Source organism: Coregonus clupeaformis, unplaced genomic scaffold (assembly GCF_020615455.1).
Source record: "Coregonus clupeaformis isolate EN_2021a unplaced genomic scaffold, ASM2061545v1 scaf1151, whole genome shotgun sequence".
Classification (NCBI taxonomy): domain Eukaryota; kingdom Metazoa; phylum Chordata; class Actinopteri; order Salmoniformes; family Salmonidae; genus Coregonus; species Coregonus clupeaformis.
In genome coordinates this window covers 795-72,883 of record NW_025534605.1, presented here as the reverse complement: position 1 = coordinate 72,883, position 72,089 = coordinate 795, and positions in this window count along the sequence as shown.

Genomic DNA, 72,089 nt, shown 5'->3' with positions numbered 1-72,089 from the left:
ACCATTTTGTCTAGTCAATCATAAGACATGAACAAATGCATCACCAGTGATTCTATTTCCTTACGAACCCTTTTCTAATGCACAGGGAATGCCCTGTCTGTGTGCATGTAAAGGTGGTACATGCAGATGTTCACAATTTGTGTAGTCACATAATAAAGATGCTACCCATTAATCTTCTTCTGTGAAAGGATTGGCTTTCCTGCCAAACCTTCTAAGTAATTGTTTAATCACAAAGTGGTGGCTATGTCTGCCCGGCAGAATTATACCTATGGGATCATTTGTATCACCCAGGCCATTTGTTCCCACAGCAACACCATTAACCAAAACAAAGGTCTCTTCCTGGTGCACGCTTGTACTTATGGTAATCAAGCACCTAAAATCTAAATGTCTTACATTTTCCCAGATCTGCAAATGTCACCCGGATAGGTTTAAACATTGTTGTAGGGACAAGAATATCCAATTGTGCTGGGTTTCAAGGCTAAAGGTGTACTTTTGAGAGGCTGAAAACTCCTGCCAAACAGGGACGTAAAACCCGGTCAATTTTGGAAATCGCTTAAACGGAGAAAGTGGAACTTGGGAATTAACGGAATCAGGCGCACATTGAAGTGACTTTTATAGCCCCAATGACTACAGACATTGATCGTTCTCAGACTAAAACAAAGGCTTGTGGCCAGCTTCTGCCTATATTTCCTGAGGGTGCACTCACTGTCCATTACGTTTGATTTGACTAGGAAGTAGGCAGCACACACAAAACCGCATTTAGTCCAATATCAACCACATATTATTAAAAAAGTAAATGTAGGCAGTTGCTCCGCACACAAGGAAGCACGCCTACTGGGACAAAGCTACAGCACTCCTGGTGGCTCCCAGGCGGTCTCCCATCCAGGCACGAATCCAGGCCCTATCGCCATAGCTTTCCTGATTTCCGATTTGGGATCAGCAGATCTAGGATGGTATGGCCGTAAGTTGGTGGAACAACTTGGTGCACACTAGAGAAAGTCAATGCAAGCCACCACTTGAAAGGAGCTGAAACGATTCACTTTTGTATTACACAAACTGAAGAAGCTCAACTTGCTTACATCAATATATAGATATATTTTGAGTCTTGTTGGGGGGGGCATATCTCCTATGTTGATTTATGACAAGTTCATTGTGGACTAGGCCCTATAAAATAGAAAAGCAGGACCTAATCACTGAATCCAGAGGACAGAAACCTGGTAAATTCAACAATATTCAAACATTTATTGAACTTTAGTAAGTGAAATCAACTAAATCTATTCAACTTGTTAGAAACGTATCCATTTTCTTTTGCCTAAGTCAATCAATAGGTAAGACATGAACAAAATTACCTGTGGATTCAGATTATAACCTCTTGGCAATGCGTTGGGAATGCCTCTGTCTGTGTGTATGTGTGTGTGTATGCGCTGTGATATATATACACTTTGTGTAGCCATAGCCGATGATGCTAATGATAACCTTCTTCTGTAGGAAGGAATGGCTTTCCCAAATCCCTTCTGCAAGTAAATGTTAACTAGTTGGGGTTAGCCTATGCCTGCCTGGCAGTAATTAGAGCACCGTGATCATTTCAGATCACTCCAGTGGCCATTTAATCTGCAGCAACACCGCTTTATCCAAACAAAGGTCTCTTCCGGTGCACGCTTGCATTTCTTCTATGCAACTACACCCCAAAATTCAAATGTCTTTACATTTTTCCCAGACCTCACAAATGGTCACCTGATATGGTTTAAACATTGTTGCTAGATGATAGAACATCCAATTGTGCTGTTTTGTTATTAAAAAGGTACTTTTTGAGAGCGAATCTACAAACAGGGACAAATCTGGTCAACGGGAACGTTCGAACGGAGAGTGGGAATCCGGGAATTAACTAAATCAGGCAAAAACATTATGTGGTTTTCAGTGCCCTACTTGACTACAGACAGGGCTTGACTGTCTCTCAGACTAAAACAGAGGCTGCATGTATTGCCTATATTTTGAGGGAAACGACTGTCCATTATTTGATTTGATCAGGCAGGGCAGCACAAGCCACAAAAACTGCATTTAGTCCATTTTCAGTCAACTTCATGATATTATTAGGTGTGATAAATAAAAGGCAGTTGCTCCATGACACAAGAGCAATGCCTACTGGGACAAAAGCTACAGCACTTTGTACTCCCAGGCGGTCTCCCATCCATACTAATTCAGGTCTTACTTTTGCTTTAGCTTCAAGATCGATTTGTGATCAGGCTGGACCTAGGATGGTATGGCCAAGAAGCGGGAACAACTCTGGTACACTATGGCAAAGCTTCTCTACTGGGCTACTCACTCTGAAAGGGGACACAGAAACGCATCCACTTTTCAGGACAAAACTGAAGAAGCTCAACCTTTTGTTTTACATTTAATATATATAGTATATATATAGAGAGAGGCAGAGATATATAGGTGTAGATATATTTGAGTCTTGTTGTGGGAAGAGGGCAGCTGTATCCTATGTGTTGATTTATGACAAGTTCAGGCTGACTAGGGCCCCATAAAAATAGGGGCGTTGCGGACCTAATCAGCTGAATCCAGACATTAAACCGTAAATTCAATAAATATTCAAAACATTTATTGAACTTAGTAAGAAATCAACTAAATCTATTCAACTTGTTAGGAAAACGATTCATTTGCCCAAGTCAATCATAAGACATGAACAAATGCATCAGTATCTGTATTTGCTGAACTTTCTGGCATCGGTACAGGAAATGTCTCCTGTCTGTGTGTACATGTGGCGTGGGCACATGATGTTCACACTTTGTGTAGCCGTTAGCCATGATGGTTAATGTGATAACCTTCTTCTGGTAGGAAGGGGATTGGCTCTAAAAACCCGCAAGTAAATGTTAACCATAAAGTAGCTATGCCTGCCTGGTGTAATTATACCGTGATCATTTCCTGCATCACTCCAGTGGCCATTTGTTCTACAGCAACACCGCTAACCAACAAAGTATTCCTTTCCTGGTGCACGCTTGGGCATTTAAGGGTAACTACACCCCAAATTCAATGTTCTTACATTTTTCCCCAGACCTCACAAATGGTCACCTGATAGTTTGAAACATTGTTGTGGATATAGAACATCCAATTGTGCTGTTTTGCTATTAAAAGGTGTACTTTGAGAGCTTAAACCTGCTGCAAACAGGGATAAACGGCCAACGGGGAAATCTAAACTAGAGAAAAGGGAACTTGGGAATTAATGTAGAATCAGGCAAACATTGAAGTGGATTTATATGACTCACTGACTACAGATATTGACTGTCTCCTCAGACTAAAAACAAAGGCTGCATGTACTGCCTATATTTTGAGGGAAAACGACTGTCATTATTTGATTTGATCAGGCAGGGCAGCACACACAAACTGCATTTAGTCCAATAACATCCATGATATTAGGGTGATATGTGCATAAAAAGGCAGTTGCTCCATGACACAAGAGCACGCTCATTGGGGACAGCTGTGAGTTACAGCACTCCTGGTAGCCCAGGGCGGCTCACCATCCAAGTACTAACCAGGCTCCCGGCCCTGCTTCAGCTTCCGAGATCAGACGAGATCGGGCGTATTCAGGCTGGCATGGCCGTGGCTTAGGAACAACTCTTGGTACACTATATAAAGTCAATGTGTCACTCACTGAAAGGGACACAGAAATGCAGATTCACTTTGTAGACACAAAACTGAAGAAGCTCAACCCTTGCTTACATTTCCAATAGACATATAGATATATAGTTTGAGGTTGTTGGGGGAGGGCATATCCTACGGCGTTATTTATGACAAGTTCATTGATCAGGGCCTGGAGAAAATAGCGCGTATGACCGACCACGGAATCTAAGATGATGAACCGAAATTCAACAATATTCAAAACATTATTGAATTTAGTAAGAAATCAATTCAAATTTATTCAACTTATTAGTAATCGATTCATTTGCCCAAGTCAATCATGTGGTAAGACATGAACAAAAATGCAACAGTGATTCGTATTTCCATGAACTTTCTGGGCACGCACAGGAAAACGCTCTCTGTCTGTGTGCATGTGCGGTGGGCACATGTATGTTCACATCTTAGGGAAGGTCATAGTGATGATGCTAATGATAACCTTCTTCTGGTAGGAAGGAATGGCTTCCCAAAACCTTCGCAAGTAAATGTTAACTGCTAAGAGTTTATGCCTGCCTGCAGAATTATACCGTGATCATTTTTTTGTAACATTTTCCAGAATTTGTGGCCATTTGTTCTACAGCAACACCGCTAGTCCAAACAAAGGTCTCTTCCTGGTGGACGCTTGTACTTCTAAGGCACCATACCTCTCAAAATTCAAAATGTTCTACATTTCCTAGACCTCACAAATGGTCACCTGATATGGTTAACATTGTTGTGACATGGAACATCCAATTGTGCTGTTTTGCTATTAAAAAAGGTGTACTTTGAGAGCTTCGAAACTCAAAGAAACAGGGACAAACGGTCAACGGAAATCTAAACTGAGAAAAGGGAATTGGGAACGCCAGAATTCAAAAATAGATTGAAGGGATTTTTTAGTGGTAAGACTGGCATTGGGACTGCATAGTAGATATTGACTGTCTCCTAGACTAAACAAAGGCTGCATGTACTGCCTTTATATTTTTTGAGGTGAAACGACTGTCCATTTGATTTGATCAAACAGGCAGGGCAGTACACAGAAATGGCATTTAGTCCAATAATAATCATGATATTAGGGTGATAAATAAAAGGCAGTTGCTCCATGACACAAGGTTATACGCCTACTGGGATAGTGCTTATAGCACTGGTATTCTAGGCGGTCTACCATCCAAGTACTAACCAGGCCCCACCCTGTTTAGCTTCCAGATCAGACGAGATCGGGCGTATTCAGACTACAGTATGGCTTCAAGCTTAGAATAAACTTGCACACTATATAAAGTCAATGTGTCACTCACTCTGAAAGGACATGAAACGTAGATCTCACTTGTGACACAAACTTGAAGAAGCTCAAATCCCTTACATTTCAATATAGAGTATATATTTGAGTCTTGTTGGGGTGGGGAGGGCATATCCTGTTGGATGCTCTTATGACAAGTTCAACACTTCAGGGCCCTGAAGTAAACAGGCGTTGCGGACCGTGAATCACGGAATCCAAGATATTAAACCGAAATTCAACAATATTCAAAATACTTATTGAACTTAAAGAAACGTAAATTTCTCAAATCTATTCTAACTTGTTGAAACGCATCTATTTGCCTGTCAATCATAAGACATGAATTGAAATGCATCGTGATTCGTATTACATGAACTTTCTTGGCACGACAGGAATGCTCTGTCTGTGTGCATGTGTGCGGTGGCGCTACGCAGAGTAAGTTCACTTGTAGCCGTTAGCTATGATGCTAATGATAACCTTCTTCAGAGAAGATTGGCTTCCAAAACCTCGCAAGTGAATGTTAAGAATTGCAAAGCTCATGCCTGCCTGGCAGAATTATACTGATCATTTGCATCAATCTAGTGGCCATTTGTCTTCTGTTGTTAAAAATAATCGCAAAGCTTTAACCAACAAAGGTCTCTTCCTTGGCACTTGCATTTAAGGGTAATCACAATCTAAAAATCCAAATGTTCATATTTTTCCCAGACTTCACAAATGTCACCTGATAGGTTTACTGAGATTATAGGGACATAGAACATCCAATCTGTGCTGTTTTGCTATTAAAAAGGTAAAATTTTTAGAGCAAACTCATAAACAGGGACAAACGTCAACGTGGGGAAATTAAACGAGAAAAAGGAACTGGGAATTAACTTAACTAGCAAAACATTGAAGGGATTTATAGTGACCGATTGACTACAGACATTGACTGTCTCTAGACTAAAAACAAAAAGGAAGGTCGCCTATATTTTGAGGGAAACGCACTTGTCCATTATTTGGGATTTGATCAGGGCAGGGCAAAGTACACACAAACTGCATTTTAGTCCAATAACAATCCATGAGATATTAGTTAGGGTGATGTAACAAAAAGGCAGTTGCTCCATGATACAAGAGCACGCCTACTGGGACAAAAGCACAGCACCTGGTGTTCCTAGGCGGTCTACTTCATCCGGGGTGACGCCAACCAGTCTCACCCTGCTTACTTCCGAGATCAGACGACCGGCTGTGATCTTCAGGCTGTATAATGTAAGCTGGAATGCACCTTGGTACACTATATAAAGTCAATGTCACCACTTGAAAGGGACATGAAACGATCCACTTTGTGACAATAAACTGAAGAAGCTCAACTCTTTTTTGCTTACATTTCCAATATATAGATATATATGTTTGAGGTTTGGGAGGGCATATCCTGTGTTGATTTATGACAAGTTCATTGACTAGGGCCCTATAAAAATAGAGAAGTGCTATGGACCGAATCAATGAATCAGACATTAAACCTCCAGTTCAACAATATTCAAACATTTATTGAACTTAGTAAGAAAATCAACTAAATCTATTCAACTTGTTAGAAAACGCATTCATTTGCCCAAGTCAATCATGTGTAAGACATGAATAAAATGCATCAGTGATTCGGGGATTTCCATGAACTTTCTTGCACGGCACAGGAATGCCCTGTTCAGTGCATGTAAAAGGGTAAGGCCACAGTGATGTCTCACTTTTGTGTGTAGCCGTTAGTGATGATGCCAAGTAATGATAACCTTCTGGTAGGGGAAGGAATGGCTTCTCTCCTTAAACCTTCGCAAGCAAATGTTAACCTCATAAAGTAGCCTATGCCTGCCTGGCAGAATTATACCGTGATCAGGCTCGTACCGCTCCAGTGGCCATTTGTTCTACAGCAACACCCGCTAACTAAACAGCGGTTTCTCTTCTGGTATCGCTTTTACTTTAGCAATCATGACTCTGTAAAATCTAAATGTCTTATATTCCTCAGACCTCAATGGTCACCTGATATGGGTTTAAATATTGTTGTGGATATAGAATATCCAATTGTGCTGTTTTGCTATTAAAAAGGTGTGCCTTTTTTGATATTTAAAACCTGCCAAAAACAGGGACAAAATCTTGGCCTAACGGGAAATCTTAAACGAGTAAAAAGGAACTTGAATTAGCAGACCTCAGTAAAACATTGAAGGGATTTTAGTGACCTATCGGACCTACAGACATTGATTGCCTCTAGACTAAACAGGGCAAGGCCGCATGTACTGCCTCCAGATTTTCGGAGGGAAACGTACTGTCCATTATTTGATTTGATCAGGGTGTGGGCAGCACACACAAACTGCATTTAGTCCAACAATCCATGATATTATTAGGGTGATAAATAAAAGGCAGTTGCTCCATGACACTGTGGCAGCACGCTCTACTGGGACAAAAGCTATAGCACCTGGTATTCCCAGGCGGTCTACCATCCAGTACTAACCAGGCCCTACCCCTGCTTAGCTCGGGATCGCACTTGAGATCGGGCGTATTCAGACTGGTGCTGGCTGTGCGAGGAACAAACCTTGGTACACTATATAAAGTCAATGTCACCACTCTAGCGACATGGAAACGTATCCACTTTGTGACACAAACTGAAGAAGCTCAACCTTGTTTATATCATATAGATATATTTGAGCCCTATAGGGAGGGCATATCCTATGTTGATTTAGTGACAAGTTCATTGACTAGGGCCCTATAAAAGAAAAGGCGGACCGTAATCAATGGGAATCCAGACATTAAACCAATCAACAATATTCAAACATTTATTGAACTTAGTAAGAAATCAATTCAAATCTATTCTAACTGAGTTAGAAAACGCATTCATTTTTTTGCCTAAGCCAATCATAAGTGACATGAACAAATGCACTTCAGTGATTCGTATTTATTAATCCTCTAGAAATGCATAGGAATGCCCTGTTCAGGTGTGTAGCTGTAAAAGGGCACAGAGTGTCTTACACTTTGTGTAGCCATATGATGATAATGCATAACCTTCTTCAGGAAGGAAATGGTTTCTCTCCCAAAATCCTCTGCAAGTAAATGTTAACTAAAGTAGCCTATGCCTGCCTTGTGAATTATACCAGATCATTTGTATATCACTCCAGTGGCCATTTGTTCTACAGCAACACCCCTAACCAAATGAAGGTCTCCTTCCTGGTGCACGCTTGCATTTAAGGGTAACTATAATTTCAAAATCTAAAATGTCTTATATTTTTTTCATAGACCTTCACAAAATGGTCACCTGATAGGTTTCTAGCTTCAGATTGTTGTGATATAGAACATCCATCGTGCTGTTTTGCTAGTTTTAAAAGGTGTACTTTTGAGAGCGAAAACCTTGCCAAACAGGGACAAACGGTCAACGGGGAAATCTTTAAATGTTCGTGAGGAAAAAGGGAACTTGGGAATTAACGAATCAGGCAAACATTGAAGGGATTTTTAGTGCCCTAATGGACTACAGACATTGACTGTCTCTAGATCAAAAACAAAGCCGCATGGGTCTGCCTATATTTTGCGGAAACGACTGTCCATTATTTGATTTGATCAGGTAAAGCAGCACACACACAAACTGCATTTAGTCCAACAACAACCATGATATTATTAGGGTGATAAATAAAGGCAGCAGTCGTTCATAATGTTATGTTAATAAATTTTTACTGGGACAAAAAAAGATGCCACAGCACTCACGGCAGGCCCTGAGGCAGAGCCCCTATCCAAGTACTAACCAGGCTCCGACGCGCTGCTTAGCTTCTGAGACTGGACGAGATCAGAAGCGAGTTCTTCCTCAGGATGGTATGGCCGTAAGCGAGGGAACAAATTTTGGTACACTGAGTATAAAGTCACTGTGCCACCACTCTGAAAGGGACACAGAAACGCGATCCACTCCTCAGACACAAACTGAAGGAAGCCCAACCCTTTGCTTACATTTCCAACAGAGGAAGCATAAGTGCACAGTTATGTATATATACATTTGGAGTCCTAGGGTTGGGGAAGAGGGCACATCCCATGTTGATTACGACAAGTTCAGGGTATTGGATTAGGGCCCTATAAATAGGCGTTGTGACCGCACCACGAATCCAGACATTAAACCGAAATTCAACAATATTCAAACATTTATTGAACTTAGTAAGAAAAATCAATCAATTCATTCAACTTTGTTGGAAAACCATTCTATTTGCTCTAAGTCAATCAAGTGTAAGACATGAACATAAATGCACAGAAAGATGCCTCGTATTACAAACTTTCTGGCACGGTACAGGAAAAATGCCCCTTTTCGTCTGTGCATGTGTGCGGTGCAGTAGATGTTCACACTTGTGAAACATGAATATGATGCTAATTATAACCTTCTTCAGAAGGAATGGCTTTCCCCAAAACCTTCGTAAGTAAATGTTAACTACAAAGTAGCCTATGCCTGCCTGGTGAATTATACCGTGATCATTTGCAATTACTCCAGTGGCTATTTGTTCTGTGGCAAAATAAACACTTGCTTAAATCACTTCCTTACTTTCTTCTTCTCTTCATGCATTTAAGGGTAACTACACCTCAAAATCTAAATGTTCATTTTCCCCAGACCTCACAAATGGTCACCTGACATGGTTTAAACATTGTTGTAAGATATAGAACATCCAATTGTGCTTGCTTTGCTATTAAAAAGGTGTACTTTTTGAGGAGCTTGAAAACCTACAAAACAGGGATGTAAACGGTCAATGGGAAATCTAAACTAGAGAAAAGGGAACTTGGAATTAAATAGAAATCAGGCAAAACATTAAGGGGATTTTATAGTGCCCTACTAGACTACAGAGTTACTGACTGCTCCCTTGTGACTAAAAACAAAGGCTGCATGTGCACGCCCATATCGAGGAAACGCACTGTCCATTATTTGACGACTAGCAGGGCAGAAAACACACAAACTGCATTTAGTCCAATAACAATCCATGATATTATTAGGGTGATAAATAAAAGGCAAGTTGCTCCATGACACAAAGAGCACGCTCTACTGGGACAAAAGCTGCAGCACCTGGTATTCCCAGGCGGTCTCATCCAAGTACGAACTGTGCCCGACGCTGTTTAGCTTCCGTGATCGGACGAGATCAGGCTTATTCAGGATGGTATGGTCGTAATAGGAACAAATTCCTTGGTACACTATAGCAAGGAAAAGTCAATGTGTCACTTCCTACCTGAAAGGGATTAGCACAGAAAAACGCATCTCACTTTGTGACACAAACTGAAGAAGCTCAACCCTTGCTTTACATTTCCAATATGGATATATATTTGAGTCTTGCTGTATAGATCTCTCATGTTGATTTACATAAGTTCATTGACTAGGCCCTATAAAATAGGCGTTATGACCGAATCACGGAATCCAGACATTAAACTGAAATTCAACAATATTCAAACATTTATTGAACTTAGTAAGAAATCAACTAAATCTATTCAACTTTGTTGAAAACGACTATTTGCCTCCAATAACCTGGCATGATATGCGGAATAAAAATGCATCAGTGGATTCGTATTTCCATGTGAACTTGGCACGGCACAGGAATGCCCCTGTTCAGGTGTATGTGTGGCGGCAGGCTGGTGGGTAACACATAAGTCTTACACTTTCGTAGTCACATAGTGATGATGCTACCGATAACCTTCTTCTGTGGGTAGGAAGGAATGCTTCCCCAAAACCTCTTGCAGGAGTAAATGTTGGGTGAATCACAAAGTAGCCTATGCCTGCCTGGCAGCGAATTATACCTTGGTGGATCATTTGCATCACTCCAGGGCTAGCTTTGTCTACAGCAGTTCTGGGGCTAACCAACAAAGGTCTCTTTCCTTAATGCTTGCATTTAAGGTAACTACAATTCCCAAAATTCAAATATCTTTTACATTTTTCCCAGACCTCACAAATGGTCACCTGATATGATGAAACATTGTTGTGGACAGTGGAACATCCAGAATTGTGCTGTTTGCTGGTTAAAAAGGTGTACTTTTGAGAGCGAAACTCCAAAGCAAACAGGGATAAAGGTCAACGGGGAAATCTAAACGAGAAAGGGAACTTGGGAATTAACGAATCATAAAAGTAAACATTGAAGGGATTTTTAGTGCCCTAATGGACTACAGACATTGGGATCATTCTTAGGACTAAAACAAAAGGCTGTGGCACAAAATGCCTATATTTTGAGGGAAAACGCAGACTGTCCAATATTTGATTTTGGATCAGGCAGGGCAGCACACAAACTGCATTTAGTCCAATAACAATCCATGATATTATTAGGTGATAAATAAAGGCAGTTGCTCCATGACACAAAGAGCATTGCTCTACTGGGACAAAAGTCACAGCACTTGGTACTGTTTATATGTCTCCTATCCAAGTACTAACCAGGCCCGACGCTGCTTAGCTTCTGAGACTGACGAGATCAGGCGTATTCAGGATGGCAGGCGGCCGCAAGCCAGGAACAACTCTGGTACACTATATAAAGTCAATGTGGGTTACCACTGGAAAGGGACACAGAAACGTATCCACTATGACACAAACTGAAGAAGCTCAACCTCTCATATTATATTTCCAATATATAGATATATATTTGAGTCTTGTTGGGGGCATATCCTGGGTGTTGATTTATGAGGTAAGTTCACGACTAGGCCCTATAAACAGGTTGGGTGACTCTAATCACTGAATCCAGACAAACCAAATTAAATATTATTCAAACATTTATTGAACTTTAGTAAGAAATCAACTAAATCTGTTCATTCAACTTGTTAGAAAAACGATTCATTTGCCTGTCAATCATAAGACATGAACAAAAAATGCATCAGTGATTCGTATTTCCATGAACTTTCTAAGTACTCTACAGAATGCCCTGTTCAGTGTGCATGTGTGCGTAGGCAAGGTATGTCTACACTTTGTAGCCGTTAGTGATGATGCTAATGATAACCTTCTTCTGGTAGAAGGAATGGCTTCCCAAAACCTTCGTAAGTAAATGTTAACTACAAAAGTAGCCTATGCCTGCCTGGCACTATACTCGTGATCATTTGCATCAATACCCAGTGGCCATTTTTGTTCCCCCTTACAGCAAAATACCCGCTAACCAAACAAAGTGTCTCTTCCCAAAAGCACGCTTGCATTTAAGTGGTAACTATACCTAAAATCTAAATGTCTTACATTTTTCCCAGACCTCACAAATGGTCACCTGATATGTGTTTAAACATTGTTGTGGACATAGAAACATCCAATTGTGCTGTTTTACATACAAAGGTACTTTTTTGAGAGTTGAAAACTCCTGCCAAAGCCGTAATGAAAAAGGTCAACGGGGAACGGAATGGAGAAAGGAACTTGGGTGGAATTAACGAATCAGCAAAACATTAGCGATTTTTTTGAAGTTCTATCGACTACAGACATTGATCATGCCCTAGACTAAACAAAGGCTGCAGTGTACTGCCTATATTTTGAGGGAACGCACTGTCCATTATTTGATTTGATCAGGCAGCAGCAATGTCAATAAACTGCATTAGTCCAATAACAAATCTGATATTATTAGGTGATAAAATAAAAGCGGCAGTTGCTTCCTTACATAAGAGCACGCTCTACTGGGACAAAGCTATGGTGCAAATTCTGGCACTCCCAGGTGGCCTCCCATCCAAGTATCAACTAGGCCCGACGCTGCTTAGCTTCTGAGATCGGCGATCAGCTTTGATGCCCAGGATGGTATGGCCTAAGTGGAACAACTCTTGGTACACTATATAAAGTCACTGTGTGTCACCACCTGAAAGGGCATTACAGAAATTTATCCACTTTGTGGACATAAACTGAAGAAGCTTTCTCTCAACTCTTGCTTACATTTCCAATATATAAGATATATATTTGAGTCTTGCTGGGGGCACATCTCATGTTGATTATGATGCTCATTGACTAGGGTCTTATAAATAGGCTATGGACCTAATTCACGGAACTAGATATTAAACCGAAATTCAAATAATATTCATTTATTGAACTTAGTGTTGGAAATCAATCAATTTGGCTCCAACTGTTATAACCATTCATTTGCCCAAGTCAATCATAAGTGATATGAACAACAAAATGCATCGTGATCTGATGATGCTTAGAACTTTCTGCACTCCCACAGAAACCCCCTGTCTCAGTGCAGCAAAAAAAAGTGGGCAAGTGCGTATGTCATACTTGTGGCAGCCTAGCTGCATGATGCCGATATGATAACCTTCTTCTGGTAGGAATAGCGCGCACGGTTTCCCCCAAACCTTCGCGAAGTAAATGTTAACTGCTTACAAAAAAAGCAGCTATGCCCATGCCTGGCAGAATTATACCGTGATCATTTGTATCACTCCAAAGTGGCCATTTGAAAACTTACAGCAACACCGCTTAACCAAACAAAGGTCTCTTCCCAGCATAATGCGCTTGCATTTGGGCAAATTACACCTAAAATCTAAATGTCTTTACATTTTCCCCAGACCTCAAATGGTCACCTGATAAGGCTTCAAACATTGTTGGGTGGGAATATGAATATCCAATCGTGCGTTTTGCACAAAAGGTGTACTTTTTGAGGAGCGAAACCCGCCAAAAATATCAGGGACAAACGGTCAACGGGAACGCCAACGGAGAAAAGTGGAACTTGGGAATTACTTCGAAGCAATCAGCAAAACATTGAAGGATTTTCATAGTGCCCTGGGTTTGATCAGCAGATATTGATCACCCTGTGGATTGAAACAAAAAAAGTATTGCATGTACTGCCTATATTTTGAGGGAACGATTGTCCATTATTTGATTTGATCAGGGCAGGCAGCATTAATATTAAACTGCATTTAGTCCAATAACAATCCATGATATTATTAGGTGATAAATAAAAGGCAGTTGCTCCATGACACAAGAGTAAAGCAATTTCGCCTACTGGGACAAAAGCTACAGCACCCGGTGAAGTTCTATGTGTCTCCCATCCTGGCACGCACTAGGCCACGCCGTTTAGCTTCCTCGCATCTTCCGACTTCCAGATCAGCTTTATTCAGGATGGTATAGTCGCGTTTAGAACAACTCGGGAATAATTACATGTCAATGAGCAGACTACCTGAAAGGGACAAGTAGAAACGTATTCACTCTTTTGTATACAAAACTGAAGAAGCTCAACTCCTTTGTTACATTTCAGCAAATATATAGATATATATTTGAGTCTTGTTGGGGGGGTGCTATCCAGGCGGATTTACAGCATGTGTTCATTGACTCCAGGGCCCCTATAAATAGGCGCTAAGTGGGACCAATCACGTAACTAGATATTAAACCAAATTAACAATATTCAACATTTATTGAATCCTAGTAAGAAATTCAAAATTCAAATCTATTCAACTTGTTAGAAAAAAACGACTTCCTCATTTGCCTGGTCAACAAGATATGTGTGAACAAAATGAACAGTGGATTCTTTAGATTTGGCTTTTAACTTTCTGGTACGGTGCCAGGAATGCCCCTGTCTGTGTGACAAAGTGTGTGCCAAGGTGATGTTCACTTTTTGTAGCTTAGTGATGATGCTAATGATAACCTTCTTCAGAAAAAGGAATGGCTTTCCTGAAAAACTGTAAGTAAAATGTTAACTACAAAGTAGCCTATGCCTGCTCAGTAATTAGATACCGTGATCATTTGCATCACCCAGGCCATTTGTTCTACAGCAACACCGCTTAGCCCAAACAAAGGTCTCTTCCTGGTGTGACACGCTGCATTTAAGGTAACTACACCCAAAATCTAAATGTCTTACATTTTTCCCAGACCTCACAAATGGTCACCTGATATGGTTTAAATAGCTTCTGTTGTGGATATTATAGAACATCCAATTGTGTTGTTTTTGCTATTAAAAAGGTGTACTTCTTGAGAGCGAAAAACCTGCCAAAACAGGGACAAAAGGTCAACGGGAAATCTAAACGGAGAAAAGGAACTTGGAATTAATTGGAATCAGGCAAAACATTGAAGGGGATTTTTAGTGCCCTATCGGACTACAGACATTGACTGTCTCCAGACTAAAACAAAAGGGCCGCATAACGCTTCACATTTCGAGGGAAACGACTGTCCATTATTTGATTTGATCAGGGCAGGCAGCACACATAACCGCATTTAGTCCAATAACAACCAAGCATATTATTAGGGTGATAAAAAGTCAAAAGGCAGTTGCCCGGCGCACACAAGCAGCACGCTTACTGGGACAAAGCTTACAGCACTCCTGTACTCTTGTGGCGAAGTCTCCCATCCAAGTACTAATCCAGGCCCGACGCTGCTGTTAGCTTCCTGAGATCGATTCTCCAGATCAGGCGATTCAGGATGGCGGCCGTGAAGCCAGGAACAACTCTTGTACACTATATAAAAAGTCAGTCGTGTCACCACTCTGAAAGGGACATGAACGTATCCACTTTGTGACCAAACTGAAGAAGCTCAACCCTTGCTTACATTTCCAATATGTGATATATATTTGAGTCTTGTTGGGGGCATATATTCCATGTTGATTTAAGACAAGTTCATTGACTAGGGCTCTATAAAAATAGCTGACCAATCAATGAATCCAGACATTAAACCTAAATTCAACAATATTCAAAACATTTATTGAACTTAGTAAGAAATCAAATCTCTCAAATCTTTTTATTCAACTTGTTATAGGCGCAACGCATTCATTTGCCTAAGCCAAATCATAAAGATATGCAGAAACAAAAAATGCATCAGTGACTGTATTTATGAACTTTCTGGCATGGCACAGGAATGCCCCTGTCTGTGTGCATGCGGTGGGGCGCGCATGTCTGCTACCTCTCATAGAAATGCTAGCCATGATGCTAATGATAACCTTCTTCTGGTAGGGTATGATTTGGGCTTCAAAACCTTCGCAAGTAAATGTTAACTGTAGTGAGTCACAGGCCTGCCCGGGCAGAATTATGCTCAGGCGGTGGATCATTTCCACTGTAATTCAGGGCTTACTTGTTCTGTACAGAGCAAACAAATCAGCTAATCTTCAAACAAAGGTCTCTCCTGGGTGCACTTCTTTGCATTTCTAAGGGTAACTACAATTCCCAAAATCTAAATGTCTTATTTTTCCCAGACCTCACAAAATGGTCACCTTTGATAGGGGTTTTCCTAACATTGTTGTGACATAGAACATCCAATTGTGCTGTTTGCTATTAAAAAGGTGTACTTTGAGAGCCAAAACCTGCCAAATGACAAACGTCAACGGGGAAATCTAAACGGAGAAAAGTAGAACTGGGGAATTAACGAATCAGGCAAAACATTGAAGTGGATTTGCAAATTCTACTGGGATTGGGCAGGACATTGACTGCCTCAGACTAAAAACAGAGGCTGCATACCAGCCCAGTTTGAGGAAACGTGATCATTCAATATTTGATTTTTGATCAGGCAGGCAGCACAAACTGCATTTGTCCACAACAACTATGAGATATTAGGGTGATAAATAAAAAGCGCAGTTGTTCATGACACAAAGAAACGCCTCTACTGGAATAAACGCGTTACGTGGTGCACGCTGGTACTGCGCCAGGCGTTCTGCATCCGGCACTAACCAGTTCACACAGCAGCAGCTTCTGAGATCGGACGCAGATCAGGGCGATTGGGACAAAGGCCGTAAAGCAGGAACAACTCTTGGACATTATATAAAGTCAATGTGCTCACTACCTGAAAGGGATTATTAGAAACGATTCCACTTTGTGACACAAACTAGCGAAGCTCAACCCTTACAGATTTACTGGGAGTATATATATAGAGAGTAGAGATATAGATATATATATGTGTATATATATCATATTTGAGTCTTGTTGGAAGAGGGGGCTGTGGTCCTCATGTTGATTTTATGACAAGTCTATTGACTAGGCCCTGTAAGGGGCATGGCATCAATCACGGTGAATCCAGACATTAAACCGAATCAACAATAGAACTAAACACGTATTGAACTTAGTAAGAAATCAACTTTCAAATTTATTACCCCACCGAAAGAGTAACGTAACGGGTTTTGCTCAAGTCAATCATAAGACATGAACAAAAATGCATCAGTGATTCGTGATTTCCATGATCCTTTCTGTACTGCACAGGAATGCCCTGTCTGGTGTGGCAAAGTGGTGTACAAAGCAGTGCTTCACACTCTGTGTAGCCTATGATGTGATGTTAGTGCAGTGATAATCTTCTTTCTGGTAGGGAAGGAATGAAGCTCCTCAAAAAACCTTCGCAAGTAAATGTTAAATTCATAAAGTAGCTCTATGCCTGCTCATAGAATTATAAATGTTGATCATTTGCATCACCCTTCCATCTAGTGGCTATTTGTCTCTACAGCAACAATCATTAACCAAACAAAGCTTCTCTCAGCACGCTGCATTATGGGTGCACCACACCCCAAAATCTAAATGTCTTTATATTTTTCCCAGACCTCACAAATGGTCACCTGATATGGTTTAAACATTGTTGTGGGATACAGAATAATCCGAATTGTAGTTGTTTTGCTATTAAAAAGGTGTACTTTTGAGAGCTAAAACTGCCAAAAATGAGGGCTGCTACAAATGGTCAATGGGGAAACTAAACGGGAGAAAAGGGAACTTAAAATTAATGAATCAGGCAAACATTGAAGGATTTTAGTGCCTCTAATGGACTACAGACATTGACTGTCTCCTCTAGATTTGAAAAAACAAAAAGGCTGTATGGGCTGTCGATATTTGAGGGAAACCATCAGTCTGGGCTGGTTTGGATTTGACTAGGGCAGGGCAGCACACACAAATCCTGCACTTTAGTCCACAACAATCCAGATGTCATTAGGGTGATAGTTTCAAAAGGCAGTTGTTCGATGACACAAGAGCACGCCTACTGGGACAAAGCTTACAGCACCCAGGGCTCCCAGAGGCGGCTCTCATCCAAGTATTGTAATTCAGGCCCGACGCGCTTTTAGTTTCCTGAGATCGGATTAAGACTGTACGCATTCAGGATGAAGTGGCCGTAGTTTATGGGAACAACTTTTGGTACATCATATAAAGTCAATGTGTCAGCTCAATTGAAAGGACACAGAAACGTATCCACTTTGTGACACAAACTGAAGAAGCTCAACCTCTTGCTTACATTTGGCATATATATATATATATATATATAGGTATATATATATATATATATATATATATATATATATATATATATATGGCATATATTTGTCTTGTTGTGGAAATAGTAAGGCAATATCCTATGTTGATTTATGACAAGTTCATTGACTAGGGCTCCAGGTAAACAGGGCGCTAAGTGACCTAATCAATGTGAATCCAGACATTAAACCGAAAATTCAACAATATTCAAACATTTATTGAACTTAAAAGAAATCAACGAAATCTATTCAACTTTGTTGAAAACCTTATTCATTTGCCCAAGTCAACTAATGTAAGACATGAACAAAATGCATCAGTGATTCGTATTTCCATGAACTTTCAATTTCTGCACAGGAATGCCCTTTGAGTCTGTGTGTATGTGTGGTGGCTACAGCATGTTCACACTTCTAGTAAAGCCATAGTGATATGATAATGATGTAACCTTCTTCTGGTAGGGCGAATGGCTTTCCAAACCGCAAGTAACACATAACTACAGCAGCCTATGCCTGCCTGGCAGAATTAGTACTGCGATCATCGGCATCACCTGTGGCCATTTTATCACAGCAAATACCGGCGAACTGTAAACAAAGGTCTCTTCAGCACGCTGTACTTTTCTTATGGTAACTACACCCCAAAAAATCTAATGTCTTACATTTTTCCCAGACTCGCTGTGCCTTGTCACTGATATGGTTTTAAACATTATTGTAAGAACATCCAATTGTGCTGCTTGCTATTAAAAGGTGTACTTTGAGAGCGAAACCCACAAAACAGGGACAAAACCCGTCAATCGGAAATTCAAAAACGGAGAAAAGGAACTCTTGGGAATTGGAACAGAATCAGGCAAAACAAAAGGATTTTGAGAAAGTTCAATGAACTACAGACATTGACTGTCTCTAGACTAAAAAAACAGCATGTACGTAAATGCCTATATTTCCGAGGGAAAACGACTGTCCATTATTTGATTTTGACTTAAAGTAGGAAAAGGGCCGCCACAAACCGTACTAGTCCAATAACAATCCATGATATTATTAGGTGATAAATAAAAGAGAAAGTTGTTCACACACAAGAGCACTGGGATGTAAAGCTTACAGCACTGGTATTCTTTAGGCGTGTCTCCATCCAAGCAATAACCAGGCTCCGACGCTGCTTAGCCCAGATCGAGCCTGATCAGGCTGCATTCAGGATGGTATGGCCGTGAAGCAAGGGAACAACTCTTGGTACACTATATAAAGCAATGTGTCACTACCTGGAAAGGGACACAGAAAACGCATCCACTTCTAGACACAAACTGAAGAAGCTCAACCCTTGTCTTACATTTCCACATATATGTAAGTATATATATAAGTATATATATATATATATATAAGATATTTGAGTCTCTATAAAAAGTAGAAAAAAGTACATCCTATGTTGATTTGACATGACAAGTTCAAGCTGATTAAAGCCCTATAAAATAGGCGTATGACCGTAATCACAATCAGGACATTAAACCGAAATTCAACAATATTCAAATATTTCATTGAACTTAGTAAGAAATCAACTATACTATTCAACTTGTTAGAACGCATTCATTTAAGTTCAATCATAAAGTGACATGCAGAACAAATGCATCAGTGATTCGTATTTCCATGAACTTTCTGGGACTGGCCAGAATGCCCTCTGTTCAGTGCATGTGTGCGGTGGCACGTATGTCTACAATTTCCTTTGTGTGTAGCTGCTAGTGATGATGCGAATGATAACCTCTTCTGGTTGTGGAAGGAATGGCTTTCCCCAAAAACTCTTAAGTAAAATGTTAACTATAAAGTAGCTCTATGCTCTGCTCATGAATTATAAATGATCATTTGCATCACTTCTCCAGTGCCATTTGTTCTACAGCAACACCGCTAACCAACAAAGGTCTCTTCCTGGTACGCCATTTACAACTACACCCCAAAATCTAAATGTCTATTTTTCTCCTGGTCTCTCAAATGGCTCACTGATATGGTTTAAACATTGTTGTGGGGGACATAGAACATCCAATTGTGCTGTTTTGCTATTAAAAAGGTGTACCTTTGATGAAAAACCCGCCAAACAGGTGGACAACGGCCAACGGGGAAATCAACGAGAGAAAGGGACCCTTGGGAATTAATTTTGAATCAGGCAAAATAATAGCGATTTTTTAGCGCCCTAATGGACTACAGACATTGACTGTCTCTAGACTAAAAACAAAGGCTGTACGTAATGCCTATATTTTTGAGGGAAACGACTGTCCAATATTTGATCTGATCAGGCAGTGCAGCACACACAAACTCCTGCATTAGTCCAATAACAACCATGATATTATTAGGTGATAAATAAAAGGCAAAGTTGCTCCATGCGACACAAAAAGAGCACGCTCTATCAGACAAAAGCTTACAGCACCTGGTACTCCCAGGCGGCCTCCCATCCGCTAATTAACCAGGCCCCACGCTGCTTAGCTTCTGAGATCGGATTTTAGATCAGGCTTATTCAGGGATGGTGCGGCCGTGTGCTTCTGTGGAATGCAAACCTTTTGCACAATATAAAGTCAATGTCACCACCTGAGGTGGACATAGAAACGTATCCACTTTGTGACACAAACTGAAGAAGTCAACCCTTGTTTACATTTCCACATATATATATATATAAAATATATAAAATATATATATATATATATATATATATATATAATATATATATATATATATATATATATTTGAGTCTTGTTGGGGGAAGTAGGTGGCAGAAGCACTATGTTGATTTATGATGCAAAAGTTCATTGACTAGGCCCTATAAAATATATGGACTTAATCACTTAACTTTCAGACATTAAACCCAAAATTCAACAATATTCAAACATTTATTGAACTTAGCAAGAAATCAGCAATTCTCAAATCTATTCTGAACTCTGAGGTAGAATGCATTCATTTGCCCAATAATCATGCAGACATGAACAAATGCATCGGTGATTCGTATTTACATGAACTTTCTGCACGGCACAGGAATGCTCCTGTCTGTGTGCATGTGTGGTAAGCGCGCGTATGCTCACATTGTAGTCAGCAGAAGGAGCAAAGACAAGCACGATAACCTTCTTTCTGGGGTAAAGGAATGGCTTTCTCCAAAAACCTCATAAATGTTAATCATAAGTAGTCTATGGCCTGCCTGCAGAATTATACCGTGATCATTTGCATCATGCTCCAGTGGCCATTGTTCTACAGCAACACCGCTAACTAAACAAAGGCGTGTCTCTTCCTGGTGCACGCTGTATTTATGTGCACTTACACCAAAATCTAAATGTCTTACATTTTCTCCTGGTAACTTCACAAATGGTCATCACCTGATAGGGTTTAAACATTGTTGTGGACATGAACATCCAATTGTGCTGTTTCTGCTATTAAAAAGGTGTACTTTAGAGCGAAAAACCTGCCAAACAGGGACAACCGTCAACGGGAAATTCAAACTGAGAAAAGGGAACCTGGGAATTAACGGAATCAGGCAAAACATTGAAGGATTTATAGTGCCCTTCACGGATCACAGACATTGACTGCCCCTGACTAAACAGAGGCTGCATGTGAAATGCCTATATTTTGAGGTGGAAACGACTGTCCATTATTTGATTTGATCAGGCGGTGGCAGCAACATTAATAAACTGCATTTAGTCCAATAACAACTGGCGATATTATTAGGTGATGCAACAAAAGGTAAAGGAAACATGTGACACAGATACGCTCTACTGGGACAAAGCTACAGCAATTGGTACTCCTGGGTATGTCTCCCATCCAAGTACGTACCCAGGCCCACGCTGCTTAGCTTGAGATCGGACGAGATCAGGCGATGCCCACAGGACAGGGCGTCGCAAGCTGAGAGCCTCCAACTCTTGGTACACTATATAAAGTCAATGTGTCACTCACTTGAAAGGGACACAAAAAAAAACGTATCCACTTAAAGACACAAATCTCCAAAGAAGTTTCCAACCCTTTGTTTACATTTCAATATATATATATATATATATATATATATATATATATATATATATATATATATATATTTGAGTCTCTGCCGGGGAAGAGGGCATATCTCATGTTGATTTATGACAAGTCGCCGACTAGGCCCTATAAAATATGCAAGTGACCTAATCACGAATCAGGACATTGTGTAAACCAAATTCAACAATATTCAAACATTTATTGTAGTCCTAGTAAGAAATCAACAACTAAATCTATTCAACTTGTTAGAAAACGATTCATTTGCCTAAGTCAACAAGGTGCAAAGACATGAACAAAATGCATCAAAGTATCTGTATTTGATGAACTCTTGGCACGGTGGGCCACAGGAATGCTCTGTCTGTGTGTGTGTGCGGTGGCACATGTGTGATGTCTAAGCACTTTCGTGTAGCCGTTAGTGATGATGCTAACAAAGACACCCTTCTCTTCCTGTAGGTGTGCTGAGCCTGGCTTCCAAAACCTTCTAAGTGTAAACGTTAACTACAAAGTAGCTCATGCCTGCCTGGCAGAAATTATACCGTGATCACTTGCATCACCCAGGGCTATTTGTTCAGCAACAATCGCTTATCAAAACAAAGAGTGTTCTTCCTGGTGCACGCTTTGCATTTAAGGGTAACGATAAATTCCCAAAATCTAAATATCTTCATATTTTCCCCAGACCTCACAAATGGATGTCACTGATACACATTGTTGTGGACATAGAATGATCCACTGTGCTGTTTGCTAGTTAAAGTACTTTGAGAGCTTAAACTCGTGGTAAGCAAACAGGGGACAAACGGTCAACGGGAAATCTAAACGGAGAAAAGGAACTTGGGAATTAACGGAATCAAAGCAAACATTAAGGGATTTTTAGTGCCCTATCATGTGATCATATTACGATTTGTCTCCTAGACTAAAAACAAAGGCCGTATGTACCTGCTTCTATATTTTGAGGGAACGACCAGGTCCAATATTTGATTTGGATCAGGGCGAGGCAGCACACACAAACTGTGGCTTAGTCCAATAACAATCCATGATATTATTGGGGTGATAAATAAAAGGCAGTTGCTCCATGACACAAGAGCATCGCCTACTGGGACAAAGCTTACAGCAATTCTGGTACCTTGTAAGTGTTCCATCCAAGTACTAACCAGGCCCCACGCTGCCAGCTCTGAGATCGACTGGAGATCGTGCGCATTCACAGGATGGTATGGCCTGGGAAGCTTATAATCAACTCCTTCTTGGTACACTATATAAAGTCACACGTGTCACCTGATCAAAGGGACATGGAAACGATTCCACTTTGTGACACAAACCAGTTGCCTCAACCCTTCTCTTTTGCTTATTTCCAATATATATATATATATATATACATATATATATATATATATATATATATATATATATATATATATATATATGTATATATATATATACTGAGTCTGTTGGGGAAAGAGGGCATATCCTCATGCGTTGATTTATGACAAAGTTCAATAGACTAGTGTGGCCCTATAAAATAGGCTGCGGACCTAATCACTTGAATCCAGACATTAAACCTAAATTCAACAATATTCAAACATTTATTGAAACTTAGTAAGAAATCAACTAAATCTATTCAACTTGTTAGAAAACGCAATTTCTCCATTTGCTCAAGTCAAATTCGCAAGATACGAAATAAAATGCATCAGTGATTCAGATTTCCATGAACTTTCTGCACGCACAGGAATGCTCCTGTCTGTGTGCATGTGTGCGGTATGCCATGGGTGATGTGTCGTTATATACTTCTTTGTGTAGCTTATGATGATGCTAATGATAACCTTCTTCTGGTGTGGCTGTGAATGAAGGTTTCTCTCCCCAAAACTCGCAAGTAAATGTTAATCAGATAAAGTAGTTTATGCTCGCCTGGCAGAATTATACTGATCATTTGCACTGCACCGAGGGCTATTTGTTCTACAGCAACACCGCTAACCAAACAAAGGTTCCTTCTGCACGCTGTTGCATTTAAGGGTAACTACCCCAAAATCTAAATATTGTCTTTACATTTTTCTGTGACCACAAATGGTCACCTGACATGGTTTAACATTGTTGTGGACATAGAACATCCAATTGTGCTGTTTGCTATTAAAAAGGTGTAATTTTTGAGATGAAAACCTGCCAAAACAGGGACAAACGGTCAACGGGGAAATCTTTGAACGAGAAAAGGAAACTTGGGAATTAACAGAATCAGGCAAAACATTAAAGGATTTTATAGTGCCCTAATGAACTACAGACATTGGATTGTCTCCTAGACTAAAACAAAGTGGCTGCATGTACTGCCTATATTTGAGGGAAACGACTGTCCAATATTTGATTGATCAGGCAGGCAGCACACACAAAACTGCATTTAGTCCAACAGAACAACTATGAGGCACAGGGGTGATAATGTGCCAGAAGCTGCTCCAGATGACACAAGAGCACTTACTGGGACAAAGCTTACAGCACCTGTATTCCTCTGTATGGTCTCCATCCAAGTACGATCCAGGCCCGACGCTGCTTTAGCTTCCGGATCGGATTGATCAGCGATCTGGAGATGGCATGGTCGCATACAACAATTTTGGTACAGACTATATAAAACAATGTGTCACTGACTTAAAAGGGACACAGGAAACGCATCCACTTTGTGACATAAAACTGAAGAAGCTCTAAACTTTGCTTACATTTCAATATATATATATATATATATATATATATATACATATATGCATATATATATATTTGAGTCTTGTTGGGGAAGAGGGCATATCCTATGTTGATTTATGACAAGTTCATTGATTAGGCCCTATAAAATAGGCTACTATGGACCAATTCCACGTGTGAATCCAGATAACTAAATTCGGCCAATATTCAACATTTATTGAAACTTCAGTAAGAAATCAACTATATTCTATTCAACTTGTTAGAAAACGTATCTATTTGCCTAAGTCAATCATAAGACATGGAAACAAATGCATCAGTGATTCGTGATTTACGAACTTTCGTGGTACTTGCACAGGAATGTGTTCTTTGTCTGTGTACATGTGTGCGGCAAAGAAATATATGTCTGGCACTTTGTGTAGCCGTTAGTGATGATGCTAATGATAACCTTCTTTCTGGTAGGTGCTGGAATGGCTTTTCCAAAAACCTTCGTAAGTAAATGTTAAACTCACATAAGTAGCCTATGCCTGCCTGGCAGAATTATACACTGTGTGGATCATTTGCATCACCCAGTGGCCATTTGTTCTACTGCAACACCGCTAACCAAATGCAAAGGTCTCTTCCTGGTGCACGCTTGCATTTAAGGGTAACTACACCCTAAAATCTAAATGTCTTACATTTTTCCCAGACTTACAAATGGTCACCTGATATGGTTTAAACATTGAGTTAGGTGGGACATAAACATCCAATTACAAAGAGCTTTGCTATTAAAAGGTGTGTACTTTTTGAGAGCGAAAACCTGCCAAAAACAGGTTGGATAAACGCAATAACGGGAAATCTTTAAACGGAGAAAGGAACTAATTAACGAATCAGGCAAACATTGAAGTGATTTTTAGAGTTCTAATGGACTACAGACATTGACTGGTTCTAGACTAAAAACAAAAGGCTGCATGTACTGCCTATATTTTGAGGGAAACGCACTCGTCCATTATTATTTTGATTTGATCAGGGCAGGGCAGCACACACAAATTTCTGTATTTAGTCCAATAACAATCCATGATATTATTAGGGTGATAAAACAAAGGCAGTTGCTCCATGACACAAGAGTACGCTGTTTGGGACAAAACAGCACCTGGTGCTCCCAGGCGGGTTCCCATCCAAGTACTAACCAGGCCTGACGCTGCTTAGCTTCGAGATCGATGAGATCAGGCGCACCAGGAGGGTATGGTCGCAAGCGAGGAACAACCTATGCACACTATATAAAGTCAATGTGTCACTCACTGAAAGGGACACAGAAACGACTACTTTGTGTGACACAACTGGAAGAAGCTCAACCTCCTTGTTTACATTTCCACATATATATATATATGTATACATATATATATATATATATGTGTATACATATATATATATATATATATTTGAGTCTTGTTGTGGAAGAGGGTACATCCTATGCTGATTTATGATGTTATTGACTAGGCCCTGATAAAATAGGCTATGGACCTAATCACTGTGAATCCAGACATGGAACTGAAATTCAACAATATTCGAAACATTTATTGAACTTCTAGCAAGAAATCAACGCTAAATCTATTCAATTTGTTAGAAAATGATCATTTCGTTGCCTGTTAATCAGTATAAGACATGAACAAAATGCATCAAAGATTCAGATTACATGAACTTTCTGGCACTGCACAGGAATGCCCCTGTCTGTGCATGTGTATGAAGGGCATGCAGATGTTCACACTTTGTAGCTTAGTTGCATGATGCTACGATGCTGTAATCCTTCTTCTGGTAGGGAAGGAATGTAGTTTCCCCAAAAACTTCTCATAAATGTTGGAATCAAGTAGCCTATGCCTGCCTGGCAGAATTATAAACAGTGATCATTTGCATCACTCCAGTGGCCATTTGACCCACAGCAACACCGCTTAACCAAACAAAGGTCTTTCCTGGTGCACGTTGCATTTAAGGGTAAATTTACACCCTGTGTGTTCCAAATGCCCTTGCATTTCCTTCTTAGACTCACAAATGGTCACCTGATATGGTTTTAAACAGATTGTTGTGATGAATACATCCAATTGTGCTTGTTTTTATACAAAAGGTGTACTTTTGAGAGCGAAAACCTGCCAAACAGGACAAACGGTCAACGGGAATCAAACGTGAGAAAAGGGAACTGGGAATAATTAACAGAACTTCCAAAAGTAAACATTGAAGGATTTTATAGTGCCCTAATGAACTACAGATATTGATCACCCTCAGATCAAAAACAAAAAGCGTATGTAAAGCCTGCCTATATTTTTGAGGAAACTTTACATCGTCCATTATTTTGATTTGATCAGTAGCAGCAGTACACACAACTGCATTTAGTCCAATGTAACAATCCATGATATTATTAGGTGTGATAAATAAAAGGCAGTTGCTCCATGACACAAGAGCACGCTCTACTGGGACAAAAGTTACAGCACCTGGTATTCCTATGTCTCCCATCCATATTAGATGAACTTAGTAAGAAACCAACCCTTCAAATTCATTATTTTAACTTGTTAGAAATGCATCTTATTTGCCTAAGTCAATCATAAGATATGAACAAAATGCAATATGATCAGATTTACGAACTTTCTCTGAAACGCATGGAATGCCCTTGTCTGTGTGCAGAAGGTGGTGGCGGTAAAAGTGCTGCAGATGTCTACACTTTGTGTAGTCATGACAAATGGCGATGCTGTAATATGATAATCTCTTCTGTAGGAAGGAATGGCTTTCTAAAACCTTCGCTGCAAGTAAATGTTAACTACAAAGTAGCCTATGCCTGCTCGGCAGAATATACTGTGATCGTTTCTGTACCACCCAGTGCTATTTGTTCACAGCAACACTGCTTAACCAAACAAAGGTCTCTTCCTGGTGCACGCTTGCATTTATGGCACCACACCTCAAAATCTAAATGTCTTACATTTTCCCCTGTAGACCTCGTAAAATGTCACCTGATAGGGTTTAAACATTGTTGTGGACATAGAACATCTAATAATTGTGTTGTTTTAGCGCTTGTAAAAGGTACATTTTGAGGAGCGAAACCTGCCAAACAGGGACAAACGGTCAACGGGGAAATCTAAACGGAGAAAAGGGGAACTTGGGAATTAACGGAATCAGGTAAAGGATGAGCGGACTATAGTGCCTCATCACCATGACATTGATCTGTCCTCAGACTAAAACCAAGGCTGCATGTACTGCCTATATTTGAGGAAACGCACTGTCCATTATTTGATGCCTGATCAGGGCAGGGCAGGGTGTTATCACAAAACTGCATTTAGTCCAATAACAATCCATGATATTAGGGTGTGATAATTAAAAGGCAGTTGCTCCATGATACAAGAGCACGCGCTTACTGGGACAAAAGCTACAAGCAAATCTGGTATTCCTTAGCGGTCTCTCCACATCCAAGTACTAACCAGGTTCCACTTCAAGTTGAAGCTTCCAGATCGGACGAGATGTCTATGCTTTTTCAGGCTGGTATGTACGTAAGCTAGGAACAACTCTTAAAGGGTTTATATAAAGTCAATGTGTCACTCACTCTGAAAGGGAGCACAGAACGTGATCCACTTTGTGACACAAATCGAAGAAGCTTCAACCTCCTTGCCCTACATTTCAATATATATATATATATATATATAAGTATATATATTTGAGTCTTGTTGGGGAGGGCATATCCTATGTTGATTTGTTGACAAGTTCATTGACTAGGCCCTATAAAGAAGGCATATGGACTGACCAATGAATCCAGACATTAAATCGAATTCAACAATATTCAAAATATTTATTGAACTTAGTAAAGAAATCAACCAAATCTATTCAATTCTGTTAGAAGCATTCATTTGCCCAAGTCAATAAGATATGGAACAAAATGTACTTAGTATAGATCAGATTTATTTAAACTTTCTCTGAACGCATGTGAAATGCCCCCTGTCTGTGTGCATGTGTGTTATGCTGCATGGCCACACTTTGCGGCCGCTGAGCATGATGCCAATGATATTAACCTTAGGGTAGGGAAGGAATGGCTTTCCCCAAAACTCGCAAAGTAAATGTTAACTTCATGGGTAGTCTATGCCTAACGGCAGTAATATATTTCAGATTCATTTGCACTTCAGTATCTGCAGTGGCCATTTGTTCTATAAAAGCAACACCGTAATCAAACAAAGGTCTCTTTCCTGGTGCACGCTTGCATTTATGGTAATTAGCAATCTCCAAAATCGAAATGTCTTCTCTATTTTTCCTTAGACCTCTACAAATGGTCACCTGATAGGTTTTAAACATTGTTGTGGGACATAGAACATCCAATTGTGCTGTTTTAAGACAAGGTAAGGTGTACTTCTTTGAGAGTCAAAACTCGCCAAATAGATAAACGTCAACGGGGAAATCTAAACGGAGAAAAGGTGTGTGAACTGGGAATTAACGGAATCAGGCAAAAATTGTAAGGATTTTATAAAGTTCTAATGGACTACAGACATTGACTGTCTCCAGACAAAACAAAGCCATGTACTGCCTATACTTTAGTGGAAACGATCACTTCTGTCCATTTTCTTTTATTTTGACTAGGCAGGGCAGCACACACAAACTGTATTTAGTCCAATAACAACTCAATATGCCATTATTAGGTGATAAATAAAAGGCAGTTGCTCCAGACACAAGAGCACGCTCTGCATTGGGACAAAAAACAGGTGGCACCTGCAGATTCTCAGGCGGCCTCCCATCAAGTACCAACCAGGCCCGAATCTGCCTGGCCTCAGATCGGACGAGATCGGGCGTTGCCAGAAGCAGGGCTCTGCAAGCCAGGGAACAACTCTTGGTACACTATATAGTCAATGTGTCACTCACTCTGAAAGGACACAGAAACGATCCACTTTGTACAAACTAAAGAAGCTCAACCCTTGGTTTACATCAACATATAGATATATATTTGAGTCTTTTGTTGGGGAGGGGGGCATATCCCATGTTGATTTAAGACAAGTTCATTGACTAGGCCCTGGGCAAAAATAGGAAAAGCAGGACCTGAATCACGATTCCAGACATTAAAACTGAAATTCAAATAATATTCAAACATTTATTGAACTGCAAGAAATCAATCAACTATTCAACTTGTTAGAAAATCGTGATTCATTTGCCTAAGTCAATCATAAGATATGAACAAATGCATCAGTGATTCGTATTTCCATGAACTTTCTACTTGTACAGGAATGCCTCTGTCTAGGCATGTGTGTGGGGCACAGATGTTCACATGTTACTTCTCTTGTGTGTAGCCGTTAGTGATGATGCTAATGAAACCTTTCTCTGGTAGGGAAGGACGGCTTTCCCCAAAACTCGCAAGTAAATGTTAACTACAAAAGTAGCCTATGCCTGCCTGGCAGAATTATACCGTGATCATTTACTCTACCTCCAGTGGCTACTTGGTTCACAGCAACACCGCTTAACCAAAACAGTGTGTGTCTCCTTCCCTGTGCACTTTCTTGTATTTAAGTGCAACTGCTACCTTCAAAATCTAAATGTTCATTTTCCTGTGACTCACAAAATGGGTCACCTGATATGGGTTTTGGAACATTGTTGTGGATGGGCAAACATCTAAATGTGCTGTTTTGCTATTAAAAAAATGTGTACTTTGAGAGCTAAAACCCGAAGCAAACAGGGACAAACGTCAACGGGAAATCTTAAACGGGAGAAAGGAAATCCTGGGGAATTAACGGAATCAGGCAAACATTGCTGGGATTTTTTAGTGCCTTGTTTCTGACTGCTGCATATTGACTGTCTCTAGATCAAAACACTGCATGTAAATGCCCATATTTTGAGGGAAACGACCGTCCAATATTTGATTTTGATCAGGGCAGGGCAGCACACAAACATTGTAGGGCTTATCCAAATAACAACCATGATATTATTAGGGTGATAATAAAGGCAGTTGCTCCATGACACAAGAGCACGCCTACTGGGACAAAAGCTTACAGCACTCCGGTACTCCCAGGCGGTCTCCCATCCAAGTACTAATCAGGCCCGACGCTGTTAGCTTCTGAGATCGACGAGATCAGGCGTATTCAGGGATGGTATGGGGCCGTAAGCGAGGGGAACAACTCTTGGGAAAAGACAGGCAAAGTCAATGTGTCATTTTCCTACCTGAAAGGACACAGAAACGTATCCCACTTCTGCATGCCAAACTAAGAAGCTCAACCCTGTTATTTCAATATAAAGATGTATATATATGGCAAGGTGTTAGTTATTTGAGTCTTGTTGTGTGAAGAGGGCATATCCTATGTTGATTTATGACAAGTTCATTGACTAGGGCCCTGTAAGTGAAAATAGGCGCGTAACTTGCGAATTCACGAATCAGACATTAAAAACGAAATTCATCACATTATTCAAACATTTATTGTAAACTTCCGTATGAAATCAACTAAACGGTTCAATTTTGTTGTAAAAATGCATCTATTTGCCCAAAGTCAATCATAAGATACGAATGTAATGCAACGTGATCTGTATTTATACTTTTAACTCCTCTGGTACCTGCACAGGAATGCCTCTGTCTGTAAGGAAGTGAAAAGTGCAGTGATGTTCATACTCTTTGTAAACAAGTAGCTTACGATGCTACCGATAAATCTTCTTCAGAAAGGAAATTGGCTTCCCCAAAACCTCGGCAAATGTTAACCTCACAAGCAGCCCAGCCTGCCTGGCAGAATTTATACCGTGATCATTTCCACTGTGACTGTGCGGCCATGAGTTCTGCCAAAGCAACACTGTTTAACCAAACAAAGGTCTCCTTCCCGGTGCATCGCTTTGCATTTCTATGCGCAATCACAATCATAAAATTCAAATGTTCTTATATTTTCGACCTCACAAATGGTCACCTTCAGATATGGTTTAAACATTATTGGGGTGGGACATAGAATGATCCAATTGTGCTGTTTTGCTAATAAAAGGTGAAATTTTTTTGAGAGCTGAAACCTGCCAAAAACAGGGACAAAAACGGCTGCAACGTGGAATCTGTGTGAGGAAAAGGGAACTTGGAATTTTCAACAGAATCAGCAAACATTGAAGGGATTTTGAGGAAAGTAGTGCCCTATCGAACTACAGACAGCTGACTGTCTCCTGGTAGACTAAAAACAAAGGCTGCATGTGTGTACTGCCTGGCAATATTTCTGAGGGAAACGCACTGTCCATTATTTGATTTGATCAGGGCAGGGCAGCACACACAAAAACTCATTTAGTCCACAACAATCCATGATATTATTAGGGCAGATATAAATAAAAGGCAGTTGCTCCACATGACACAAGATAAATTTACTGGACAAAAAAAGCTACAGCAATCTTGTATTCTAGGCGGCTTCCATCCATGGATAACCAGGTTCCACTCCGCTTATTTCCGCAGATCGACGGTGATCGTAGTTTTCAGGCTGGTATGGCCTAAGCCAGGAATAACCGCGGCCACTACAAAAGTTTGAATGTGTCACTCACCTGGAAAGGACACAGAAACGCATCCACTTCTTCAGGACACAAACCTCAGTAAGCCCTCATCCCCTGCTTGTATTTCACTAAGGAGATAGAGGGTATATATATATGGTATAGGAGCAGATATATATATATATATATATATTATATATTCGAGGCCTTGTTGGGGGAGGCTAGGGTCTCTAGTTGATTTGCGATGCCCACGATCAGCCCTCATGTAAAATAGTTATGGACCTGGAATCCACGGAATCCAGACATTAAACCGGAATTCAGGTCATCAATATTCAACAGATTATTGAACTTAGTAAGGAAATCAACCTAAACTATCTAACTGTTAGAAAGCATTCATTTGCCTAAGTCAATAAGACATGAACAAAAATGCATCACCAGATCTGAGATTTGGGCGAATCCTCTGAATCCCGCACAGAAACGCTCCCCTGTTCAGGCATAAAGAGGCAGATGGCTGCTGACTTCAGTAGCCGCGAGCTGGGCGATGCTTAATGATAACCTTCGGTAGAAGGAATGGCTTTCCTAAAACCTTCAGAGAAGTAAATGCTGGACCTACAAAGAGGCTCATGCCTCGCCTGGTGAATTTATAAATACCAAAAGTGGATCATTTGCACTCACTCCAGGGCCATTTGTTCTCCTGCCAGCAACACTTAACCAAACAAGGTCTCCTTCCTGGCATTCAGGCCTATGCAGTGCAACTACACCAAAATCGAAATGTCTTCCATTTTTCCCAGAGACTTCACAAATGTCACCTTTCAGATAGGGTTGAAGATTGTTGCATTGTTGTGAACATCCTAATTGTAGTTATTTGCTATTGTGGCGTGTACTTTTGAGAGCTACGAAAAACCCGCTGTAAACAGGGACAAAATCTTCGTCAACGCAAATTCCAAACGGAGAAAAGGAACTAAATTGAACGAACTTCCACAAAAATTGAAGGATTTTTATATTCCATCGACTCATGACATTGATCTGGCTCCTAGACTAAACAAAGGCTTCATGTACTGCCTATATTTTGAGGGAACGCAACGTCCATTATTTGATTTTGATCGAAAGGGGAAAAGCAGCACACACAAACTGCATTTAGTCCAATAACAATCCATGATATTAGGTGTGATAAAATTTCTGGTGCCAAAGTTGCTCCATGATTATGAAGAGCAAGACGCCACTGGGACAAAAAAAGTCAAGGGGAGCACCTGGTATTCCCAGGCGGTCTCCCATCCAAGTACCAATCAGCCCCAAAGAATTGCTTGGCTTCTTAGATCGGACGAGATCGGGCGCTTGCTGTATGGCCGTAAGCTAGGGAACAAATTTGGTACACTATATAAAGTCGTAATGTGTCACCACCTGAAAGGGACAAGAGAAACGTATCCACTTTGCACACAAAATCCAGCTGCTTCTCAACCCTTGCTTACATTTCCAACATAGCAGACAAGTGGGATATTTGAGTTCCTAAGCCGGGGAGGGGGGCGCAAGGTCCCACATGTTGATTTATGGCATGTCTACACGACTAGGGCCTCATAAAATAGGCGTTGCGACCTGAATTACTGATTCAGATAATATTAAACCGAAATTCAACAATATTCAAACACTTATTGAACTTAGTAAGAAATCAAATTCAAATCTATTCAACTTTGTTAGAAAACGATTCATCTGGCCTAAGCCAATCACAAAGACATGAATGGGAAATGCATCAGTGATTCTGTGATTCGCATAGAACTCTCTATCACAGGAATGCCCTGTCTGTGTGACAGGTAAGGGTGGCGCTACACAGATGTTCATACCTCGTAGTCGTTAAAGTGATGATTAACAGACAACTCTTCTTCCAGGGCTAATTATTTCCAAACCGTATGAAAATGTTGGACCGCTGTAAGCAGCCTATGCCTGCTCTTGGGCAGAATTATATCAGATCATTTGCATCACCCAGTGGCCATTTGTTCTTACAGCAACACCGCTTAACCAAACAAAGGTCTCTTCCTGCACGCTGCATTTAAGCAGAATCACACCCCAAAATCTAAATGTCTTACATTTTTCCCAGACTCTCACAAATGGTCAATTGATAGGGGTTTTAAACATAGTTGTGGACATAGGAAATATCCAATTGTGCTGTTTTGCTATTAAAAAGGTGTACTTTGAGAGCCAAAACCTTTCGTATACAAAACAGGGACAAACGTCAACGGGTAAAACTAAACTGAGAAAAGGGAACTAGAAATTAACGGAATAAGGCAAAACATTGAAGGGGATTGAGAGCTCTAATGACTACAGACATTGACTGTCTCCCACTAAAAAACAAAAAGGCTGTGCAATACACTGCCTATATTTCGAGGAACGCGACTGTCCACATTTTGATTTGATCAGGTAAAGTGCAGCAATAATACAAACTGCATTTTAGTCCAACAACAATCCATGACATATTATTAGGGTGATAACAAAGGCAAAGCTGTTCTTCAGACAAAGCACGCCTACTGACAAAAAAAGCTGTACCTGGTGATTCAGGCAGTCTCTATCCAAGTACCACCAGGCCCTACGCTGCTAGCTTCCGTGATCATCGGATACATCAGGCGTACTAGGTTGGTATTGTCAGAAGCTTAGGAAAACTCTGGTACACTATATAAAGTCAATGTCACCACTGAAAGTGGACACACAGAAAGTATCCACTTGTGACACAAACTGAAGAAGTCAACCTTGTTTACATTTCCAATAAGTATGGAGGGCGATGGAGGCCCTGTTGTGAGGCGGCGATCTCCATGTTGACTATGATAAAGTTCATTATTAGGCCCTATAAAATAGGCGTTATGACCTAGAATTATAATGAATCCATATTAAACCGAAAATTCAACAATATTCAAACATTTATTGAACTTAGTAAGAAATCAACTAAATTGCTATTCAACTTGTTAGCAGAAAACGCATTCATTTTGCCTACCGTCAATCATGCGTACATGAATAAAAATGCATCAGTGATTCAGATTTATGAACTTTCTGGCACGGCAGGAAAATGCCCTGTTCAGTGCATGTGCGGTGTATGCGTAAAGTGTCTACACTTTGTAGCCGTTAGTGATGATACAATGCGTGATAACCTTCTTCTGGTAGGAAGGAATGGCTTTCCCAGAAACTCCCGCAAATACAACTGGCAGTAGCCCATGCCTGGGGCCTGGCAGTGAATTATACTGTGATCATTTCAGACTCACTCCAGTGGCCATTTGTTCTAAGAAACATTCGCTAACCAAACAAAGTATCTTCTTCTGGGGAAAGTAGTCGCTTTTGCATTTATGGTGAATTACACCCCTAAAATCTAAATGTCTTACATTTTTACCAGACTCTCACAAATGGTCACCTGATAGGGTTTAAACATAGTTGTGTGGACATATAGAATATCCAATTGTGCTGTTTTGGTTATTAAAAAAAGTGTACTTGAGAGCGAAAACCTGCCAAACAGGATACAAACGTCAAACGGAAATTTGGGTGGAGAAAAGGGAACTTGGGAATTAACGCTGAATAAAGGCAAAAACATTGAAGGGATTTTATAGTGCCCCCTCTCTACTGGGATCATGAGCATTGACTGTCTCAGACTAAAAATGTAGAAAAGAAAGGCTGCATGTGTACTGCCTAAGATTTTGAGGGAAACGACTGTCCATTATTTGATTTTGATCGTGGGCAAAAGAAGACACACAAACTGCATTTAGTCCAATAACAATCCATGATATTGTTAGGGTGATAAATTTGAAAAGGTATAAGTTCTCATGCACACAAAGAGCACGCTCTACTGGGACAAAAGCTTACAGCACCTGGTATTCTAGAAGTGTCTCCCATCCAAGTACTAACCAGGTCTGACTCCTGCTTGGCTTCCAGGATCGGACGAGATCGGCTTCAGGTTGCATGGGGTCAAATAAAAATGAACCTTGGTGGCTGTACTATATAAAAGTCAATGTGTCACCCACCTGAGGACACAGAAGAAACGCATCCACCTTTGTACACAAACTAGAAGCCAACCTTAAGCTTATATTTCCAATATATATATATTTGAGTCCCTGTTGTGAGGAGGGCATATCCTATGCTGATTCTCAGAAAGTTCCATTGTTGAATGCAAGAGCGCTATAAAGATCCCAATCATTTGAATCCAAGACATTAAACCGAAATTCAAACAATATTCAAACACGGCCGAAACTTAGTAAAGAAATCAACTAAATCGCTATTCCCACTCATGGAAACGTATCTATTTGCTCAAGTCAATCATACAAGAATAGATAGAACAAAATGCATCAGTGATTCTATTTATGATCCTCTGGCACAGCACACAGGTAAATGCCCCTTGTCTGTGGCAAAAAAAAGTGAAAAGATGAAAGCTCTCATACTCTGTGGAATACATGTGAGATGCTACAATGATAACCTCTCCTTCGGTAAGAACGGTTTCTCCCCCAAAACCTCGGCAAAAATGTTAACTATAAAATAGCTCAAGTTCTCAGCCTATAAAGAATTTATAATGTGATCACAGATACTCCTGTAGCATTTGTTCGACAGCAACACCACAACTAAAGAAAGAAGTCTCTTCCAGGCATCGTATTTAAGGTAAATTTATGTGACTTCAAAAATCTAAAAATTGTCTTAAGATTTTTCCAGGACCACAAATGTTGGTCACCTGATAGGGTTTAAACATTGAAATGTGGACACAGAACATCCAACAGCTGTTTCCTGCTAAGCCAAAAAGGTACCTTTCTTTTTTGATAGTTTTTAAACCTGCCAAAAAACCGTGTAATAAACCCGTCAATCGGGAAATCTTAAACGAGAAAAGGGAAACTGGAATCATGAATCAGGAAAATGATTACGATTTTATATAGTGCCCTAATGGATCGGCAAGTGATACCGGATTGTCTCAGACTAAACAAAAAAAGTACGCATACTGCCGACATTTGAGGAAACAATTGTCCAGCTTATTTGATTTGATCGCAAAGTAGGCGCAGCACACAAATCTTCCATTTGGTCCAATAATAATCCACATATTATTAGGTGATAACAAAGCGTACAAGTTGTTTCCTGAGGACACAAGAGCATTTACTGGGACAAAAGGCATAGCAAAATTCTGGTACCTTAGTACCTCTCATCCATATTGAACTTAGTGCAAGTAAAATCAACTAAATCAGATTCAACTCGTTAGAAAATGTTATTCATTTGCCCAAGCCTAACCAGAAGATATGTTGAACAAAAATGCAACAGTGATTCGTATTTACGATCTGTCCCTCTTTGGCACAGCACAGAATGCCTCTGTTCCAGGTGCATGGTATGGTATACAGCTGTGATGTCTACACTTTTTGCAGCCTGTTAGCTAGTTTTCATTTTTTAATGATAACCTTCTTCTGTAGGGAAGTGAATGGCTTCCCAAAACCCTTCTAAGTAAATGCTAGGGAATCACGTAAATTTATGCCTGCCTGGCAGAATTATATCGCGATCGGGCTCGTACCAGCTGCTACTGTTCTTGGCAGCAACACCGCTTAACCAAACAAAGGTCTCTTCCCAGCATGCACGCTAATTTATAAAATCACACCCCCAAATATCTTAGAATGTCTGAAATTCTTCCAGACCTTCAAATGTCACACCGGATAGGGCTTAACATTGTTGTGGATAAGAGAAATATCCAATTGTGTCGTTTTGTTATTAAAAAAAGTAGTACTTTTATATTTAAACTCCGCCACAAAACTGTGGACAAACGTCAACGGGAAACGCAAACGTGGAGAAAAGTGGAACTCGTAGAATTAACGGTAAATGCATGTATGCAAACATTACTGTGGTGGATTTATAGTGCCCTGACGGACTGGCAAGATATTGATCGCCTCAGACTAAAACAAAGGCATGCACAAAATGCCTATATCTTGAGGGAACGACCGTCCATTATTTGATTTGGATCATAAAGAGGCACACACACAAATCTACTAGTCCAATAACAATCCACAGATATTATTAGTGGATAAATGTAAAGGCAGTTGCTCCAGCTGATTAAGATATTTCCACTGTGATAGAAGCAAGCGGAGCATCTGAAATTCAGCGTCTTCCTGCATCCGCACACAACCAGGCCCCACGCTGCAGCGTAGCCTCAGATCATCGTGATCGAAGTGATTGACAGTATCGCTGTGCGAGGAAACAACTCGAAAGCAACGAAAGCCGGCGGTGTTTCACTGACTTGTAAGTGTGGGGATGGAGAAACCATTCACTTTACAGTATACAAACTGAAGAAGCTCAACCCTGCTTTTACATCAATATACATGTATATATATTTGAGTCTGCTGTGAGAGGGCATATCCTATGTATGTTGATCTCATGATGCTCATTTATTGAAAGCCCTATAAAGAAGCAAGGATCAATCACGGTGAATCCAGACATTAAATCCTAAAAATTAAACAATAGATACCCAAATATTTATTGAACTTAGTATGAAATCAATCAAATCTTCATGATTCACTTTGAAAGAAACGATCATTTGCCTTGGTTCTAACCATAAGACATGAATGAAAAAAAATGCATCAGTGATTCGTGATTTCCATGAACTTGCACGCACAGGAATGCTCTGTCTGTGGTGTATGGGCGGTAAAGTATGTCTTCATACTTCGTAGCCGTTAGCGACATGATGCTGTAATGATGCGTAACCTTCTGGTAGGAAGGTAACGGTTTCCCCAAAACCTTCATGCAGTAATGTGCCAACCGGCCACAGCTTTATGCCAGTTCGCCTGGGCAGAATTTGAGGACGTGATCTGGTTTGTAGTAACATCTGGGCAGCTACTGTTCTTACAGCAAACACCGCTTTAATCAAACAAAGGTCTCTTCCTGGTGCACACTTTGTATTTATGCACCACAACTGTGGAAAACTCAAATGTCTTATATTTCTTTTCCAGACCTCGCCGCCGAAACGGTCACCGATAGGCGTTTGGGAACACGTTATATTGACAGATCCAATTGTGCCGCTTGCTATTAAAAGGTGTACTGGAGAGCGAAACCTGCCAAAAACCGACAAACTGTCAACGAAAAACGAACTGAGAAAAAGTAAACTTTGGGGAATCAAATCTGAACCAAAAACATTGAAGTGGATTTTATGGGAAGTGCTCTTATTGACTACAGACATTGATCACCTCCTAGATCTTCAAATAATAAAGGCTGCATACCGCCCGCGTTTCGATGTTCCACCGTCCATTATTTGATTTGATCGGGGCAGGGCAGCACACACAAAACTGCATTGAGTCCGGTCAACAACCATGAGCACATTGAGGTGGTGATAACTCTTCTGCATGCAGTTATTCACGACACAAGAGCACGCTTCAGTCAATGTGCTTACAGCACCTGGTATTCTACATGCGGTCTCCATCCAAGTACTGACCAGTTCCATCTCCTGCTTAGCTTCCGTAGACTGGACAGGCTCGGGCTATTCAGCTGGTGCGCCTGTGGAAGGCAAAACAACTCTTGTAGACACTAAGAAAGTCAATGTGCTCACCACCTGAAAGGGACACAGAACGTATCCACTAGACACAAACTTAAGTGTCAACCTGGCTTATATTCTCCATATATAGAGAGGTATAGATATATGGCATATATAAGTATATATATATGTATATTGAGTCTTGTTGGGGAGGGAGAGAGGGCATATCCTTGGTGCTGGATTACAGACAGTTCATTGATCAGGGTCCTATAAAAGAGGCATGACTCAACTCCACGGTGGTGTAATCCTGTGACAACTAAATTCAATACAATATTCTAAACATTTATTGAACTTAGTAAGAAATCAACAATCTATTCAATCACAGTTGAGGTCTTATCCATTTTATCAAGTTAATAAGATATGAACAAAATGTATCGTGATCAGATTTATGAACTCCTGAAACTACAGGAAATTGCTCTGTCTGTGTGGCATGTAAGAAAGGTATGCAATACACTTTCTGTAGCTGTGTGTTAGCGATGATGCTGGGCGATTAACCTTCTTCTCGGTAGAAGCAGAATGTTATTTCCCCAAAAAACTGCGGCAAATGTTGGACTACATAAAGTAGCCTTATGCCTTATTTGGCAGAATTATATCGATCACTTGTACATCACCAGTGGCTATTTGTTCTACAGCAACACCGCTTAACCAAATTAAAGGTGGCCTCTTCCCGGTACACTTGCATTTATGTAAATTAAAGGGATCAAAATCGAATGCTTCCATTTTTCCCAGATTCCCTCAAAGTGTCAGCCTGATAGGGTTTAAACATTGTTGGACATAGAACATCCACCAAAGCCAGCCACACAAAAAAGGTGTACTTTTTGAGAGCTGAACCTGCTGCAGACAAACGGTCACCAAAATTCAAACTTGAGAAAAGTGGAATCTTTAAATAACGAACTCAGCAAAAATTGTATGGACTTATAGTGCCTTCTTATTGATCACAGACATTTGACTCAGCCCCAGACGAAAATGCTGCATACTGTCGTATATTTTGAGAAACTGACTGGGTTCACATTGATTGATTCGGCAGGGCAGCACACACAAACCCACAATACCACAATAATCCATGAGATATTATTAGGGTGATAATCAAAAGGCAGTTGTCTACTTATTACAAGAGCACGCCTACTGGGACAAAAGCTTTACAGCACCTGGCATTCCCAGGCGGCCTCATCCAGATTAACCAGGCCCGACCCTGCTTGGCTTCCGAGACTTGACGATCGGCTGCTTAGGCTGTGGTATGGCCGTAAGCTAGGGAACAACTCTTGGTACACTATATAAAGTCAATGTGTCACTACTTCCTGAAAGGGACACAGAAACGCATCCACTTGTGGACACAAACTGAAGGCTCTCAAACTTTGAGCTTACATTTCAATATATATATAGTGGGAGAGAGGAGATAGATATATATATATATATATATATATATATTTGAGTCTTGTTGGGGGAGGGCATATCCTAGTGTTGGATTTATGACAAGTTCATTGACTAGGGCCCTATAAAACAGGCGTTGCGGACTAATCACGGAATCCAGACATTAAACCAAATTCAAATAATATTCAAAAACATTTATTGAACTTAGTAAGAAATCAACTAAATCTATTCAACTTGTTAGAAAGCATTCATTTGCCCAAGTCAATAAGACATGAACAAATATCAGTGATTCGTATTTCCATGAATTTCTTGAACGCACAGGAATTGCCTTTGTCTTCTTGTGTGGCAAAAGTTATACAGATGGCTGTATACTTTCTGTAATACTAATAAAGACATTGTTTGATGCCAACCTTCTTCTGGTAGGTAAGGAATGCGGTGGCTTTCCAAACCTTCGTAAGTAAATGTTTAAATCATAAAGTGGTTTGTTCACCGCTTTATGCCTGGCTCATGTGACTGATATCGTGATCATTTGCATCACTCCAGTGGCCATTTGTTCTACAGCAAAAAAAACACCGCTAACCAAACAAAGGTCTTCCTGGTGCACGCCAGACGCTAAGGCACCACACCCCAAAATCGGCCACTTCATTTTTCCTAGACTCACAAATGGTCACCTGATAGGTTTAAACATTGTTGTGGACATAGAATATCCAATTGTGCTGTAGAGCTTTGCTATTAAAAAGGTGTACTTTTGAGAGCGAAACCTGCCAAAACAGGGATTGAAATTCAATAACGGGAAATCGAACGAGAAAGGGAACTTGGAATTAATTGAATCGGGCAAAAAATTGAAGGGATTTATAGTGCCCTACTTATTTAAGTGGTATTATTGACTGTCTCCAGACTAAAAACAAAGGCTGCATGTACTTGCCTATTTTGAGGGAAAAGCACTGTCCATTATTTGATTTGGATTAGGGCAAGGCAGGGTAGGCAGTACAAACTGCAATGAGGTCCAATAACAATCCATGAGATGCCATTAGGTGATAACCAAGTTAAAGGCAGTTGCTCCACATGACACAAGAGCACGCCTACTGGGACAAAAAAGCTTACAGCACCCAGGCCCCATGTGCTCTATCCAAGTACTACCCAGGCTCCACCTGCCTATTTCCAGATCAGACTGCGAGATCGGCGATCTTCAGGCTGGTATGGCTGTGGTTAAGGAAATAACTTTGTACATTTGAGAAAAGATAAAAAGTCAATGTGTCACTCACTCTGAAAGGGACACAGAAACGTATCCACTTTGTGATACAAACTTAAGAAGCTCTAACCTTTGCTTATATTTCCAATATATAGAGTATATATATATATATAAAGTTATATATATATATATATATTTGAGTCTTGTTGGGGAGGAGAGAGGGCATATCCATGTTGATTATTAGCTGCTCATTGACTAGGGCCTCAAGTAAAATAGGAAGCTATGGACCTAATCACTAGAACCAGACATTAAACCTAAATTCAACAATATTCAAACATTTATTGAACTAGTGTTGGAAATCAACTAAACGATTCAATTGTTAGAAAACGCATCCATTTTGCCCAAGCTTGATAATAAGATGTATAACAAAATTTACTGTAGTAGACATCTGTATTTCCATGAACTTTCTGAAACGGCACAGGAAATGCCCTTGTCTGTGTGCAGCATGTGTGCGCGAGGCACAGATGGCTACACTTGTGGCCGTTACGATGATGCTAATGATAACCCTTCTGGTAGGAAGGAATTATTTCTCAAAACCTCTTCGCAAGTAAAATGTTAACTACAGTGAAGTCGTATGCCTGTCACAGAATATGTATACTGTGAGATCATTTGCATTTGTATCACTCCGGCGCTTAGCCACCCATGAGCACACTGCGCTTTAACCAAACAAAGTGCTGTCTCTTCCTGGTGCACACTTGCATTTAAGGGTAACTACACCAGTAAAATCGAATGTCTTCCATTTTTCCCTAGACTCAAAATGGTTACCTAGGTAGGGTTTAAACATTGTTGTGATATAGAATGTCCAATTGTGCTGTTTTACACAAAAGGTACTTGAGAGCAAAAACCTGCCAAAACAGGGATAAACGTGTCAACGGGGAAAATCTAAACTGGAGAAAAGGGAACTTGGGAAATTGAATCTAACTCAGGCAAAAATTGAAGTGATTCTTTTAGTAGTGCCTAATGACTGCATTGATCGTCTCCCCAGACTAAAACAAAGGCTGCATGTACTGCCTATATTTTGAGGAAAAGTACCGTTCCATTATTTGATTCTTGATCAGGCAGGCAGGGCAGGGCAGCACAAAACGCATTTAGTCCAATAACAATCCATGATATTAGTGATAACAAAGGCAGTTGCTCCATGACACAAGAGCACGCTCACTGTACAAAAGTCATAGCAGCACCTGGTATTCCCATGCGGTCTCCCATCCAAGTATTAACCAGGCCCGACCTCGCTTAGCTTCCGAGATCAGACTTCAGATCGCCGCGCATTCAGGCTTGGTATGGCGTTTGAGGAACAACTCTTGGTACACTGGTGAGAAAGTCAATGTCACTCACTCTGAAAGGACACAGAACGATCCACTTTGTGTGACATAAACTTGGAGAAGCTCAACCTTTGCTACATTTCCATTATATATGGCAGGAGAGAGGAGAGTATATATATATATAAGAGGCAGATATATATATATTTGAGTCTTGTTGGGAGGGGGAGAGAGGGCATATCCTATGTTGATTAAGTGATGTTCATTGACTAGGGTCTATAAAATAGGCTATGACTCGAATCACGAATCCAGATATTAAAACCAAATTCAACATTATTCAAACATTTATTGAACTGGTAATACATCAACTAAATCTATTCAACTGAAAGAAAACGATTCATTTGCTTTTGCCTAAGCTAACAAGATAAAAGGAAAATGTATCAGTGATTCTATTTGGCTAATTGAAACGGGTATTTTCAGAATGCTTCCTCACTGTGTGATGTAAAGTGTGGTGCGATGTTATACTTTGTAGCTGTTAGCGATGATAAGTAATATGATAAATCCTCTTCGGTAGGGATGAATGGCTTCAAAAAACCTTGGGCAAATGTTAACTACAAAGTAGACTATGCCTGCCTGGGTGTAGTCTATACCAGATCATTTGCATCACTCCAGTGGCCATTTGTTCTTAAAGCAACACCGCTTACTCAAACAAAGGTCCTCTTGGTGCACGCTGCATTTGGCAGAACTGCTAATCTCAAAATCTAATTGCTCCATTTTTCCAGCAGACCTCACAAATGTGGTGGTCACCAGATAGATAGGGTTTTCTGAAACATTGCTGGGACATAGAACATCCAATTGTGCTGTTTTTATATTAAAAAGGTGTACTTTTGAGAGCTAAACTACAAAACAGGGAGCAATTCAGTCAACGGGGAAATCTAAACGAGAAAAGGAACTTGGGAATTAACGAACTGTAAAAGTGTAAAACATTGAAGGGATTTTATAGTGCTTTGTTGATCATAGACATTGATCATTTCTAGACTAAAAACAAAGGCTACATGTACTGCTCATATTTTGAGGGAAACGCACTGTCCATTATTTGATTTGATCGGGCAGGGCACACACACAACTGCATTTAGTCCAATAACAATCCATGATATTATTAGGGTGATAAATAAAAGGCAGTTGCTCCATACACACAAGAGTATCGCCTAATGGGACAAAAAGCTTACAGCACTCTGTATCTTTATGTCTCCCATCCATATTGAACTTAGTAAGAAATCAACTAAATCGGTCTAACTTGCGAAAAACGCATTCATTTGCCCAATAATCATAAGATACATGAAACAAAATGCGACTTAGTAGATCTACTTTCATGAACTCTCTCTGAACGCCAGAAATGCCCTCTGTTCAGTAAAAGGGGTAACACAGATATTCTTTTCACATTTCAAAAATGAGCATGATGCTGCCAGATAAACTTCCTGGGTAGGGCTGAACGGCTTCCAAAAACCTTCTCAAGCAATGTTGAATTACAAAGTAGCCTATTGCCTGCCTTTGGTGAATTATATCATGATCATTTGTATCACTCCAGTGGCTGTATTTGCCCTTACAGCACAATTCATGCAATCAGCAAAGGTCTCTTCCTGGTACTCTGCATTTATAACTACACCCTGGGCACCAAATGTACCTATTTCCCAGACCTTCACAAATGGTCACCCGATAGGGTTTCAAACATTGGCAGACATAGAAGATCCAATTGTATGTTTAGTTATTAAAAGTTGTACTTTTGAGAGCGAAATCCGCCAAACAGGACAAAATCCTCGTCAACGGAAACGGGAACGAGAGTAAGGAACTTAAATTAACAGAATCAGGCAAACATTGAAGGATTTATAGTGTCTCTTATAATGGGATTTCATAGTGCAGACATTGGGACTGTCTCCCTTAGACTAAAACAAAGGCTGCATGTACTGCCTATATTTTGAGGGAAACGACTCGTCCATTATTTGACTGATCAGGGTATAAGTGGCAGTGTACACACAAACTGCATTTAATAACAATCCGTTTATACATAGAAAGGATAAATAAATATGAAGCCGCTCCATGACAAAAGAGCACGCCTCTACTGGGACAAAAGCTTACAGCACTCCAGGTATCTCCTGCAGGCAGCGCCTCATCCATGTACAACCAGGGCCGACTTCTGCTTGCAGAATAGTCTGAGATTTGGGACGAGACCAGCATATTCAGGCTGGCATGGCCGTGCTATGAATGGGTCCTGGGAAAAGTTAATTATATAAAGTCATAATGTGTCACCACTGAAAGGACATAGAAACTATCCACTTAGTACGTAAACTGAAGAAGCTTCAACCTTTTGTTTACATTTCAATATATATATGGTATATATATATATTTGAGTCTTGTTGTGGGTGTAGTGCATATCCGTATGTTGATTGCAGACAAGTTCATTGGTTTTCAGGGGCCCTATAAATAGGCTATGGACCGAATCAATGAATCCAGACATTAAACCTAAATCAACAATATTCAAACATTTATTGAACTTAGTAAGAAATCAACTAAATCATTCAACTCTTATTAAATGCATTCATTTGTCCAGTCAATCATAAGACATGTGAACAAAATGCAACAGTGATTCATTTCCATGAACTTTCTGAAATTACACAGGGGAATGCCTCCTTGTCTGTGTATGTAGCAAAGGCACAGTATGTTCATACCTTGTAGCCGTTAGCTGCATGATGACACTTATAACCTTCTGGTAGGAAGGAAACGCAGATTTTCCAAACCGTAAGCAAATGTTAACTACAAAGTAGCCATGCCTTGCTCAAGAATTATACCGTGACTGGCTCTTTTTTTTGCACTCCAGTGGCCATTTGTTCTACAGCAACACTGCTTAACCAAACAAAGGTCTTTCCTGGTACGCCTCAGATCAAGGTGTGAACTACACCTCAAAATCCAAATGTCTTCCATTCTTCCCGTGATCTCAAATGGGTCACCTGATAGGGTTTAAAACATTGTTAGGACATATAAAAACATCCTAATTGTGCTGTTTCTGCTGTCAAAAGGTGTACTTTGAGAGCTTAAACTCGCCAAAACAGGGACAAACGCAGTCAACGGGAAATCTGTTGCTAACGCAGTGAAAAAGGGAACTGGGAATTAACAGAATCAGTGAAACATTAGTTAGGATTTTATAGTGTTCCCTCTAATGGACTGGCAGACATTGATTACCTCCTAGACTAAAAACAAAGGCTGCATGTACTTCTGCCTATATTCTGAGGGAACGCACTGTCCATTATTTGATTTGATCAGGCAGGGCAGGGCAAAGTAAGGCCATACAAATTTCCATTTAGTCCAATAACAATCCATGATATTAGAAATAAAGTATGGCCAAAAGGTAGTTGCTCCAGGACATGTAATATGCACGCCCTAATGGATAAAAGTTTACAGCACTTTGCAGCCTCAGGCTAGCCTCCCATCCAAGTACTAACCAGGCCCGATTTTTCTGCTTAGCTTACGAGATCGGATTACTCACGACTGTGCTTATTCAGGCTGGCATGGTCGTGAAGCAAGTGAACAACCTTGGTACACTATATAAAGTCAATGTGTCACCACTTGGAAAGGGACACAGAACGATCCACTTTAGACAAACTAAGAAGCTTAACTCTTTTGCTTACATTTCCAATATATATATATATATATATATATATATATATAGACATATATTTGAGTCTCATGTTGGGGGAAGAGGCAGATATCTCATGTTGATTTATGACAAGCTTCCTGGCTGACTGATTTAGGGGCCTATAAAAATAGGCGCTATGGATCAATCACGAATCGCAGATGTTATTGTAAACCGAAATTCAAACATTATTCAAAACATTTATTGAACTTAGTATAAATCAACTAAATCTATTCAACTTGTTAGGAAAGTGCATCTATCGCCTGGCGCCGATCTGGCAAGACAGTGCGTGAACAAAATGCATCAGTGATTCTATTTTCCGCTTTAGAACTTTCTGGCAACGGTACAGGAATGCCTTCTTGTCTGTGTGCATGTTCGGGTGGTGCGCGCGTACGCGTTCACACTTTGCGTAGCCGTTAGAAGTGATGATGCCACGATAAATCTTCTTATGGTAGGAAGGAATGAGCTTCCCCAAAACCTTCTGCAAGTAAATGTTAACTGCCAGCAGTCTATGCCTGCCTGCGTGAATTATACCGCGTGATCAGTTTGCATCACTCCAGTGGCCATTGTTTCTTACAGCAACAACGCTTAACCAAACAATCTTTCCTGGTGCACGCTTGCATTTAAGTGGCACCACACCCCAAAATCTAATGTCTTCCATTTTCCCCAGACCTCACAATGTCACCTGATAGGAGCCAAACATTGTTGTGGACATAGAACATCCAATTGTGCTGTTTTACATAAAAGGTGTACTTTGAGAGCGAAAACTCACAAACAGGGGACAAACGGCCAACGGGGAATTCCAAATGGTGAAAGTGTGTGAACTTGGGGAATTAACAGAATCAGGCAAACATTGAAGGGATTTTATAGTGCTCCTAATGGACTACAGACATTGACTGTTCCAGACTAAAAACAAAGGCTGTAAGGTACTGCCTATATTTTGAGGAAACGACTGTCCATTATTTGATCTGATCAGGGCAGGCAGGGCTGCACACACAAACTGCGTACTTAGTCCAATAACAATCCATGATATTATTAGGTGATAACAAAAGGTGTAGTTGCCCATGGGACACAGTAGCACGCCTCTGGCCAATAAAAGTGTTGCTACAGCACCTGGCATTCCCAGGCGGTCTCCATCCAAGTACTAACCAGGCCCGACACTGCTTAGCTTCCTGAGATCGGACGAGATCAGGCGTATCAGGCTGGTGCGGCTGTAAGCAAGTGAATGGGGCACCTTGGTACACTATATAAAAAGTAAATGTCACCACTCTGGAAGGGACATGGAAACGTATCCACTTTGTGACACAAACTGAAGAAGCTCAACTCTTTTGCTTACATTTCCACAGAGGAGATATATATATATATATATGTGTACATATATATATATATATATATATATATATATATATACATCATATATATATATATATTGAGTCTGTTGGGGGGGAAGAGTATATCCTATGTTGATATATGCATGTTCATTGACTAGGCCCTATAAAATAGAGCTTTTCGTTGACCTAATCAATGAATCCAGAAGACATTAAACCCAATTAACACTCAAACAGACACAAACTCTCTAGTAAGAAATCAACTAAATTCATTCAATTTGTTAGAAATGCATTCATTTGTCAAGTCAATCATAAAGATACACATGCAGAACAAAATGTACTTAAAGTGGATCAGATTTTATGAACTTTCTGAAACGGCATGACTTTGTCTGTGTATTGTGTGTGCATATGTGTGACAGCCCACATCTGTAGCTGCAAAGTAGCGATGATGCTAATGAGATAACCTCTCTTCAGAAGGAATGGCTTTCCCCAAACCTTGCAAGTAAATAATCTGCTTGGGGTAGCCTATGCTTCCAAGCCTGGCAGAATTATACTGTAACATTGTACACTCTAGTGGCCATTTGTTCCACAGCAACACTGCTTAACCAAACAAAGGTCTCTTCCCTGTTATTGTGATTACAAGGGTAACTACACCTAAATCTAAATGTCTTACATTTTTCCCAGACCTCATAAATGGTCTGATAGGGTTTTGGGAACAACATTGCTGTGGACATAGAATATCCAATTGTGCTGTTTTTGCTGGCTGTGCTGTGTACTTTTGAGAGCCGAAAACCTGCCAAAACAGGGACAACGGCTTTCAACGGGGAAAAATCTTTGGGAAACTGGGTGAAAAGGGAACTTGGGAATTAACAGAATAGGCAAAAAACATTTAAGGGATTTATAGTGCCTGGACGGATCATGACATTGACTGTCTTCAGACTAAAACTATGGCTGCATGTACTGCCTATATTTTGAGGGAAACGCACTGTCCATTATTTGATTTGATCAGGCAAAAGCACACACAAACTGCATTTAGTCCAATAATAACCATGATATTATTAGGGTAGGTGTGATGGGGCCAAAGGCAGTTGCTCCATGACACAAGAGCAAATGCTACTGGGACAAAATACAGCACCTGGTAGTTCTTGTGTTGTTCTCCCCATCTCAAGTACTAACTAGGCCTGATGCCGCTGCTTAGCTTCCGAGATCGGACGACATCATGTAGGCGTATTCAGGCTGGTGTTATCAGGTTAGGAAGCAACTCTTCCTGGGTACACCATATATAAAGTCAATGTGTCACCACCTTGAAAGGGACATGAAACGATCCACTTCGGTGACACAAACTGGAAGAAGTTCAACCCTGCAAGCGCCATATTTCAATATATATATATATATATATATATATATTTAGAGTCTTGTGGGGGAAGAGGGCATATCCTATGTTGATTTATGAAAAGTCTAATGACTAGGGCCTCATAAAATAGGCGCTATGACCGACCACGGGAATCCAGACATTAAACCGAAATTCAACAATATTCAACATTTATTGAAACTTAGTAAGAAATCAACTAAAATCTTATTCAACTTGTTAGAAAACGCATTCATTTGCCCAAGTCAATTACTATAAAGACATGAACAAAATGCATCAGTGATTCGTATTTCCATGAATCCTTTCGGAATGGCAGGTTGAAACGTTCTCGCTGTTCAGTGCATAAAAAGGTAGTTATGGTATGTCTTTGGCAATTTCTTTGTGTGGTCATGAAGGAAAGGATGCTAATGATAACCTTCTTCAGTAGGGAAGGAATGGCTTTCCCAAAACCTTCGCAAGTAAATGTTAACTACTGTAAAGAGTCTATGCCTGCCTGGCAGAATTACACCGTGATCATTTGCATCACCCAGCAATACTTGTTCTTTACAGCAACAAACGCTAACCAAACAAAGCGTGGTTCCTTCCTGGGTGCACGCTAGATTTAAGGTGCACCTGAAGGACCCTCAAAATCTAAATGTCTGGCATTTCTTTTCCCAGACTTTGCCAAATGGTCACAAATGCCTTGTAGGAGCAAAGCCCTGGGCTGTGCTGAAGGGAGAGGCTGTGTTTCTCTAGCAGGAGGTAAGTTTGAGGTAAGCTATTTTTATATGGTGTTGAGTGAAAATCTTAAACCATGATTGATTCTAGGTAGGTAGTTGTAGTTAGGTATTGTAGGTAGTTTATTTAGGTATATTGTAGGTTCCGTAGGTAAATTATTACAGGTAAGCATTGTTTACTGCGGAGCCCGAGAAAGACGAGGCCGCTAGCTAAAGTGGGGGCTACCGGTAAATTACAAATCGAGAGTTGTTTCAAATGTTAACAAAGAAGCACAACTTAGACTTTTGCTGCTATGAAAGGAACTTTGTGGACACGGACAATTATCTGTTTAGTGTACACGCCACCGCTGGGTATTTGTTGTAAAACCGGGCATTGGTGCTAAACCGTGCGTTACTGGATGCTGTAGCATGCCATAGCCAGACGCATATTAGCAACGGCTGCCGTGGGTAGTTACTTGCAGGTTAGGCATTAAAGTTTCGGGATGTGCCGGTTCAGCACTGGCACATGGGCCGTTTTCTTCAAACAAAAAAAGTCAACACAGTGGCCATTGCTAGCCAGCCAACACTGACTAGCTAACTGTACTGTGTGTAAAAAGCAATACATGGGCCATGTGGTATTTGAAAGTAGCTAGCCAACTCCCTAATTATTGCTATGAAAGGAACTTTGACAATGACGCGACTACATCTATGTTGCATAGTGTTAACACACTATTGGTAGTCTGTTGTAACCAAGTACGGGTGCCTAAACTGGGTGTTATTGATGCTAAAGCACGTTAAGAAGAATATAGTGTCATGAATAGTATCGTGGGCTGTTGTGGGGTAGTTAATGTAGGTTGGCATTGTCTTCTGTGTGTAGCACGTTTACTGCTATCTTCAATTTAATTAGCCCACTTTATCTTGGGGATGGGAGTCTCCTCTCCATCTCCAGATTTGACATCACACTGGCGAGGAACTCCCGGTGTACCCGCCACCCGCCTGTGTAGCCGTCATTTGATTTGAACTGCTCCACCGTAGAGACTTAACACATTAGTTCTACAATGAGTTCATCAACCTGCCCATCAACAATAAGCACTGGGACTACATAACAGAAGCCATGTGCCGAAATTTTCTTAAGTCGCCACATGCCCACTGGGCTAGTTTGTTCCCACCACAACCTGCTCAGGATGATGTCTGAAGGAGCCAGAGTCTCTCACCACTCCTGCCTCCCCCCAATCCAGTGGTTAACATCTTTAGTAGAGCAGCAGCCAAGTGGACCACTTATCTAAGCCATCCTTCAGCTCAACTTTATCCTGTACTAGCAACAGGTGTAAACAAACTGTCATTCTGGGATTATGTTCTGAAACATCAAAGTTACTCGGCATTGACTCACAAAAGTAAGGAACAAACAGATCGGATATTTATCACTTCCAGTGGAGAAAATAAGAATGCCCACATTGCCCCTATTTAGCAAAGAGACGCTCTTATCCGCTTTTCAGAGCGACTTACAGTTGGGGTGTAATACGTTATTGGCCTTTTTCATACCCGTGAATCAACTCACAACCCTGGCGTTGCAAACACCATGCTCACTAACTGAGCTGCCATTCCTCCCCACTACCCTAGGCGACGCTGTCCACTCTAGCAGCCGCCATGGGTCTCCCGTCATGTCTGCTACGACAGAGCCTTCTGACTGGACCAGGATTTCTAGTGGGCACAGCTAGCACTGCTATGTAGTGCTCCTAGACCACTGCGCCATCATACAGACTGAGTATTGACTATAGGAGCTTCTAACAAAGTCAAACTTTCTTTAATGCCCCACCCTCAGATACAGATGGTATCTCTAACTAGTTCACGGTCAATACATTGAGAAAAAGATGACACATTAGGTCTTTCATAGTAATTCACTCCCTCCCAGGCAGTCAAAACAGGCAACCCGCTGTGAAAGTTGTGTTCTGGCATGGCTTTACGTTCCTTAACAGTTCATCCAACTGATCCTTGCACCCTCATCAGCTTGTCCAGTCAATAATGGTTTTTTGTTTTTGAACACTTGGAAGCTAACTCTTTATCAGGTGGATAGTTATGTGCTAAATATGACTGCCAACTCGGCACTGATTGGGTATGTCCTGCTCCCCTCACTACAAGGTACTGTTCACAAAAAGCCTCTGCAAAAGTTTGTTGTAAGCCTAATCAGAAATCTATTGACCCTCAATAGCATATGGTTTGATTGAATAGGAAATTCAGCTTAATGGTGAAGCAATTTGAGCAGATAGTGGTCCCCTCAAAGTGTTGCTTGAAAACACTTGGGAACACCGCCTTAACATCTGTGACAACAAGGTTGTTACGCCTCCAGACTTTGGTCACATCCCATGTGCTCTCCCATGAGCCTAGACACATCACTCCCAACATTCCCAGACTCAGTGTAACCCCTCTTCTCTAGGTAGACTTCCATTAACTCCTCCCACTCCAGGACAGAGATCACTGAGCCATCACACTTGAAAAGAGGTGGAGCACTAACATCTGACTACAACCAGATTCAGCTTTGACGATCAATAAAGGTTGACCACACTGCTCAGGCAGGGGAAACTGCTGTTTGGGTGAGGGGACTTTGGCAGGAGAAAGACTTGAAACCCCAGGCTGCAGTAAACTCGCTCTGATAGATTCTCCTATCTCTGAACCAATCTGCTTAATATGTCAGCTTGCAGCTGACTGGAGGCGTCCCATTATCACCGAGCATTGTGGATGATGGTGGCTAGATCAAAGACAGAGGTGGGATACCTGGTCAGGTGGAACAAAACAAGGTGTAGCATATTCATTAGATACAGGTGCCCGTGGCTCACCAGTGCTTGCAACCTGTAGGACTAGTGAAACGCTCTGCATTGTTGCTGAGCTGACTGTACAATTGGTGTAAATGGGAAGGACAGACTCCCCCTCCCTCTACCCACACTAAAATCCACAGCATAACACGCCTTATGCGGATTTGAGAATCTTCCATGGTTTCAACAGAGCACTAAATATGAACAATTAGTATTCTTCAAATACCAAAAATAATGCAATAAACAATTATCCAAAACATACAACAAGCATGAATACCTGTATCTAATTACTACATTCACTTTCACCGTTTACAGTGCATACATATCTGATTTCAGTAAGCCATCAACAAATCCATATGCGCAGGTCGCACCATCCATGCACAGTTCGGCGGTTTGCTTGAGTTTCTTCGACCAATGGGCAGGAATTAGGACACTGCCACACCACCCCGATGGTTGATACTTTGTCTGTATCTGCACAATGGAAGAGGGGAATGCAACACATACTATGTTAGCCTTGCAGCCACAGCTCGGGCACCTTGCTAGTTTAAAGGTCATAAAACAAACAGGTGCGATGCACAATATTCAGTGCCCAACAACACACTACATAATACAAGTAAAATGATATACACAACATAATCTCCGGACAAAATAAATGACATAATTGTACACGAAGAGACAACACACAATAGCTTAGCCCCTTGGTGAAATGCCACAGCTCGGAGCACCCGCGAGCACATAGAAACTCACCCAAACACTGACCCAACACTTTGGTGGTGCTACAATAGGTACCTAATTAGCTAGCCGGGTGAAAGTTGTTAACATACATTCCTATATTGTCCACATTGTAACAAAACCTGTAGTTACAGAATATACTGGTGTAACTTTACTACAGTTTTATATCGACAAATTACGGCGCTAAGGACAACATACTCCTTACAGTTGAAGGTCAGGCAAAGAGAATGCCTCAGCTAAAGAGGGTACATAAATACAGATAACCCAAAGGCGGACCAAACCAAAACATAATAACTTTTAAAATTGTGTGCATTTCTTTGCAATATAGATACATAAAATGTTTGCACACCAAAATAATATTAGCTATGCAGCTTCTTTAATTAAATAAAGAAACCACATGAATATGATGTTGATATTATTAACTATTAATGATCCCCTCTGACCTGGCCTACTTGAACTGTTCCTTGTACTTGGCATAAAATTTTAGTAGAAATTAAACATCACATCATTTACACATATAATTCGCAAGCCTATATCTTTATTGTCATTCATGTCGGTTTTTAATCAGTAGTTTTAAAAGTAACCTGTAAAGCGCCAATTTAGAAAAATATTGAATAATTTGCATGGTGAGGAGAGCCCTGACACGCACAACAGGATAACACACCACCATATTTCTTTCAATTGACAATCATTGATTTAAATGGATGTGGGGTTTAATAGATTTGTATAGGCATATATACTAATTTAATTTCAACTTGAAGCCAAGGTTGGATTAGTAGGTCTTATGCAAAACATGCACCTGGATAACAAGGCCATGAATCGAACGGCTCCAATTCCGCCCTCATACACATTATGACAAAATAAAGATCTTAATATTTCAATAAATAAAGACATGAAGAAAACAGGTTCTAGAAATCACAATTTCCTTCCATGGCTGAATGTTAAACATGAATTGCGCCAAACATATCCAAAATATCGCTTACACCAATTCTCAGCGCAGCATATTGACGACTTCCACAGGCATTGATCATTCGCGACTTTAAGTCATTCCTGTTATCTCAGAGCATCCCGTAGGGCTGAGAAGCGCTGCATTTCGGCCCCTCTGACCACATGTGCTGATATCTCTTCTCTGAGTTCACTTCCATGGTCCCACTAAGGTAATCTTAGGAGAGGCCTTTGGCATACTGTGTAAAATGCTCTGTGCATAATGTACCAATATAAGAGTTAAGACAATTGTTTCAATTATCTTCAAAGGAATTTGCAGAAGCAGCCTTTATTTTTCAGACTCTGCAGGCCTGCTGAGGAAGCATATTACAATAAACAGGTACATTCATCCCTACAAAAAAAGTAACCATTAGAAAAAGAGATAGATTTAATCCCAAACAAGAGTTTTATTTCAAGACAGTTAGAGAAGATGGTCATAAGAGTTTCTTTTAATATCACTTGCAAATTGTGAGATGATGAGCAGTTGTGAAATGCTAGTGTAGAGGCCTCTCTTGAAAGCATATTATATGGTCTTTTTAGTGGTAATGGTTCCACACCTTACCTCATCTTGCAGAAGAAGTCTATGGTCCATTATCTGCTGCTCCAGAGTCGGTGTTGTGGTCTCGCCCATGTCACCATGGAGCACATGAGTTACTGGAATGGTGTCCAGGCAAAACTTTTAGAGAGGGTGAGTACCACGTCAGCTCACCTCTTCACTTCCTATTCTCTTCGTTTCTACCAGCACTCCAGGAGGTAAAATAAAAACAACAGATAAATAGAAGCCAGGAAAAGTTGAAATGCTTTGTGTTTTATTTGGAAGGGTGTGGAAGGAAACTTTGGAGGAGGGGAAACGAATCCGCCTCGGCTGGTAAGAGAATGAGAGTTAGAGACTTAGACTATCAGTCAGTGAGCCCTTTCTAGCCTTTCAACAACTAGTCAAAGTGTGGCTACAGAACAGTACTGTTGTGAAATTTATACCAATGGGAATTTCTGCTCTCACGCAGACTGGGGAAGTAAACACCTGCCTAAAAATGATTGACATGGAGCACATGTCTGCAAAAGTCTACATCTATGCACATCTACCTCCCCAGCTTTGGCGCTGACATGAGTTCCATATTATCTGGTATTACAGTTTGTTCATTCTCATCTACACACATCTGAAAGCATGCAGAAAAATAATCCAGGTGTTCTCTGCGAACATTGCAAAGGTCGTGTTTAGCGTTCTCTGCTGCTTTTTGTTGATTTCAGCGACCCCCAAGGTCCATCATCGTGAGAGCTGTGAGGAGCATTCTGGGACAGGGAAAGCTGTCCAATAAGCCCTGTAGCAAACTCCGCTCAGCCCATCCCAGTGGTGAGCTGGTGCCCAGGATCCTCCTGTGGCCCTGTGGTTTTCAGCCAGAGGCGCTAAGACATTCCCAGATCACCCCATCCTCCTGCTGTGGATGGCTGTAGGAAAGTGGTGGTGGCTGGGAGAGAAGCCTCAACACTAGTGCCTCTTCCTCACACCCTTTCTCCCGGGCTGCTGTTGACCCTTGAGCCACAGCCAGTCGATCCTCGGAGAATCCAGCTGTCCTTCTCCCTGATGATCTTCCCCAGACCTCTTTTATGTGAGCTCTGTCTGTGCTTGTAAAGCGATTGAGGTGAAAGCTACTTCAGCCTACTGCAGACACCCTACAGTTCCCTGTCCTAGTGGCCTTCTACCACACTACCAGCTGATATCCAAGCAGGTGCAGTAGCACCCTAAGTAGAAAGCACTCTGACAGATGCCTCTTGGTTTCCATGACATCCTGCGCCTTGCAGTAGTGTATTTCTAAATTTCAGGATTTTAATTGTCACCCCCAACACAGACCCAGCTTCTTCCCAATTTCCGGAGTATGTAGACATCACTTTAAACACAGAGAAAGACCGGCTTCTGCCCACTTGGAGGTTGAGGATTCACTCCCAAATACAGAGCTTGACCCAGCTTCTCTCCACCTAGATGTTGTTGATATTCACCTCAGGCAGAGAGGAAGAACCGGCTTCTCTCAGAGTAGTGGTTTGGGACATCACCCTCTAACACAGAGGCAAGACCTGGCTTTCCTACCCTGGAGGTTGACAGGGGTAAAACCCGTGAGCATAGTAGAGGCAGACCTGCATCTTACCACCTGGAAGTTGAGTGATTATCAGTACTCTCAACACAGAGCACCTGGCTTTTCCCATCAGGAGCTTGTGACACTGGCTCCCTGCAAAGCTGATGATATAGATCTTCTGGTTCTTCCTGTACCTAGAGATTGCGGTCATCAACCCCAACAAGATAGTACCTGGCTTCTTTCCACCTGAGGTTGTGAACGTCAAATTTCAACACAGAGGCTGAGATTGAGCCACCCACCTGAAGTTTAGATATCACTTAACACAGAGTCAGACCCTGGGTGCCACCAGTGGTTGTTGATGACTGTCATAACTCAGAGGCAGACCCAGCATCTTCTCACCTCGGAGGTTGTGGGACATCACCCTTAACACAGAGGCAGACCCGGCTTTTCTCACCTGGAGGTTGTGATAGAATACCTCCTAACAGTAGGCACAATTTTGCTTTTCCACCTTGGAGGTTGCATTCACTCAACAAAGAGGTGGAGCCACCTTGGGTTTCTTCCCACAAGGAGCTTGTGACATCACCTTCAACACAGAGGCTGAGACGGCTTCACCCACCTAGTTTGTGGTCATCACCCCAATATAGAGTTAGATCTGGGCTTCTTCCTACCAGGAGGTAAGTTGTGGAAAACCACACTCCTAACACAGGAGACAGATCTCGGCTTCTTCCTACCTGGAGCTAGACATCACCCCAAACACAGAGGCAGGACCTGGTTTCTTCCCAAATTCCAGAGAACAGGACATCAATTCTAATACAAAGAGGTAAGCACATCTGGTTTCTTCCCACCTGAGGTTGTGAACATCACCCCTGAATAAAGAGGCAGACCCGGCTTTTCCAACCTGAAGGTTGCAGGGACATTTGGGACCCTAACACAGAGTCAGACCCTGCTTCTTCCCCACCGCATGGTTGTTGACATCACCCATAACCTGAGGCAGACCAGCATCTTCCCACCTGGAGGTTGTGGACCATCACTCCCTAACACAGAGAGGCAGACCCGCTCTTTCCTCACTTCTCCTGGAGGTTGTGTGATGGGATTGCACTTCCTCCCCTCTAACAAAGAGGCACACCTGCTTCTTCCCCACTCTGAAAGCAAGGTGTGTGGACATCACCTAAATAGTGAGGTGGCACACTGGCTTTCCACATGGAGCTTGTGGACATATCAAATTTCAACAGAGGCCGTGAGGACGGCTTCCCACCACACCTGGGAAGTTTGTGGTCATCACCCCTAACACAGAGTTAGATCTCTCGGCTTCCTCTTCCATTGTAGGGAGAAAGTAGGTGTGTGTGTGCACAGTGTGTGAAACCACCCCTAACACAGAGACAGACCCAAGCTCCCACTAGCCAGGACAGATCAGCACCCTAACACAGAGGCAGGTGAGACCAGTGGCTTCCTCCCCACCTAGAGATTAAGTGACATCAATTCTAAACAAAGTGAGGCACACCTGGCTTCTTCCCACCTGGAGGTTGCAAACATCACCCATCACAAAAAGAGGCAGACCCGGCTTCTTCCCACCTGGAAGGTTGTGACACCCAAATCCCCAACACAGGGAGGCAGATCCTGCTTCTTCCCACCTTGGAGTTTGTGGCACATCACCAACACAGATGCAGATCTCAAGCCTACCACCAGAGGTTGTATACCACCCCAAACACAGAGGTACAGATCCTGCTTCCTGAACACTGGCTGGAGCTGTGGACTTCTCACCCCTAACAGATGACATCTGTGCTTCTTCACTCTGGAGGCTGTGACCCGCCACACCTGAAGAAAAGCCTCTCGGCGGTGGTCTAACTTCCACTTCCAAAGACCCTGATATCCAAGCAGGTAGTAAGACTTATAGAAAGCACTCTGACAGGTGCCGTTCATCACAGATAATACGTAGTTGGTCCCATGTGTTTGCTAGCTGAAATAAAAAAGATCCCATTCAATCAATAGTGTTTAGAACCTACGGTTTGCATTTATTTACATTCTGTCCTGTGTGTGCTTTGTCCCTTTCCAGAGAAGATGATGTTAAAATACCCTGACGTCACCTTCCCACATGTCACTGTGGATGGCAGACACTCCCGGGATGTTCCATCCAGGGCGAGGAAAGCAGTCCAGCTGCTTTGCAGGCTTTGGAGGGCAGTGTGTGTGTTTGCTATGCGCTACACAAGGAAGTAGTGGAGGAACAATATTAACTTCTTCTCTCTGCATTTATTAGACTAGAAACAGGATTGAACCATATACCATTAAATTCTTTGCATTATAGTTGCCTTCTTTTAATTTCCTGATTTTCTTCTCCGTTAATTTTACAATTAATTGAACATTTCTCTCTTCAAACTCTTTTAGAGGTTGTAAGGTGGAAACATCCCAATCCCAATTTAATGCTTTTAATAATTAACTTATTACATTTTAGATGTGTATTATTTGACAAAAAGTGGGAGGTGGAAAAGTGCGACAAAAACTTAACATCAGAAATTCTTTGCTCGCCATAAAAATGCGTATTGTTATTTACAAAGGTTGTAAAAGATTAATCTGCTTGCCTAGTCTAAGCACAATATGCAAGTTGTGTTGCCCAGTTAAGTAATTCAGACTCACTCCTGGTTCTTGAGGGTTGCAGACACTGAATAATTATCATTTGAAATAAAATGGGCAATTTTTCAAGTCTTGACTAAAATCTTTAATGCATTTTTGAATTTGGGAATACACTGACTCTGGAGGACTCTGTGACAGGCAGGCTGACTGGCTTTTCCGGCCCCTGGAAGGCCCTCTGCCTCTACCTCTGTGTGTGGTTGGAACTGCTCTTCTCTCTCCCAGGGTGTGTTGTGGATAGTTTCTCCCTCCTCTGTGTCTCCGGTGTATTTTACATTGTGTGTAGAATAATAGTGAAGATATCAAACTAGTTAAATAAACATATGGTGCATCATGTAGTAACCCAAAATGTGTTACACATATCAAAATATATTTGACGAGATTCTTTTCTCAAAGTAGTCACCTCTTCTTTGCCTTGACTACAGCTTTGTACATACAGAATAATACGAAATGTTCTGAGACCAGGTTGCGCTTTTCACCTCCCGTAAGAGGGGAATGGGTAACTTAGAGTTATATCTCATGATACTTTATTGTGACACACACGGATGAAAGTGGATAAGGAAAGGTAGTGGAATGATAGTGGTCCTGTAAAATGGCATTAGATAACAGGGGTAATGAATATGCACATTACTGTCTGATAGCATGTGCGAGATAACAATCATATTAACAAAGTGTAAAGGTGGCTGTATTAATGGCATAATGCTAACCCAAGTGAGTTATTACATGTCATAGTAAAACACAGAGAGGTAACTTACAATAGGCAATGGTAGTAAATATAATAGGAACAAGAATGATATATATTGTTAAGTAAACTCACTTTGTGTGCACGTATACACTATCCTACGTATCTGTGCATTCAAATTGTCATCGATAAATGCAATTGTGTTCTCATTGTTCGTAGCTTTGCGCCTGCCTATACCATAACCCCACTGCTACCATGGAGGCATTCACACCATGACATCGGGAAGCAAAGTCGCCTATACTGCTACTTTGCTTTACAAGTGGTCTGAAGTCGAAAGCAACAGTTAGAAGTACCAAGCACTCCTAAAGTCACTTGGCTTAGTGTTGAGAAATTAACATAAACATATCTGTTTAACAGCTCTAGACATTCCTGTAGTCCAAGCCAATTGCACGCTGCCTCAAAATTTTGAAACATCTGTGCATTTGTGTTGTGTGACAAAAACTGCACATTTTAAGAGTGGCATTTTATTATCTCAGCACAAGGTGCACCTTTGGTGTAATTATCATGCCAAAGTTTAATCAGCTTGATAGTGCCACATTTGTCAGGTGGATGGGATTATCTGGCAAAGGAGAAATGCTCTCGCTTACAGGGATGAAAACAATTTCCGAGTGGCCACACTGGAGAAAGTAATGTTTTTGTGCTTAACAAAATAATTTTTCACGCTTTTATTTCAGCCTGAAAACATGTGACCAATACTTCACATATTGCGTTAATATTTTTGTTCAGTGTGAAGTTATTAGGTTGGGAGAATGGGATCCCCATCTGGCTGTTAAAGCTTAAAGCCAACTTCATGGTTAGTAGTATGACAGAGAAAAAATAACAAGATGTAAATTTAAACATCACAACCAGGTAAAGTGGACCAGCCCTCTTTCGGGCATGACCCTGCCTCATATCAACCACATCATTCTGTCCCAGACACCAAAACAGACACATTCCATTCAGGTCTGGTACAGTTCCTACCATAGATCAGAGATGGCCACCCTGTCCTTGTGGCTTGAGTGGTGTCACACTTTTTCTGAAAGACATTTAGAAAGTTGATGTGTACAATTTAATTAACCTTAATAACTAAGTTTCGACAGACAAGTCGTCTTCTACCAGTATCCGGATGCTGGTTATTAAGTTAGTTAAATTATTGCATCTGAGCTCCCAGAGTGTGCGGCTCTCCTTTTCTTCATGTTCTACTCCGATAGCCAGCACCTTCCTAAATAGGCGCTTTCGCCCATATTAATCTGGTACTGGTCCTACATATAGATTAGGCATGGACACCTCCTGTCCTTGGGCCGAGGAAGCCGCTACACTTTTCCTGCATCCCTAGCAAACACACGATTAAACTTATTGCATTCTAAATCAGCTCCATGAGTAATTGATTATTAGAGTCAAATGTGTTAGCCGGGCGTGGGGAACAAGTGTAACACACCAATCAGGTCCGAGGACGGGATGCCTCCGCATCCCGAGAGATGTCGGTTTGCACACATCGAGGGATGTGGTGACAGTGGAGACAAGGGAACACACATGTAAACAGCTTTGTCCTTTAGGCTCATAAAATCCTTACATAAATATGATGTGTATGCAAGAATGCAGAGCTACTCCAAAACATATTGACAGAGTCTAGTATCTAGTAATCTAATCAATTAGTTTCTCAACCCTTGTTATGGAAAGCCTAACACCAGAGGCAAATGCTAATGTCACATAATCAGTTAGATGTGGACTCACTATGCACACAGTGATTCTAAATGACTACATAACTTGGTACCCCACACACAATTATCTGCAAAGTGGTCCCCAGTCCAGCAGGACCGAAACATAGATCTCAAACCACAAAAAGATTCAGGGAGGCTCTTCAATGCCTCGCAAAGTAGGGCACCTTTTCTTTTGGGTAGGATGGGTACACCAGCAGACATTTCTCTAGAATACTCCTTGAGCATGGTGGAAGGTATTAATTACGCTTGGATGGTGTATTAATACAAACGAGTCACTAAGGTAAATACAGGCGTCCTTCCTAACTCAGCTGCAGGAGAGGAAGGAAAACTATCAGGATTTCATCGTCATGAGGCCAATGGTGGCTTAAAACAGTTAGAAAGTTTAATGGCTTCTGATAGGAGAAATCAGAGGATGAATCATCAAACATTGTAGTTATCTACAATACTTAACTAATTGACAGGAGTAGATGCACTCAGTTTAATCAGGTCGTCAAGGCAGCCGCCTGCTAAATGACTAAAATGCAAAAATGGTAAAAGAAGGAAACTCCATATGCATTGTGTTTGCACAAGGCACTACAAAACTGCAAATAATGTGGCAAAAGAAATTAATTTATGTCCTGAATACAAAGTGTAATGTTTCAAAGTAAAATCCGGGACAACACATCACTGAGTACCACCTTCATATTTCCAAGCATGGTGGTGGCTGCATCAAGGCTATGGTATGCAAGGTTGAAGGCCGGGCAAGGACTAGAGACTTCTTTTTAGGATAAAAGAAACAGAATAGAGCTACACAGCTGTGAACCTAGAGAAAACCTGGTTCAGCCCTGCTTTCCAACAGACACTGGGAGACAAATTCTTCAGCAGGACAATAACCTAAAACACAAGTACAAATATTCTACCGAGCTGTTTACCAAGATGACACTGAATGTTCTGAGTGGCTTAGTTACAGTTTTGACTAATTTGGCTTGAAAACTTATGGCAAAAAAATGGCTGTTCCATAATGTATATTGCATATATTTTACAATCCAGCTGTGCAAAGCTCTGGAGACTTCTACCATAGAAAGGACACAGCTTCTTAATCGACTAGGGGTGTGAATACTTATAAATGAGATATTTCTGTATTTCATTTGTAAATACATTTTCAAAATTTCAAAAACGTGTTTTCACTTTGTCATTATGGGGTACGTATGTAGCTATGCGAGAGAAAATATTATAATTGAATCCATTTTGAATTCAGGCTGTAAGAAAACAATATGTGTAGCTGTTAAGGGTATGAATACTTTCTGAATGTACTGTATATCTGTGCAAGAAAATGATAAAATATGTGAATGTTTGAAAGGGGTCATATAAACAAGCTTGCCTATTTATATTTTTGGATAAATAGTTATGAATTTAACTGAAATAGTCATGTTATAGCTTTAAAAGAAGCCAGATCAAATTTCATTCTACAAACAGCAATCTGATCAGTGCTCCAGTCAAATATAGCTATGGGGGAATGCCTATACATTGTCCATCTCCACATTGATTTCATTCTTCGTATCTTTATTCAGAAACAAACAAACTTGAAATTGGGGGTTGTTTCAGTGTCTTGTTGCAGGTTGCAAATGTTCCTCAAAAGTGTGTGTGATATTAGCATTAAACCTTGTGTGGGAAGTCATGTGGATTAGTCTCCATACAAATAGCCTAGATTGGATATTTCACACCATGACAGTGAGCCATACTTGGGATAGCGTAGATCTGTAATTCAGCAACACATGACACTGATAGCTGCTGTCTCAGTGAACTTGGCACTGGGAAAATCACTCAATAGGAAACGGCAGTGTAGGAGGCAAAAAAAAGACTGAAAGGAGAAGACTTGCCCCCACAGGAACTCATGCTTTAACTGTTCTCAAGCTACATTCATTTCAAAAATGCACATATTTTTTGACGAAAAAATAAAGTGGAACACATCTGTGTAAATAATGTAAAATTGACTTTTCTTTAACCAGCACTGTGTACAGCTTTAGTGTGTCTGTGTGTGTGTCATAGGTATAACTGTAAGCAATGCTTCTCATCCTTCAAATGTCTGTTTAATGTGTGAGAAACTAAATTAAAAATGTAAAATCCATAGACTGTATTACAATGCGTACTGTCACAAATTATTACTTATTCCCAATTAAGACACCAAGGATGGTCTCTTTACTCCACTCATGAGATCATGTCTACTTCCCAATTAAAAGTCTCTACTGCAGAGCTGATGTTAATACTTTCTACACTTCATTAAGTATTATGCAGCGTGGTTCGCTCTGCGTGTACTTAAATTAGGACACTTTCTCTGCCACAACTGGAATTCTGATGGTTGGATAAGGTCTGACGGCACACGAAGAGATGTAAAGATGTTAGCCCTTGGTGCAGCCATAGCCTGCAGCACCTTGCTAGCTGAAGGTCAGGCAAAATAGAACAGGTGCTGCATAAACACATTCAGTGCCTAACAACAACACAAAAATAAATTATACAATACAAGTAAAATTATATTCAACATAATCTCCGAGAAATAAATGACATAACGGTAATAATGTGGTTGAGACAAATGCAATAATAATAAATTCTTGTGCACACAGCCTGGAGACTCGCGTGAGCACATAGGTAAAACTCACTCAAACACTGATCCAAATACTCCCGAGTTACAATAGGTACCCAAATTAGCTAGCTTATGAAAGAGTTAACACATAAATCTTTTTATATTGTCCACATTGTAACAAACCTATAGTTATGCAGAACAGCACTTTGTGTAATCTTACTCAGCAGTTTTATATTGACAAATTACGGCGCTGAAAGGACAAAATAAGTAATTTTGCTAGTTAGTGAGCAGGCAAGAGAAACAGAGGGTACATAAATACAGATAACCCATGATGGACCAAACCAAAATAGAAGCACAACTCTTTATAATTAGGTGAATAAGAATATAGATATGGTAAAATGTTGGTGCCACCAAAAATTATGCAGCATTTACTATGCAGCTGTAATTTAAAAAATATGTAAAACCACATTGAATTAATATTATTATTATTATTGATATTAACTTATTAATATCCTCTCGACCTGGCCTCCCATAGGAACTGTCCCTTTGTGCAAAATTTGGGCATAATTCATAGGGAAACAACATCACAATTTCCATTATATTCTTTATCTATCGTTTATACTATTATAAACAGACAAACAAAAACACATAACCTCAAGGTAAATAAGGCAAAGTGAAAGAAAAACACCACACACCTAGTTAAAGGTGACAGGGAGTAACCAGTGTAGTCCTCTACCTGAATCTTACACAAAGATCATATCAGCTGAAAGCTATCCGTGGGAAGGATTAGGAAAATAAGAGGTGGCCAATCCTCTTATTCAACTCAGCAAAATAAACATATTTATAAAGATGAACTACACATAAAGCATGAATTGTCAAAAATATTAGACAAACTCCACAAACTAGCCTAAGACCCATCACTAGATTAAGCCAGATACACACAACAAAGAAAAGTGTGTAGTAATGATGTCCTAACAGTCACTGAGAAACTCAAGAATGAGCCATTTATGTAGACATAGTTTGATTAGCCTGTCCAATGGATTAAACCATTTGGTTTGGTCCAACACTCTCACTCCAAAACCTAGTAGGAATAAAACATGACAAAAAAATTTCAACCGTGCTCAAAGGTCTAAATCTCTGTGCTGGGAGTACTACAGATCAGCATATCCTGTGAGCCAGCACACTTTCACTTCCGACCAACACTAGTAGTGTCAGACGACCTGATCAGAATCCTGGGTGATCATCGCCAGACTCACTGACAGTTGATTTAACTGGCATAACATCAGCATGGAGCACCAACCCAGCTGAGTGGAGCTCACTCATCAGAATTTGTAGGCTTGGGATCTCAGCCCTGAAACTAAGATCTTCGGACAAGGTTCCAGACAGGAGTGTGAAGCCAAATCCCCACAGTGTAAACTTGTCACACCCCACAGAAACCGCACAGATTCTGTATCAAAACAAAGGTTTCTGTACCAAATAATAAGTTCTGCTTTTCTGATGCATCAAATACTATGTCATGCAAATAAAATGCAAATTAATTACTTAAAAATCACATACGTGATTTTCTTTCGGATTGTTTTACATTCGCTCTCTCAGTTGAAGGTTATGTATGATAAAAAATACAGACCTCAAGCATGCTTTAAAGTAGGAAACCTCCTGGTGTGCACTCCGCAGTAACAAACACTTGTTCTTCCCGCACTGTAAGTACTGGATGTATCACTTATTTTACATTTCTTTAGTCATTTAGCAGACGCCTGTGATCCGCCAGATGACTACAGTTAGTAGAGTGCATACATCATTTTTATTTTTTTCATACTGCCTCTGTGGAATTGAATCCCATAACCCTGGCGCTAAAAATGCCATGCTCTCTACTTGGGTTAACTGAGCAAATATCCTGCCGGCCAATTTCCCCACCCTGGACAACGCTGGGCCAATTGTGCGGCACGATATCTCCTGCCTGAGTTTGCTGGCTTACAGAGCCTGGATTCGAACCAGAACTTAGTGGCACAGCGAGACTGCGACAGAGTGCCTTAGACCACTTCTGCGCCACTCTGTAAAGGGTGCTGGGCTGGTAACCCATCTCTGCTCAAAATACTGTACTTCCTGCCTCTGGCTTGTAAAGAATATATTTGGGATGCTGGATCTGTTGCTCGTCCACAGTAAACTTGATGTCTCATGAGCCAATGGCTTAAATTTATCATGAATGGTCGGCTTCATGGCTAGGAAAATTCCTTTTAGCCGTGAGCAGGATACTTGATTGTGTGCATGACAGAGATTTACTAGCAAAAGCCATCGGCCTTGGCTATGTCCTTCCCATCTTGCACTCTGTGATAGTACAGCTCCCAAACACGCTTAGTAGATGCATCCACGGTGGAAAGTAGAAATGGCTGGAGAAAAAATCTGGGATGAACCAGCAGTGCCTGGCTCGTAATCAGTGCTGACTGTGCTTCAAAGCGAGTCGAGTACCCTGAAAGTGTAGTCCAGGGTCTGCAGCAGTGAGCCCACAGGGCCTCAGGGCCTCTTCCTACCCTTGCCTCTCCTAGTTTCTTCCTGACCTGTAGTTACTGAAACAATGGCCTAGCAAAATCATGGAAACAATTCTACTTCAGTTGTTAGTATATCACCATACCAAGGAAAGAACCTGAGTAGACATTTGCGTGTGACACCATCAGCTTCACTTTCAGTTTACTGCAGTCACATTCAAAATGTTATTGAACTTTAGCAGAGGGTCAGTGGCTACACCCTCCTGAGAAATTATGTGGCCCAAAACTTTACAGACCTCCTCAGAAACTTTGTGGATCAGGACGGAGACAGCTTGTAAGTGCTGTGTTTCCTTGCAACCGCTGAAATCCATTCAAGTCTCTACAGACTCTCTTCCTCCGTCTTAGCAAAACCACTGGGATCATCCAAGCAACAAGAGACTTAGAATGCTTTTGTTTCTGCAGTAGTATCAAAGATGGTCAAAGCATCATTCTATAAAAGTAGCCGGGCTGTTGCAGAGGCCCTGAGGTAACCTTCCATTGTACTGCAGACCAAAGGAGAAACAAGTGGCTTTCTGTCCTCTTCAGCATGCAGTGGCACGCTGTAACACCCTGACGTCAACCATTGTGCTGAAGAAGGCATTACCTCCCCAGCTGCCACAGTACATCAGCCTCGATGAGTAGGATGAGCATCCTTTACTGTGCGGCATTTAACCACTCAGTTGTAAGTATAGATAAGCGCAAGTCTCCCCATTCTTTTTCCATACCAGCACCAATGGTGAGGCATACTTCCTGCTGGCTGATTTTCTGACGATTTCCTTTTCCTCCACATCATCCTATACTTGAGTTTTTGGCAATGAGCTGGAGACAGCCTACGATAAGGTCACCTAAATGAAGGCCATCAGCTCAGCCGGAGTGGCTGCAGAACTCCCTTTGTTCCCTCGCCACAATCTAGGCTATGTTCCAGATAAACACTGTGTCATACTTCCCAATTAAGTTGACAAGTTTATCTTTCCAGAACTGTGAACTGACACTCCTCGGGCTGAGACAGGCCTTGAAGTCCAAGATTCTCAGTGTGTTGTTGCCATTATCTAAGCACTGCCACCAACTGAACTCCTTAGCTGTCAGACTGCTATGTGATCTGTCACATTGAGCTTCTTGCTTACATTCTGATGAGTCAAAGCTTTTGCTGTAAAGCTTGACATCATTAAAAATATTCCAAATGCAATGGGCATGGTGCACACATCCGCCACTTAGCATTTTCAGTCCTAGGTAACTGCTTCGATGTTGCTGGATTCACACCCCAGGAGCTACCCATCCCCACAGAGGCGTAACTACTCTCCCCAGACCTTGGGGCATGTGTCACTCCTCAGCACAGCCCTGAGACGTGCTGGGCCTCTGACACAACAACAGTGCACGTCTCACAGCCTTTGTCTTTGGCGGTAGGCGGCCCCACACCAGATGCTCACTCATGGGTTGAGCGTTACTGCTAGATCTTCAACTTATCGGTGCCCACTTTGTCTGATGGAGTCTCCTCCATCTCTCCAGATTTCCACACTCACTTCTGGCTAGAGGGAACCTGGTGTACCTGCCACCCGCCAGTAGCTGTCATTTGACGAACTGTCTAATCAGCACTCCTCAACACATTAGTTCCTAAGCAATGAGTTCATCAACCCTTCGCCCAACAATAAGCACTGGGACTACATAACAGCTTCATGTTGCATTTTTAAGTCACACATGCCCACTGGGCCAGTTTGTTCCCACCACAACCCACCAGGATGATGTTCCATGGAGCTTAAAGTTCCTCACGACTCCTGCCCTCCTCAACCGAGGTACAAATATCTTCTGCGCGCAGAGTAGTAGCCATGGACCCACTATCTAACATCCCCTTCAATTAATCTTTTTATCCTGTACTACACAGGTGTAAAACAAAACTGTCATTCTTTGATTGTGTTCTGAAATGACTATGTTGTTCCTTTTTTCTTCTTTTGAGTGTGTGTAATGTGGACTCACAAAAAAGAATAAACAGATTGGGAGAATATCAGTGGAGGAAAAATAAGAAATGCCCCCACATTGCCCCCATTTAGCAGACGCTCTTGATCTGCCAGAGCTAGCTTTCTTACGTTATTAAATTTTTCATACTCCCCTGTGGGAATCAAACCTAATAACCTCCTGGCGCGCAAAAACACCACATGCTCTACGCAACTGAGCCATGCCAGCTCCCCTCCACTACCTTAGTGCACGCTGGTCCAATTGCAGCGCCCCATGGGTCTCCCGGGTCGCGCCGGCTACTTACAGAGCCTGATCTGGCCCAGGATCTCTAGTGGCAACAGCTAGCACCTGCATGGTGCCTATGACCACTGCGCCACTCACAGACTGAGTGGCTGCTTAATTGCAGAGCCTTCTTCTTAACAAAGTCAAACTTTAATGTCCTCCACCTGATACAGGGATGGTGCCAGGTCTGGTTCACGTGCCACATTGAGAAAAAGATGACAAATAGGTCTTTTCACAGGACCCACTTGAGGGTAGTCAAAAACAGCAGCAACCTGCTGTGAAAGTTGTGTTCTACATGCTTTTACGCTCCTCAATAGTTCATCCTCTAACCGATCCTGTACCTTCACTGGCTGTCCAGTCACGCACGTGGGTTTGCTCTGGAACACTTGGGCCAACTTTTTATCAGGACAGTTGCGTGATGCCAAACATGACTGCCAATCCTGAGCACTGATTGGGTAAGGTCCTGCCCCCACCACAAGGTACTGTCTGGCTGCCTCTGCAGCTTTGTTAAGCCTAATCCAGAAATTATTAATCTATTATTTTAGAGTGTGGTTTGATTGAATAGAAATCAGCTAATGGCATGTAGCCTGAGCAGACAGTATCCCTGCAAAAAGTGTTGCTTGAAAACACTGGAATGACTTGGGAATAGATTCGTGACAACAAGCTAATACGCTCCTACAGACTTCCAAGTTTCATCCCGTGTCTTCCCATGAGCCTAGACATCACCTCCCCAACATTCCCAGACCCAGTGTAACCCTCTTCTAGGTAGACTTCCATTAACCCTCCCCACTCAGGACTATACTATCTGAGTCATCGTACCCCTAAAAAGAGGTGGAGCAAGACTAACATCTGACTTCACAACCAGACCTCAGCTGGATGCGCATCAATAAAGGTTGACCCAAGGTAAATGCTCAGGCAGGGAAACTCGCTGGGTTGGGTGAGGTGGACGGGCAGAGAAAGACTTGAAACCCCAAAGTTGTAAAGAACTCATTTCCGATAGATTCTCCATATCTCTGAAACTTCAACCTGCTTTCATTATGTGTCACTGGTTGACTCGAGGCATCCCATTATCACCGAGTAAATGTGGATGATACAGTGTACTTCAAAAGACAGAGGGATACCCTGGTCAGTGTGAAACAAACAGCCACTCCTTCCTCCTCCTCCCAGTGCTTAAAACCCAGGACTAGCAAACCGCTCTACTCCCAGGAGCTGACTGGCTAATTGGGGCAAATGGAAGGACACCTCCCTCTTACCCACACTAAAAAGTCCTCAGCATACCACGCCTTATGGATTTATAACTTCCATGGTTCAACAGAGCACTAAAATATGGTTGTAATGTAATTCTAGTGCATTTTAAATACCCCAAAAATTAATGCAATAAACAAATTCATCCAAAAATGATACAAATACACTAATACCTATGTATCTAATGAATATGCGCTGGCATTCACTTCACTGTTTACAGAGTATCTGTACTACAGTGTTTATCAATAAAATCTGATGATGCAGTTCGTGCACCTCATCCACATGCACAGCTCCGCGGCTGTTTGAGCGAGACTCAGTCGGCAGGTCACGCACTAGGATACTGCCACAACTGGAATTCGATGGTTGGATAATTTTTATCTGACCTGCAATACCTAAGAGACAACACACAATATGTTGGCTTCCATGCAGCCACAGCTCTCAGGCACCTTGCTAGCTGAAGGTCAGGCAAAGAGAACAGGTGCTGCATGTAAGCCACATTCCGCAAGCTCTACCAACATACTTTACAATACAAGTAAAATGATATACAAATATAATTTGATAAAATAAATGACATACCTGTAATACCTAAGAGATAAAACACACAATAGCTTTTAGCCCTTGGTGCAGCCACAGCTCTCGGAGCACCTGTGGCGTGAGCACATAGAAACTCACTGTCTAATCAGAGACTTCAAATACATTAGTTCCCACAATGAGTTCATCAAATTCGCCCATCAACAATAAGCACTGGGACTACATAATAGAAGGCTTACAAAGTTGCATTTTTATGTCACATACTGATTAAGAAGTTTGTTCCCACCACAATCCACCAGGATAATGTCTGAAGGCTGAAATGCCAGAAAGTTCCCTCTACCACTCCTGCCTCTCAATCGAGAGGTGCTATAAATATCTGGCGCCGCAGAGTAGTGGAAGCCATGGACCCACTATCTAACATCCCCTTCAGCTCAACTCTTTATCCTGTACTCAGCACAGTGGTGTAAACAAACTGCCCTTCTGATTAATTTCCTCAGCTTGTGTTCTGAAAATGACTGTGTTGTTCTGGGTACTGACTCACAAAAAAGTAAGAGAATAAAACAGGGATTGATATCATCATAATAAAGTGGAGGAAAATAAGAATGCTCCCCATACTGCCCTCCTCAAATCTTGAGGCTTTCTAGTTTTCCTGAGACTCACAAAGTCTGTCCACATCTCAGGGTTCTGCTGCTGCCCAGCCTCACTACAGTCAAAGCTCATGTGGTCTGAGAAAAG